The sequence below is a fragment of the Bicyclus anynana genome, chromosome 10 (assembly GCF_947172395.1).
Source record: "Bicyclus anynana chromosome 10, ilBicAnyn1.1, whole genome shotgun sequence".
Lineage (NCBI taxonomy): Eukaryota > Metazoa > Arthropoda > Insecta > Lepidoptera > Nymphalidae > Bicyclus > Bicyclus anynana.
In genome coordinates this window covers 10,178,043-10,250,131 of record NC_069092.1, presented here as the reverse complement: position 1 = coordinate 10,250,131, position 72,089 = coordinate 10,178,043, and the positions used below count along the sequence as shown (strand labels likewise).

At 36.5% G+C, this 72,089-nt stretch overlaps 1 protein-coding gene across 1 annotated transcript; it reads left to right on the top strand.

Annotated features, from left to right (window-relative positions):
- The first annotated feature begins 13,490 nt into the window (after positions 1-13,490).
- LOC112042956 (roundabout homolog 2) lies at positions 13,491-37,742 on the top strand. The gene is made up of 15 exons (XM_024078184.2): positions 13,491-13,851; positions 22,863-23,055; positions 24,333-24,436; positions 25,461-25,614; positions 26,058-26,262; positions 27,630-27,813; positions 28,525-28,979; positions 29,053-29,335; positions 29,914-30,029; positions 31,356-31,567; positions 34,240-34,394; positions 34,481-34,609; positions 34,945-35,099; positions 35,242-35,673; positions 35,868-37,742. The coding sequence occupies exons 1-15, from the start codon at positions 13,743-13,745 to the stop codon at positions 35,895-35,897; spliced, it is 2,916 nt and encodes a 971-aa protein (XP_023933952.2). The 5' UTR covers positions 13,491-13,742; the 3' UTR covers positions 35,898-37,742.
- Positions 37,743-72,089: the final 34,347 nt, after the last annotated feature.

The window sequence follows — 72,089 nt, the reverse complement described above, 5'->3', positions numbered from 1 at the left end:
CTTAAAATGCACATATCTAAGAAGTTAAATGCCCTGGAATGGATTCGAACCTACGCCCTCCGAATCAAAGGCAGAAGTCATATCCACTGGGCGATCCTTACCTTACCTTACCTTACCTTATCAGCCGGTAGACGTCCACTGCTGGATATGGCCCTCTTGCATGAACCTCCAAGCACAACGGTCTCGAGCCGCCAACATCCAGCGGCTGCGGCCTGCAACCCGCTTGATATCCTCGGTCCACCTAGTGGGGGTCGACCAACAATGCGCTTTCCGGTGCGGGGTCGCCATTCCAGCACCTTGGGACCACAAAGTCCATCGGCTCTTCGAACTATGTGGCCTGCCCATTGCCACTTTAGCTTCGCGACTCGCTGAGCTACGTCAGTGACTTTGGTTCATCTGCGGTTCTTCTCGTTCCTGATTCGATCACGCAGAGAAACTCCAAGCATAGCTCGCTCCATCGCCCGCTGAGTGATTTTGAGTCTTCTAATAAGGCCCATAGTCAGCTACCACGTCCCTTAAATTCAACATATAACTTATCCTATCTATAGCGTTTTAGGGTTAAGTTAGAAGTTATATCATAAATCTATCCATTGCTTTGGTACTAGATCTTGCACTTAATGTAGTTGGATGTACAGGCGCTCGGAACTACGCTATTAAACCGTGGGACAGCCCACGCCGTTTAAGTGCATGCTTGGATTTAGTCTAAAGAAAAGAAAAAAAAACAACACGAAATAAACCTGAATGAGAAGTGTTTAGTTTGTATTAGAATGTCACCAGCTTTTTTGCCACAATAACACAGATAGTTTAGGCTTATTCCAGAAGAAAAAAATAAGGAAAGTGTTTATATTCAAAACTAAACACATATTATAGTACAGAAAATATATCAGAGATTTAACAAATGGAGGCACTGGGGCCGTTGGGCCGTACGTTACGCCCCGGTCGACAAGCGTGGAGTGTGCTTATTGATATCCTGTAGTATAAACTGATCATAATATACTCAGAGGCGCAATTATCCGCCCACTATAGTATACGCGCGTCATATAAAAGAGGGCGGACAATTGTGCCTCTGAGTATATAAGTATCTACATATTACCCGAGCCAAGCCGGGACAGGTCGCCTGTATTTAATAAATCAGAAATTGTACCTACCCAGCAGTAGCGAAGACTGAAATTTTCTCGTAGGTTACCCGCTCATATGGTTTTTAGTCTGAATGTGTTTTTGCTGAATACGTAAAACTTTTTACGTCAGTCAAACTTGTCGATATTTAGAAGGAAACCCGACAGTAGCCTCACAGCCATTATCAGCCGTTGGTCGTCGCGTGTCGGAAATCGGAACCTTTGTCGGACCTTTCACAAAACCACCGCGAATAAAAGAGTGACTGAAAGAGCAAAAACAAACAGAGAACGCACGAGCGTCAGACGTGTTTCTGAAAGAGCAAATGACTGTAAGGTGGTTATGAACCATCGCTTCTGCTACCCAGGACTGTTAAACTTTAAAAAAAAAACGCTTGCACTTTTGCCTTGCAGCAGGCTTGCACGCTGTTTTCCGAGCTATTAGCAAGCTGCAAATTATCCGCGCCCGAAACATCACGTGGGCGAGAGCCTACGCGGCGCCTTTACCATCGCTCGGACATAAGTTATTGGAAAGCGATTGTTGTGACGTGTACTGAGGCCCTTTTTAGTATTTACATGTAAATACGGCACTGGCCTTTTGTCTGTGGAACATACCAACAACACAAAAACGTTCATGCTTATTTTTAGGTAGGTTGTTGTTTGTGGAATACATGAGAAAATAAATATCTTTCATTATTTTAAATATCGTTAAAATTTTCAAGGCTTTAGTACTCTATTTTTTTTATTCTTTACAAGTTAACCCTTGACTACAATCTCACCTGATGGTAAGTGATGATGCAATCTAAGATAAAAGCGGGCTAACTTGTTAGGAGGAGGGCGAAAATCCTAACCCATTTCGGTTTCTGCACGACATCGTACCGGAACGCTACATCGCTGGCCGGATCCTCCCACCAGCCAGACCTGGAGCAATCGGCGCAGCCTGGGATTGAACCCAGGACTTCCGTTATGTAAATCCACCGCGCATACCACTGCGCCACGGAGTCCTTTATCGTAGAGCTATTGAAACTTCATTAAAATAATAATGACGTGAAAAAATGTTATACGTAACTCAGATATCATTGCTAAAAAAGAGAGTATAAAAATTTGGGCCACGTTTCCTTGAATTCACAAGCTGACTCGACCCGGATTTGTATAGTGATACGCGCTCCAATTATTTCTCGCTTCGCAAAAAGCTTTTTTCATCTAAAAAATTCTCAACAAAGGACATCTTAGATGTTAATTCAAAAGTGGTCTTGTGAAAATAGGACAATAATCTTTTAATGGTTGACACTTATTTAATTAAATCACGCATTTACCTATATAACTATATTTTAACTGCCTCATTGGCCCCGTGGTTAGCTGGTTCAGCTACGGACAATGAGGTCCAGGGTTCGAATCCCGGGTCAGGCCAACAAAAACAAAATAGGTTATTGGGATTTTTCTTACAAGGAAAATCTTAATAGCAGCCTGGAGTTGGGAAGTTGGCGGTGTTGGTACACCCCCGTGCCTCGCAGAGCACGTAAAGCCGTCGGTTCTGCGCCTGATCTCTCACCGGTCGTGTCGGTCTGTCGTCCTATCGGATTTCGAGAGTGAGGGAAGAGAGAGTGCACCTGTGCTTGCGCATACACTTGTGCACTATAATATCTCCTGCGTACATGGTTAATCTCACCATGAGATTAGCCGCCGTGACCGAAAAGTCGGTCGGGAGCATATTATTATTATTATACATATAAGTAAATAATAATAAACTACTGCCCGCGTAATTTCAGTTCCTGTGGGAATACGGAGATAAAATATAGCATTACAGTACAGTACAGTATAGAATAGATAGAGATACTAGTGCCTTAGATCAAACTATTTGGGGGCCCAACAGACGAGCGGCAAAGCCCGTTTTTTTACCTTTGTAATTTCTGCAGTTTTTTATGTTTTTTTTTCCCGGGAAGCATCACCAGGTTAAGTAATATAGTAGATTACTTTTTACAAATTTTTGCTTTCACACGCAAGGGGCCCCTGTAGTCCGGGGGTCCCGTATTTATACTAATATTATAAGCTGAAGAGTTTGTTTGTTTGATTGATCGCACTAATTTCAGGAACTACTGGACCGATTTGAAAAATTCTTTCATAGCCCATTTATCGAGGAAGCCTATAGGCTATATATTATCCCCGCGTGGTTCCCGTTGCCGTAGGCATATCTACGGGAACGGGAACCACGCGAGTGGAACTGCGCGGGTGAAACCGCGCGGCGTCAGCTAGTCACTGATATAGCGTGCATTTTTCGTTTTATTACCCGACTGCGTCAAAAGAAGGGTAATGTTATTTATTTATTTATTATCGTACTTATACTAGTGGAAAAAAAAACGAACAGGAACTTAGAATAGTAATTTGACATGACTAATCCTCACTTCCTCCCATAACTATCGGAGCGTACATCCAGCTCCTAATAGGTGGCGCTGGTGGTCATTAATCATCCGCAGACGGGCTGAGCGGAGGAAATGCCCGTAAATAGCTGAATGCAAAACGCCGCAGTTGTCCGATCCATCAATCAATGATGTAGTAGACTTGTAGAACCACCTACGTCGAGCGTACACACACTGTCACATTGACACGAGCCTTAAAATACTCCGCCATTTTGAAAAAGGCAAAAGCAGCATCAATTAATCTTTTTTTTTGTGTTTTTCGCATACCTTCTAGGATATCCGAAGGTAATAATTACTTGACATTATCTTACGAGTATATCTTAACACTAGCTGATGCCGCGCGGTTTTACCTGCGTGGTTACCATTCCCGTAGGATCACGCGGATAAAATAGCCCATAGCCTTCCTCGACAAATTGGCTATCTAACACTGAAAGATTTTTTTAAATCGGACCAATAGTTCCTCAGAATAGCGCGTTTATTCAAACAAACAAACAATCAATCAAACAAACAAACAAATTCTTGAGCTTTATATATTTATCTTATCATTAATTTTATAAAGAGTTGTTTGTTACGATTTAACTCAAAAACTACTCGACAATCTTAAAAAATATTTCACCTTTATAAAGCTAAATCTACAACGAGTAATACCCGTATTCCTACTGGAACTGAAATTACGCGGGTGAATATATTTCATTATTGTTAATCAAGGCCACAGAAAACATATGTCATGGCACATAAAACATAATATGTACAAGATCAAGGTAAGATAATTCATGTGAAATTTCAGAAACTTTGCATTGGTTTTAAAGTTATAAAGGAGTAACTAATCAGATTGAAGTAAAAACAAAAATTATTATTGCATTATCAACCCATATTCGGCTCACTGCTGAGCTCGGGTCTCCTCTTAGAGTGAGAGGTTAGATCAATAGTCCACCACACTGGTCCAATTTGGATTGGCAGACTTCACACACGCAAAGAATTAAGAATAATCTCTGGTATGCAGGTTTCCTCACGATGTTATCCTTCACCATTTGAGACACAAACAATTATTATTAGTTTTATTGAATTAAACATTAAAATGATCACGAAAAAAATAAGAAGATTTTGTTTTGTGGCGGAAGTACATCAAGATTTGATTCTTAAAACGTATTAATACGAGAATAAGTTTATCTACGATCTTTGTGATAAATCCTTTATTTGAACCTTGCGCCTTCTAAATATTCTACGGTCAGTGCGTTTTATGTATTTTCTGGCAGACAATAAAACTGTGGTATGCCGACGTAACGAGATACTATTCCACTATTGCCGAAGTTTAGTCGTATAAAAGGACTTCGTTATGGGCATTGAGATGTTACTACATCTAACTTAATTTTTTGTTCAAAAATTAAGAATAAGAATAAGAATAAGAATCATTTATTTGCAAGAAACATTACATTTAGTTATACAAAGATGTTCTTATGTATTAGGTAACAATGTTTCACCATTAATAGGTATACAAATGTATATTGTTTAATTAATTAAATTTAAATTTAATGACATTGGGTTTAAAAGAAATATAATTAATATTATTTTTTTGAAGCATCAGCAAAGTACTCTTCTATGGAGTAGTAACATTTTTCTATTAGAAACTTTTTAAGATTCAAAATTCATTTATTTTAATTGGTTCAGTTTACAAGCACTTTTGATACGTCAGTTAACTATTTGTAAAGATTCTACCTACTACGGAAGGCAGGTTCTGCTGAGAAGAAACCGGCAAGATACTTAACAGTTGTTTTTTTTTTAAAAAATCATACAAGATTATAATTTACAATTGATGACAACATTAAAATTTCTTATAGTTTTACGTCCTGTGTGATGGTGGAAACTGATCCAATGGCCTCCAAGCATCTTTATCATTGAGGAACTCATCAATGGTGTAGTAACCTCGACTAAGTAAATGTTTTTTGTATAGTTCTACTTAATCAGGGGTTGACTATAACTTCATTACTATCAATTACTTTCATTTGTCCCATCACTCTGTTTATAGTGCTCTTATCAAAGAGTAGGTACATCAACTAAACCGAGATGTCATATTAATTAATTTTTGGATATGATTTAGACAAAAGTTTATCTTAGATAAAATTTTGAGCCCAAATACGGCGAGACTGTTTAATTTTCCTACTGTGACATCATATTATCTTTATTTGATCAGCTCTATTTACACTATCATGTTGTTGAGCTGGACTAGAGCACATTGTAGTCGGGAAATGCGTCACAAGTTAACGTAAATTATAAATCACAAACACACTTTTAAAAATTGCTATAATTTTTTCCGAATGAATAGAATGTTACTAGTCAAACAGCCATACATTTTTAACATAATTAATTGTTTTTAGAATGCTAGTGTATGGTACTAGAGAGCAGCAAAGGTAAAATATTGGCTCGTATTATTGACTGACAGTTCAAGAGTGTCGCTGAACACAGCCCGTCGGTCTCCATTATTCCCAATTGTTCCCAACGGCCCGATCGAAACATAATGGTGTCATCCGACTTTAAATTTACGGAAGGGAAACGTATGATTTTATTTCTTAACATTTAACGTTTAATATACCTACATAAAAATACATACATTGCATAATATATTTATGTGCCTTTTTGTACAAATTCTAATAAAGGTAGATTAGAAGTGCATTATAGTGGGGACACGAGTATTTTAATACCAAGTCATGTACCGTTTCATACTTATTTTTATCTTATCTCATTTGGTAGATCATAAAATAACAACAAACCTTTGCACCAAAATAAAACAATTACTAATTAGATACCTACTATGAATACCTAAAACTCGTAGTTCGTGAATCTCAGTGGTCAAAAAATCATATCTATGAAATGTTTTATGCACTCTAGAGGCAGTAACATTTCACTGGTTTTAGGCCAAACTTTGTACGACGCCAGTTCATTGAGATTGCGATCACGTAACAAGTAGCACATCCTAGTGACTTCTGGTTTCCACACTGATTACAAATACAGAAGTTATTTCCTGTGCTGTTTTAGAAATAAAAATAAATCAGCACGGGTGTTTATGGTGTGCTACTATTATTGGTTGGTTTACCTACTACTAGATTCTTTATCGGAGTAATTTTATTAAAAGCTGACTTTTAGGTTCATAAAAGATAAGTATATAACATACTTTACTATTAAAATTAACTAAAACATAATATTTAAGGTATATTTTTTACAAATCAACGATACGAGCATAACAACATAACCGTTTTTGATAATCTAAAAAATGTTTGTAAGCTCTGCCAAAAAGAATGGAAATATAAAAGGGAGTTTTAAGGTTCGATTTTTAGAGTGAACCTTTAGGAATTCGTTTTCTATCAATATGTTTGAAAAACTTTTAAGCAATCTGCATTTTTTTTAATATGCGAGTTCAATTAAGGATTTTCAAGTTTGAAAGCAATTTAATAACTGGTTTGCTTTTTATCAATAGTTACTGATAAATTAATATCTTCTAACTTATTATATCTAGACGCACATTTTAGAAACAGTCACAAATATTCACAAATTATCAATTATAAATTTAAATAAACAAACGTCATCATGGTTTCTCTAAAACATTATGTTGGTAGAAAAGAATAACCTTACTTACTTACCTGTGACCATTCAGTCACACTTACTGTCCTACAGCCTTTCCTGATGAGTACCTACTGTTTACCAACAAACAAATTAAAAATGATGGTATAAATCACTAGTCATTTCACACCTTATAATAGGTATTTTTGATCAACTTGTTCTTAAATTAATGAATATTGTTTAGATTAATAAGCTAAATACATAACTCAAAACACAGTCATACGTCGTATACAAAACGTTACATACATAACATTCATATTGTAAGCTATCACACACCAAACATTCGTTTAAAATGCATACACAACGCACACACGCACATCTATCATTAGTAAAACAGCCAATAAGTATTAAATCAGTCGCAATAAAACCTTGTCAAAGTGCATACGTATTTTCTTTAAAACATCTCCACTACCTGCAGGCGGAATTCAACCTTAACGAGTTCAACAAATATAAATTAGATTAATAAGCTCAGAACAATTAGATATGGTTAATATATATAAGCCTTTTATTCAAAAGTCGTCTTATAATTTCCTCACAGGGTATGTAATGAATACAAAGTGCTACTAATCTTATAAAGATACCATATACTCGTAAATAAATATATTCTGTTTCAATTAAGAGCTTTGCTTTTATAATTATTATATCTCCTGTTACATCATTTGCATATTATTACGAAACGACAAATATATTTCTTTTACTTACATACTGTGCTTACATTGTTATGTGTAGGTAGGTATTGTATAACCAGTCCTTCCCGTGGTTTTTGAAGAAGAATCCACTCTTAGCCTTTTTTACATTATATAGGCGAGGGCTTGGCTGCAATCATGCTTGACAATAAGCGATGATGCAGCCAATGGTGGAACGCGTTTGTCTATAGTAGCCTTTTCAATGTTAACTTGATATAGTCAAGTTAACATTAATTAAGCCTACATGTTCTAGGTGTTAGGAAAATCGGAAGCTGGATGGGCATTCCATAACTTCGCAGTGCAGGTCAGGAACGAGGAGCCGAACCGCTTCGAAAGCGTCTAATGGAAATTAACTACGTATGGATGCAGACTGAATTCTTTCAGTTTATGATATTTGTCTCTATTTTGTGAGACCAATGTTATTTTCGCCTGCAATAGAAATTTTTTATATAGTAGTAGAATTTTTTGTGATAGATCTCTTCCGGAGAAGATTATTACTATATTATTACTGCTTTGCATACTCCTGTTGACAGCTTGGCTATGTTCCAGGTTGTAAATAAAATATTCCAGATTACATAGACTTTATTGGACCATGTACTAGGTGTCATTGGTTAAGAAAGTAATATATAAGTAGTTTATTTCCCAGGCTTCATAAAGTTTATTTATTTTGCAATAAATAAAGTTTCATATAGTTTTTACTTAATGTCAAGTTTTTGATATTAAAAAAAAAAACAATTTCTATATTTTTTTGCAAAATTATCACTTTTATGGACTAAAATTCTGCAATAGCCAGACGTACCTCATTTTAGGAAGGCCGAAAGTACGTCAACCCATATTCGTACCATAGTAAGTATGGTAGCCAAATATGGTGTCTGGACCGTGATGGCTTTGGAAGGTATCAGGTTTAAAGGGTCCAGATCCTTTATTTAGAAATGCTGACTTACCAATAATACAGTACCTATACATTTTGACATACAACCGCTGAATGTCAGCGTGAGAAGCAAACCAGCTTATCCCCACAGTACTCGATAAACTCTGTTCATATTAAATATTCAGTACATTTAACTGATACATTTAATTGAGAAGTGAATAAAAACTGAGTAGCGTATTCCATTATGTCTTGTCGATGTTTTTTTATATTAATGCGGTTTGAGGCAATTATCATTTAATCTCTTCTGTCCTGCACCGGGACGCTTTTAAAATGTAAATTGAACGACCTCATGCGCCTCATACTACCTTCGCTTCCGTTGGCGTTTACCGTTTGATATTATTTTAGTCGGAGAGAGAAATAAAAATAATGAATATTTTTATCATTTGATATACTTTTTTGAGGCTGGAAATGAAGCGATTCACAGCGAAGAATTAACTCGAAATGATAAGTGAAGAAATTTTATATTTCGAGTGTATTTATTTTTTAAATACATTTTTTATTACCAAAATTACAAAAGCAAAGCTTCTTCAAAATGAAATCGGATTAATGATGAAACCAACTGTTTCGAAATATACATCTAGATTACAAGAAACTAAATATAAAGTGAAAGAAACCATGACATTGATGGCGTTTATGTAACTGTTTGCGGAATGAAGTAGGTATACGATCGTTTAAATCGATCGATTCGATTCATCCAGGTTTCCTCTACCTGGATGAATCGAATCGTAATCGTAACGTAATATAATTATATGAATATTTCTTCGTGTATTCCTAAACTGTACAATGGATTAACAACAATTCATTATTATCAACCCATATTCGGCTCACTACTGAGCTCGAATCTCCTCTCAGAATGAGAGGGGTTAGGCCAATAGTCCACCACGCTGGCCCAATGCGGATTGGCAGACTTCACACACGCAGAAAATAAAGAAAATTTTCTGGTATGCAGGTTTCCTCACGATGTTTTTCCTTCAACGTTTGAGACACGTGATATTTAATTTCTTAAAATGCACATAGCTGAAAAGTTGGAGGTGCATGCCCCGGACCGGATTCGAACCCACACCCTCCGGAATCGGCAGAGGTCATACAGCTATATCCACTGGGCTATCACGGCTTGTAAAAATTAATTAGTACTTATCCACTTTAGTAAGGATTCCATAATAAAAAGGTTTCATAGTGGATTAAAAAAAACAGTTAACTTTCTATCGGTGAAATATTTAATTTACTTTACTTAAAAAATTAACTTATCAGACTTGAGAGAAAAAACTTCGAGCCATATATTATTTTTAATTCGTTCCCATTCCCATATTAAGAGTTACAAAGGAATAGCCTGAGATACGAGGAGCGCGTTAATTCAAGGCTATCTTACTTTTTATTTACTGGAGTTGTTACAGGCCGATGTTAATGCATCTCTCACGTTTTTACCTCGGAGGGCATTAGGCCCGTGGTTTATTGCACCCTTCAAAACAGAATTTATGATTAAAAAAAAACAGGCAAGCAAGAGTTGGGCGTTACGCGTTCATTATTCAGTAACTTTGGAATTACCATCGATTGTTTTTTTTTTAAACACGACGCAAAATGAGGTTGTATAACACCCCCTTTTATAGTCGTTTGTTTGACTTTAACGTTTGTATTATTATGTTTGCGTTTATCTGGATGTCTCTGTATATCTGTGCTGTCTCTGGCTTCTCTGCTTCCAAACGGGTAGAGCGATTTGGACACGGCTTTTTAATATTTTCATGTAAATGTTAAAGGTAGGTAATATTTTTTTTATTAATGCAAGTAAGTAATTGTAAGTTTTATCTAAACCAATCTTAATATATAAATGCGAAAGGTCATTTATCACGAAATCTCAAAAACTGTTTGACGTATAATGATGAAATTTATCTAAGGTCTAAATGCAAGTTTGTATGAAAGTCCTTCATTTTTATGCTACAAACTTGAAATTTGGCAGAGAGGTGGTTTATAGTTGGTACACGTCCGTTATAAACCATTTTTGCGGCAGGGCCAGATTAAGAAGGTCTAAAGGCTCTCGCAAGTTTGAGATAAAGTCGTTAATTTTTTTATGCCACAAACTTGTAATTTGGCATATTTACTTTATCAACAAGTAACATAAGCAATATTTTGTATTTCCGCGGATATGAATTATTACTACGTGGATGAATTATTGTTTAAACTGGTTTAGTAACCGGACTTTTATTTACGGAACCCCAGAACGCCCAACAAGGGCTTGCAGCCTCACCTATTAGCAGTCCACGTTGTATGGGCGCTATTGTGCGAACTGTGAATGACCTCTTCAGCATAATAATGGGCGAAGGGATGCGCAGGAGCGCGTGCGGCGGAGGGGCGACCGGTTTGAAATTAGAACGTTTTATTTTTTTCGAACCGTTCCTTTGTCGGCTGCCGCCCGCCGCGCATGCGCTAACTCGACAAATACGTCGAACGAAATAAGCCGTATTTTGTTTCCCTTCCATTTTTGAATGGCCTTTTTTTGTGGGGGTTACCAATGATATTTTATACTAGAGATAGGGCACAAGCGCATCAAAACTGAGGCTGATAAATGTGTATAAATATCTTAATTTCATTTAGTCGCTTACTAAACAATTAACGTTATTAAAAAAATAATACCTAAATATCGACAACATTTAGTCCTTTATATATTATAAATATATAATGAACTAGCCGACGCCCGCGACTTCGTCCGTGAAACTCGATGTAAACTTTCAACTACCCCTATCCTACCCCTATCCTACCCCTATCCTACCCCTAGCCTACCCCTAGCCTACCCCTACTCCTACCCTACTCCTACCTACCCCTACCCTACTTTTCTGGTTTTACACCTTGTGTCCGAAAAACGCAAATATCTTATGGAACCTTATTTTTTCCAAAATAAAATTTAGCCTATGTTACTTGTGGATAATGTACCTTTCGAATGGTGAAAGAATTTTTAAAATCGGTCCAGTACTTTTTGAGCCTATTCATTACAATCAAACAAACATACAAACAAAGTTTTCCTCTTTATAATATTAGTATAGAAGTATAGATGGAATTAAAGACAGACATTGAGTGCGCTCAGTGTAGTTATTCGGATCACTTTTTGCGGTGATTTTGTAGGGACGTATCTATAGTAGAAAATTATCATTGGGGGTTACGAAATACGAAGTTTGGGGTTACATACCATGTCAATAGTTTTTGAAACTCGAAGTTTGATTGCGTGCAAGAATTGTTGTAAGATTTCCACAATGGCTAGGTTAGGGAGTGTTTTGAAGCTTTGAAATTGTTCACGTGTGTTGCGTTGAAAAGAAAGGGGTCAAATGAATGCTATTTCCTGTTAACATTATTTTCTAATGTGAGGCAATATAAAACATGTATGGTTCTTATAATTACATGTTCTTGTAGTGGATTTGAAAATAAAATTAATTTATTAACATTATTTTTTGCTTTGTTCGTCCCGTGTTTAGCGTATGGGCTTTAGATCATGAATTTCTGGGTTCGAATCCTGGGGTGGCATAAGTACTTACTCAATATGGAGTGTTTCTTGAAATTCTCAGTAGCATTCTGTAGTTGGAAAGTTGGCGAAAAGTCCTGCTCATTATCATTGATATCTGGTAATGATTACTTACAGAGTTTAACATTAACACTCTTTATGGGTATTGGGTAGTCCATTTTTATGCCCACCATCTCACACTGAAGCAGTATGGTAGGTCCAAACTCTATCGACTAAAGTGTCGATGAAGAATATAATTTCCTTCGTTGGGTCTGTATTCTGGTTAGGTACTTATTTGACTTAAGACTATGATAGAAGTCCCATATGTGAAAGGGAAATAACTTCTGAATTAAAAAGTACCTATCTATCTACGTACGTACGTATGTAAAGATTTTTTTTATTTCATTTTATTATTTATTTATTATCATCATAACTTAAAACTAGCCTTACAGGTATCACCTAATTCGCTAGCTTAGTACTATATTATAAATTTAAAACTTAATTCTATTTACCTATATACATTACAATTAATATTACCTACTTATTATAACAAATACACCACTCAGCAATCCTTGTGAGTTCACTCAGAGTACAAGAGAAGATACACGTATGCGTATGACACACGAGCGTACGTAAGTTACACGAATATGAGAAATAAATAAAATATACATAATTTTTATTTGGCAAAACACAAAAAAGTAAATCATGAAACATAAATACAATAGACAAATATTTATATTACTATCAAATTTTGTGAGTGCCCCAGCTATCCGAACTAGTTAGAAACTGTATCTCAGAAAGCTGGAACTAAAATTTTATTTTAAATTTAAAATTTTAATTATAATAAGTAGAACATATTTCGATTACTTACTTGTTAGATATAAATTCAACACCAAGGTACCTACTATCACAGAATACATATTAAGTACAATGTACTATTACCATTCAATTTAAATTACACGCGTGTTATACAACTAAATTAAACTAAACTATTGATTTGTTAATTAAACTCAAACATAAATAAACGTGACTCTAATTGATATCAAGTAGGAGTGATACTGATTTATAGATACGAACGCTGGAATTAAGCAATTGCTATGATCTATGGACGTTGCGTCACGAGTTCATGGCTCTCTCAGTTTATTTACAATGGGTCAAACAGTTGTAATATCCCATTAGATCAACGGCACGGCGCCTTTGAATCCCCCCATTTGAGAGAGAGTAAACACAGATGAGGGAGGGAGGCGATAGTACAACACACGGTTCGAAGCGAGTAGGTCGTGTCGCGACCATTCGAACGTTCGGCTTTCGCGCGCAAAGCGTATGTTGCCGCGTATTTGAATTGAACTTTTAACGTTCGATTTTTGAAATGAAAATGACATTTTAATTAAAACCATAGACAATAAAACATGGTAGTGATATATGGACTCTTTTGTTATTTTACAACCATGTAAAAATACCGAGGGTGTTTTATTGGTGTAATTCGGAGGCAGTATGGTGGATGTCGGTGGTAATGAGTGTCATAACACCATAAATGGGAGGAACCAATTTGTATTTCTTGTTTTTGTGCATTTGTTACTGATTGGACTGAATGGAACCAATGGTAAATATTTTAATTTTATGTAATTTTATTTTACTTTTAAAGCTTGCATGCATTTAATTATACTTAGTTAAACGCTCATTTATAATATCGTAGGTAGGATTTTTATTTTTATTTGTTTGTACACTGCTTTTGTGATAGTTAACGTATTTTTTAAATTAAAAAAAAACACTTTCACTATCACAAAAGCAGATTTTTTATTCAGTTATCTGTAGCTAAAAGTGACTTCTATGAAATTTTAATTCCAACGTTTAATTTAACCTTTAGTTTAGATAAGTAGGTACCTACCTACTGTATTTTTTTTAATAATTGGGACTTTTAGAAAATTATTGTCAATCGAGATTTCGACGATAGGCAGGAATGATTTAATATTTAAAATTAAATAAAAATCTACACTGATTATAAAACCTCTTTAACCTCTGCTTAAAATCACTCTTCACTCTATTAAAAAATATCAAGCAAGAAAAAGTTTCAAAATTCTTCAAACTATTGTCTAAGACTGAAGATAATATAATAGTTAATCAATATCTTCAATTAATTGTTTTTTCTTTATATATTTGTTTTTTAATTTGTCACCTAAGAACGTATCCCGTATAATCCCATATAAAATACCATTCCATATTCACGGTTTCTGTATTCGCGACAAATTTAGAGAACGTATCCCCCGCGAATAATGAGCTTTTACTGTTTTTTAAACTAGATAAGTATAGTCGAATCTTGAAAATTAAAGCTACGAGGGTTCAAAGCGAAACCTTATTTGAGAAGAAGCCCACGACTTAAGTCCTCAGCCAGATTTAGACATTTGCCCTCTGCGCCGCAGTCCTGAATTTTAAGTAGGTAGATACCTAGATAGGTACCAAATACAGAACAAGAAACAATTCTATTTCTATCGTACGAAAAATAGTTCGATGTGTTGTATGATTTTTTTAAGATGTCTAAAGTATACAATATAATTATTATAATAAACTGGACACCCGCGACTTCGTCCGCCCTTAGACCTCCTTAAGAGTGTGCAATATGTAATTTGGTGGTTACAAATGGTTCTGGTTCTCAGATTCTGGAAAAGTTAGGAGCCTGAAATTTGGGTAAATGATATTTCAAAGTGTTTTTTTTTTTTTTTTTATTCTTTACAAGTTAGCCCTTGACTACAATCTCACCTGATGGTAAGTGATGATGCAGTCTAAGATGGAAGCGGGCTAACTTGTTAGGAGGAGGATGAAAATCCACACCCCTTTCGGTTTCTACACGGCATCGTACCGGAACGCTAAATCGCTTGGCGGTACGTCTTTGCCGGTAGGGTGGTAACTAGCCACGGCCGAAGCCTTCCACCAGCCAGACCTGGACTAATTAAGAAAATCTCAATATGCCCAGCCGGAGATCGAACCCAGGACCTCCGTTTTGTAAATCCACCGCGCATACCACTGCGCCACGGAGGCCGTCAAAAAGTCAGTTAGCTTCGTTATGACTATACAAAACTTTTCTCGATAGTTTATTTTTTTGAAAAATACATGTTTTGCTCACATTTGGCTTTCAATCTCAGGAAAAGCAAACTTATTTTCTTAAATTTTTGTTTTGTATAGAAAATTAGGGAATCTTGAACATGGCCATTTTGTTTTTCGTTATGTTGTTTCATTTACTTGCAATTAGGTAAAAATGGTTTTGGCGCTCACGTCATAAAATTTGCGTCGCGCGTCAATCGCTCCGTGCGTTTTTACTCACGTGAAAGTCATAATTCGGCGTCTCGCTTGCGCTTCGAATTTTATCCATGTCGTACCGACACGCTGCGCGCTCTTAATCCGGCCCTCTCGGAATATCCATTCTTAGCGGAACTCTACTATCTATGAACTTCCTCCCTGCCAAATTTCGTCTTTGTCCGTCAAGCGGTTTTTGAGATTTCGTGATGAATGACCTTTTGCGATTAGTACGAACTTCATCTACAGTTCAAGTGAAAAATCGTTTATCTTATGGTAAACTAACGTTGAAATTTTCGTCAAATGTTCGCCAGTAATTATAAGTATCATCGCCAGGATTTTGTTCATAATAAAGTTACCTACTTAATTTATGTACTAACAAATTTTTATGCTAAAAAATTAACCAAAATTCTCAATTATTTATCGAGCAAACCTAGTCTAAGCTATCCAACATAGTCAAAACATAAATAGGCAGAACCTTCAACCTTTCAGTTGTGTGCATTTAAAAAAATTAAATATCACGTGTCTCAAACGGTGAAGGAAAACATCGTGAGGAAACCTGCATACCAGAGAATTTCTTAATTCTCTGCGTGTGTGAAGTCTGCCAATCTGCATTGGGCCAGCGTGGTGGACTATTGGCCTAACCCCTCTCATTCTGAGAGGAGACTCGAGCTCAGCAGTGAGCCGAATATTTGATAGTAATGATGAATGATGATCATCGCCACGATTTTGTTCCTTTAGTTACTATTTCTTCACTAATAAACTTTTATGCTAAAAAAATAACCGAGATTCTCAATTATTTTCCAAGAAAACCTAGTCTAAGCTATCCAACATGAGTCAAAACATAAATAGACAGTATTAATTTCATAAAATAAGCAAACAGTCCAATTAGTAGTTCCGAAATAGAACGTAATTCTGCAGCTTTTTTAGTAAATACGAGTAAATATTATAGTAAATCCTTATATGCAGTAAAAGTACGACAGTAGTGCTTTGTATAAAAGTTATATAGGTTTTATAATACGCTATTTATATCTGTTTGTTATTTACAATCTGTCAAACGTCAGCCCTTCGTCGTCTGGCGATAACGCAGCTGGTAATGGTGGCGTGCACTTTAATATGGTTATCGACACTTGTGTAACCGATCTGTCGTCGATGTACTATGACTATAGTACAGCCCTACTCAATATGTACTGTTTATAGTCTGGCAAGTTTATATCGCTACACTCCCCCCGGCCCGCGCGGAACATCGGGAGTGTTACGAACGAAGTTCGTTTTACGTGATGGTGCGGGTGACAGTTCGTTTCTAATTTGTTTGTTGGTAGACAGCATACATAAAGTAGGGCTGTATATCATTTAAGTGCGACATCAAAAAAAAAAAATTAACAAGAAAAGAAAAATTTAACAAGAAACTTTTGCTTACTTAACCTAATAGCTATACAAATTATTATTATACTCTCGTGGAATGGTGGCAAGATTATTCGCTGCATTTTCGCTTTGGATAATGGACAGCCTGGCTGATCCTTTGCGCAAAAAATGAACGAGCCCTTCGATCATCAGGCGAATTCAAAATTAGATTCCCTTCAGACTTTCATACAGAGTTTTGCCATCTATTTCCCCTATTTAAAGGAAACTTCAGTCTTCAAAGTAAAACTATATAGCTCCTCATGAGTCTCTCTAACATATAAAATTCAATCCGGTCAAGAGATGAGCGCGTTTTAATGAACATACAAAAAATCTCTTCCGCTTTATAATATGAGCATAGATTCATAGAATTCATGTACATACTTACTTACTAGTACACTAATGTACACGATGCTTAAAGCATGCAATAGCCTTGAAAGTATTAATAAGCAACTGGTATTTAAAATCCTCAGACTCCTAAGTTTCTGAAATCAAGAAAACGTCTAAACGCCTTAAGTATAAATAACACTCATATTGTCATTAGTCAAATGTAAAGCTAAATGCTAAATTAGTATAAACCTTCTAGGTATTTATCAGATGAGTGCTGTTAGTTTTGTCGACTGTCATCTTAGAGATAACACTGTGATGGGTTGGCATTTAGTTTGTTATGGTTATCAAGAACTCCTTACTAAAATAAGTTATTTTAATTAAAATATTTGTAATATAATTTTACCTATTTTTAGTGTCGTTTGCGGTTAATAGATAGATATTTTAGGGACTGAAAACATGCCAGTACTGTATTGTGTGATATTATCTAAATTATAGTTAGCATTTTCGTCCAACATTTATAATACAAAATCTCTTATTCTATTAATTACTTTCGTTAATGGTCATGGTTAGCTATGGCGTATTTTAACAATTTGACAAAACTAGGAGTAGGTATTAACTAGGAGTACCTATTTAAAAATAAGTTTACTTAAACAACACCAAATAAATCTCGATAACAAGTAGACCGGCAAAGTCGTCCCGCCAAGCGATTTAATGTTGTGTAGAAACCGAAAGGGGTCTGGATTTTCATCCTCCTCCTAACAAGTTAGCCCGTTTCCATCTTATCATTTTCAGTATCGTCATTACCATCAGGTGAGAATTGATAGGTAGAAGTCAAGGGCTAACTAGTAAAGAATAAAAAAAAAAGATTTAAGATTCTAACACATTGCCGAAGAACTTTAGTATTAGGCCATTTTATCTGAAGCTCCCCAACCTGATCCTGTCAATAACATTCATCTAAAGGTCCAAGCAATGACGTATCAGAGTTATCTTCGTGAATGTAAACGCGAATGAATGAAATATGTGTTTGTTTGATGATTCCTGCTTATTTTCTGCCATGCGTCATAAGTACTTGTCTGTTGTCGATAACATACTTGGGGATGCGACGTAATATTATTATGATATTATGTAGCGCCCAACAAGTATAGTAATGTAGATCATTGTATAGAAAAAAAAACATTAATTGGTTTAATAATTAATTATAATATTTTAGGTTAATTGTAATTTATGGTAATTGTCGATGGTTCCCTACATAAGATGGTGGGACATCAACTGTTAATGAAGTAAAAGGACTGTTAAAATATTTAATTGTGTTAATTATAAATTTTCTACTTTCCCATTACTATATAAGGCAAGTTTTATTAATATACACAATACAATTATCTTATTTAAAACAACGTTCGTAAATACTAAAATAGAATGCACCAATTTCAACTTAACCTTTGGACTTTTGCTCTACAGTTGAGTAATTAAAAGTAGTTGGGAGCCAATTAACAAAATGTAGTTCGGTAAAAGCGTCGGTTGCGTTTTCGAAACAATGGAGTCTTTTTTTCCAAGTCCGGGTTTAATTAGAGTTCGCGGGTAGTTACAGAAATATTTTTATTTCGTTTTTCGCTTGTACTTACCTGTTAGCGGGTTTTATTCCAATTCGCTTTGTATTGGTTTTAAAAACGGGGTAAAGTTAGAAGTAGACTTATTTAGTAATTCTGGTATTTATATTATTATAGGACCTAAAAGTGATTACAAATATAAGGAAACTAATGTAGAACAAAGATTATGATTCACAACACTTGTCAGGACAACTTAATTAACAAATCAAACTGTAAATAAAATAAGACCCTAGAATGGCAGAGAATGACCTTGAGTGGAGTCACGTACTTGTGAACGATGTGTGTAGGGTTAAAGGCGCCTTTTACTGATATCAAACACTCCCCTTTTCCACTCAAGTCACTCTCCCCGACTATCTCAAGTAACCCATAAAGAATTACACAACAAGAGATGTGGACGACTCGAATGCCACGAGCACACTGAAACCAACACGAGATCGAGCGACGTCATATTCGTCACAGACTACTATTTCCAACACTAAACGGCGATAACAATATACTGGACTGATGGAGTTAATTAAAACAATTCTAGTATTATTTAAGAGGAAGCGTTAACTTTAATTTAAAAATAAAGACTATACCTTCTAATATGATTAATCATCATCAGTCTATCATCATTATCAACCCATATTCGGCTCACTACCCCTCAGAATGAGAGGGTTAGGCCAATAGTCCACCACGCTGGCCCAATGCGGATAGGCAGACTTCACACACGCAAGGAATTAAGAAAATTCTCCGGTACGCAGGTTTCCTCACGATGCCTTTCCTTCACAGTTTGACGTGATATTTAATTTCTTAAAATGCACATAACTGAAAAGTTTGAGGTGCATGCCCCGGACCAGATTCGAATCCTTTCGGAATCGGAGGCAGAGATCTTATCCAATGGGCTATCACGGCTCTACCAGTCTTTACATTTTTTTAAAGATCTCCCTACAGGAAGGAATTTGGAGCTTAGATGTGTAACGATCACTAACATGTTAATGAAAGTAGTAGCCGAGGCTGATAACTAGACTATCCTCTAGGCACGCAAAACTAATAAACTTTCCAACTCCATGTTGCTACTGAGAATTTATTTGAAGTAAGAAGTTAGATTTATAGACAGACCCCGAACCTAACATCCACTATCCATAGCTAAACAAGTAAACCAAGTTATATAAGAAATGGTTGAAAAGAAATCATATTGTTCCCTTCAAAATTTCAAAAACGATTAGAAAATTTCAAGTGGGCGAACCCTAAGTTTAATAACAGTGGTCACTGATAAATCATTTTCGTAACAGAATACGTTATTTACATCGCCCACTTGTATACAAAAAGACAGACGTGTCAAGATAATGCGTACATTGTCCGGGTTATCGTGTCTGTGACAAGTATTAATAAAGGACAACCACCGCTTGACTGGCCCACGACACGGATATCACACAAAAAATAAGGGGTCCTACAAAAACTATCCCGACATTCTCAAAACAACACGTGTCATCGGCGTGTAACCTATAAACTAAATCAAATTTCGACAACCTCTCTGACGCAGTTGGTAATGTTGTGGTTCTTAACAGAAAGATCCTAGGTTCGGCATCGTCACTGGTGATGTGTTTTCACCAACATTAGCCCCCATAATCATATATTAAGATTTAAACCTCATTTTTTTTTTCAAAGTAAAGTGAACTTACAGACGTGATGAGGAAGTTTACTTTAGTTTGAAAAAAAAAAATAAGGAATTGAATGAAATTTGAGGTTTTAATGTTCTTGTTTATTAATATGGCTGTCTACTTGCTTTTTTCAATTGTTACTTTTAAAAAACCAGCTTGCTTTGATACGTGTTTTGATTATGAATGTTCTGCCAATTCCACAGTGTTCCATAATTAAATTAGTCAATAGGTTACAACAATAAAATTATCGACTATAATATTAGCAACCTAAAATTTATGGCCGAACTGATCTGTTTCTCTATCTAACACGATACTATAGATAAAGAGAGATAGAAACGTATCTATTTTTATTTGTTGTGATGTTTATCAGTTGTGATACCTTACTTAATAAAATATATTACAATAATTAAAGGTTTTCGTCTTAGTTTTACTAACACGACACTATAGATAGAGAAATATGGAGACAAATTAAAAGCTCACACTTGTAATTACAAAATAAAAGTAAATAAAAGTCAGAATTAATTTATTTCAATTAGGCACATTTTGAAACGTCAGGCACCTAATGTTATTAGATAATGGTTAGATAATGCTTAGGACCAAGAAAAGTCCGCAATATACTCAGCCAGCTTTTTTTTAGCGCTGAAGTTGTTACTTCAAATTTGGTTTTCAGTTGTGTAGAAAGCCTTTTTGAGAAATTAATACAATAAGTCTCCGTCTCAGTTTATCAGACTTCGATCTAAATGCAGCGATTAGACAATGCGGAAGCAAATGTCATTGAGACATAGATTTTTTGTTTGTATATTTAAACGTTTCTGAGAGATCTATAAAAAGAAGGCGGTATAATTAAAATGTATTGTTATTAGGATACTATAAAATATAAAGTGCACGTTCAGTTTGAATTGATACATGCCTTAAACATAATTTCGATGATTAGGTTTTAAGAAATAAATGTCACATGCCTAAAACGGTGAATAAAAAACATCGTGAAGAAGCCTTTCACAAATACTTTCTTACGGGCAAATAATGAAATACCAATGTTTGTCACCGCCTTCGGCAACATAAAGAGTTTAGTCAGAACTTTATACAGATATTGTCATACCTACTTGTTTTTCTCTTTTCAGTTCATTAAGCAGTCGGTTTTTTTTATTTTTATAATAATATTTTTTGTATAGAAAGTCATACAACTGTGTCCACTAATCTGCATCGTACGGATCATATTGAACGGATTTTATCTAGCGTAAAATCCGTTTAATACGATGCTTCCGATACATACGATGCGGATCAGTGGACGCCTTCCATTAATGGGTATTCAATATTGTTGCACAATATAAGTGTCGTGCACAGAACTTATTGCACTCAAGCTACGTTGTATTGCACAATATATGAATTTAAGCTGCGGATGGAATTATCGACGGAAATATGCGTCTTGCGGAAACCGCAACAGGACGGAAGAAGACCAGTTTGGCACCGTCAATATTTTAAACAAAGTTAAAAAAACTAAAATAACATCAATAGATATTAAACACAGGGAAATGCTTCGTTGTATATTTAGTAACTAGCGTAGCGGAATCTTGACCGCTTGGTATTTGGTTTTATATGAATTTTAACGTTTTCTCCTTTAAGTTCCTGATCGATTGTTACCCATAGTTTTTTTTTTATTAAAATGGTAAAGCAACGGACGAACAGATATTTTTTTCAAATAAGATTTTGTTTTATGCCTTTTTTAGTCTTTAATGAAGTATTTTACTCTGCCTCGTTGGTCTAGTGGTTAGCCTATGGTTTCGAATCACGGGGTCGTGGGTTTGAATCCTGGGTCGAGGTAACCTATATAAGATACTGAGATTTTCTTTCTTCTAAGAAATTTTCAGTTAAATTCGGAAATCTCATCCCGGATTTGTGAAATTAGAGAGTTTCACCCCCGTGCTTTTTAAGCCATCGGTCCCGGTTATTACTTATTACTATAAACTTCTGATGTGTGTGTGTGTGTGGCCTTTAATTTGACATTATCGCCTGATCCCGCCAACCCGAATTGGAAAAGCGTGATGGGTCTAAGCTCCTTGTCTCCTCTCCTATAAAGAGCCTGATTCAGTAGTGGGTCATTAAAATAGGTTGATAATAATATAGTGTTTACCAGTGATATATTGTAAATGTTATTCATTGTTCTAAGCGAAAATCGAGAATCCCGTATAAAAGGAACTCTTTGCCCTTAGCGCAAAATCGAGCATTCCGTATAAAAGTAACTCATTGCCCTTAGCGCAAAATCGAGCATCCCTTATAAAAGTAATTCATTGTCCTTAACGCTAAATCAAGCATACTGTATAAAAGTGATTCTTTGTCCCTAGCGCAAAATCGAGCACCCCGTATAAAAGAGCATCCATCAAGCACAGTATCCGGCCGCAGCGAGCCGGCGACCCTGAGGTGTGTGGTGGAAGGCCGGCCCAAGCCGTCCGTGCAGTGGTTCAAAGATGGCGCACCTTTGCCGCCTGCTGAAGATGGTCATAGAGTCCTATTGGAAGACGGCCTATTGTTCTTAAGGTAAGTATTTTTTTCTATAGAAAAAAAAAAGAAATTTTAGAAAAGTAAGTACGTGAGTGCTCAGTTTCTGAAGACAAAAGTCTTCGAACAGTGCGTGTTGCTAGTGATGAGCTGTGGTTCCGAGACTTGGTTGCAAACTATGGGCCTTATGAGAAAACTCAGAGTCACACAGCGGACGATGGAACGAGCTATGCTTGGAGTATCTCTGCGTGATCGAAGAAATGAGGAGATCCGCAGAAGAACTAAAGTCACCGACATAGCTCAACGTGTCAATTTTTATACGTAAGTCCCTACAAAAGGCCTATGTCCTGCAGTGGACGTCCATCGGCTGACATGATGATGATGATGATGAAGTACACGACAGAGTCACTTTCTTGATTTTTGATATGGTGTTATTTAATGTCAATGTTACGTGGTATGTGACCAGACCACGTCGCCATCCCGTCCGTACTTCCGTGAGTTTTGTATGTATTTTGTATGGATATATTCATCGATATAAATCGTTAGATGGGCCCCTCTATACTAAAGAACTCACAATTTTAAGTCATTACCCAAAGACGTGCATGCAGATCTTATCTTAGTACGTAACAAGCTCATGTTGTTCTGAGTGGACGTGGACTTAAAAAAAAAATTACTGTTTTTTTATTTTAATCTATTAACTATGCCTTCGTGATCATTTTGGAAGTGTAAAAACACAAGTTATGACGTACTCAATGTGCGAAACCAATGACAATTCTGCTACGCTTTGAGGCCCATTTAACATTTAACGATCTACGAGCGATGGATATATTACCAAAAATTCCATGTCCCGTAAAAGTAAAAGTAGGGTACATTCGAAATAATACACTTTACTTATGCAGAGAGCTTGCATGGGAATAAGGTAGTTAATTAGTTCTGCCAAAGACTGGATGAATGAGGTGCGAATGAATATAATATATAATATTATTTTACAACATTGTTACAAAAAAAAAACAACATTTACAATTTTTAGTATTCGACTTTATTATAATTATTATGTTGATTATCACTATGTATATTTTAGTACCTACTTTTCTATTTACTGTACCTACTTATTAAAACTTTAGCAAATTAGTGATTAACTTTATCAAAACCAAATCTCAATCAAAAAAAAATCTTAATGCGTTTTAATTATTTAGTGATGTACACAAACAGTTCTAACCAGAAATTCCAGGTAAAACTTTGTGAATAAAAACAAACTCGTAAAAAGAGTTTCTAATTTCCCCGAGTGTAGCTAATAATTTCCTCTGTCATCGCAGGGTGAACCGGGGAAAGAAGGAGAGTGATGAGGGGATTTATTGGTGTGCGGCTCGCAATATAGCCGGGGAGGCTGTAAGCCAGAACGCTTCATTAAATGTTGCCGGTAAGATTCATCTGTTAGTTTTATTGTAGCTCATACTACCGTGCGTTTGTCGTTACATTTCATTGCAACATTAAGTAAATGAACACGATAGTAGAAGAACGGAATTAAAAACGATCTTCACCTATCTGTTTAGTGATGCGAAGTTTTTGAAAAAAAAAGAGACCGGCACTTTTCATTAATTATTATTGTTGTTATGAATGAACTGTTACAATGTCCAAATTAGAATCATTCATTAATTTTTAATTTTGTTCTTAATTAATAATAGTTTACATTATTAAAAGGTCGTTGGTTTACATAGGATGTTGAACTGTGTACGTGGCGGCACCTGAACTGGGTCCTAACTGAAAATCAGTGCTGCATACTTTTTTTTGTATAGGAAGTATGTGGCAAAATGCTGAGTTAGGGCCTTTTTCTAGGTTATGCCACATATTGCAGGGCTTTCTTCTTTTTTTGCTCTAGCTATAAGCTATATATTTAAAATTTATTGTTTTAATGTGTGGCACTGCCTAAAAATAAAGATATTTCTTTCTTTTCTTTCTTTCTTTCTTTCATTAAATAATAATATCAGTTTTAGACTATAGACTGGCATTCGTTAATGACACTCCCATGATATGCGTGCGACGGAGGGAAAGACTGCGCGGGTGTGAAATCGTGGGTGAGGGCAATCAGTCGTGGGTTTTTCATTCATCGCTACACGACCCCCGGCCCGCGCGGAACATCGAGAGTATTACGAACGAAGTTGCCAAGCTATAGTTCATTTCAGTTTGATTGACAGTTGCATAATTATGGTATGGGCAAGTGTCTTTAGTTCATTAAAAATATATTGCGATGACGAAAGTGACATTAATAATAAAATAGTTGAAAGTAATTTGGCCAGGAGTTATTAGACAAACTTCTTGCAATATATTTTTTTAATTTTTACACAACTTTTCACCGAATAAACAGATGGGTGAAGCTCGTTTCTAATTCGGATCTTAGACAATACCCTATATGTTTGTAGAGTAATTGGTAACGTTTATTTTAGTACTTCGTGATGAATTTCGGGTTGAACCCAGGGATGTCCAGGTCGCCGCGGGAGAACCGGCTTTGTTAGAGTGTGTTCCACCTCGAGGCGTCCCAGATCCATCCATGCATTGGTTGAAAGATGGTCAATTGTATGATATTGAAGTTAATGGAAGGTGATTATAATACACTAACTATGTAGCTAGTTAAAGCAAGCAAAAAAATACAAAAACATCAATAGGATAATAACTCACAATCATAAGACTATATCATTAATGTTTTTTTTTATTTTTCGGCGAAGAATTTAAAAGTCACATAAAAATTAGTATTTTAGTTTCTAAAATTGGCGTTATTAGCTGATAGAAAGTATATACTAAGTGGTAAATAAATCTGTTTAGTTGATAAATCGTATTGGTAAGCAGAGTTCTTAATCGTGAGTTTGTTTATTTATCGTAGACTAAATTGATCTGATCTAACTACTTTTATGATTTGTTTAAGCTGCGTTGGCTCAGGACTAAAAATCTCAACGTTTATTATTAGGAAATCTATAAAGAAAGCTTTTCCTGCCTAATATTTTTGTACAAAGAAATATGTTGTGTGTAATAAGAAATTGTTTCAGGGTAACAATAACAGATACTGGTAGTTTAAAAATACTAGAAACATTGCCAAATGATAGTGGACTGTATAGATGTGTGGCGTCCAATATAGCGGGAGAGAGGCAGTCCAGAGCCGCTGCGCTAATTGTTCTAAGGCGGCCACACTTTGTTGTAAAACCTAGTAATGTAACTGCATTAGTAGGACAAAACGTTGAATTAAATTGCCAGGTAATTATTTAACTCTTATTTTTCTTAAAATATATGTCGGAGAAAGAGGGGTTTGACATTAGATGCGGCGGTCTGCAAAACACTGAATGAAAGTCTCTCAGGTCTAACAATTCCCACTAAGAATGTTACCAATAAGCCCTGAGTGGCAGAGAATGACCTTGAGTGGAGTCACGCACTTGTGAAGGATGTGTGTAGGGTTAAAGGCGTTTTGACTGTTAACAAACACTCCTCTTTTCCACTCAAGTCATTCTCCCCACCTATTCCATAACAACCCATAAAGGATAATTATCCAACAAAGGTGTACGGATCGAAAGCCACGACAAGAACGAGTTAGACGAATGAGCTAGACCGCCCGAGCGGTGGCTTATATCGCCAACACTCGGTCTCCCACTACTCCCCACCTAGCATCGTACTATCTCGACTCAGGATAACACGAGCTGACCGATCAAATAACTCACTCGCTCCGACATATAGTTAGTTTTCTCTGATTGAGATTTTATTATATTTTAAGAGATGCTAAACAACAAAGCTTATAATATAGGTGTACTATAATGTTATGATTGGAGTTTCTCTGCGTGACCGAATCAGAAATGAATAAATCCGCAGAGGAACCAAAGTCACTGACATAGCACAGCGAATCGCGAAGCTGAAGTGGCAGGTCACATAGAAGAGCCGACGGACGTTGTGGTCCCAAGGTGCTGGAATGGCGACCCCATGACGGAATGACGGCCGTTGTGCTTGGAGGTCTATGCAAGAAGCCTATGTCCAACAGTGGACGTCCATCGACTGATAATGATTACTACTACTTATAGTGCTAAGTTGAGCAGCATGCTAAAAGATTTTTAGCATCGTTTTATTCATTCGTTATCAACCCATATACGGCTCACTGCTGAGCTCGAATCGCCTCTCAGAATGCGAGGGGTTAGGCCAATACGCGGGCCCAATGCGGATTGGCAGACTTTACACACGCAGAGAATTAAGAAATTCTCTGGTTTGCAGGTTTCCTCACGATGTTTTCCTTCACCGTTTGAGACACGAGAACCCACACCCTCCGGAATCGGAGGCAGAAGTCATATGCACTGGGCTATCACGGCTCTCTTAGCTCAGTTCTTTTTTAGCATGCTGCTCAAAAATTTCATTGATACCCATTTTGGCGTAGCAACTATCCAAACATCTATCAGTAGAATATATAGTTTTAATTTAATAAAAATCACAGGAAATTCTCTTTAAAAATAAATTCCGAAATTGCTCTCACTTAGAATGTTCTGAAACAACATAAATGTTTACTCAAATAATACAATATTACATCAACCAACTGCTCCAAAAGATCAATGAAAACTACACTCATATGTATGATTTGTTTGTAGAGCTATGAGACGAGCGTAAAAATAACATGGGTCAAGGAAGACGGCGTGTTGCCGTCGCATGCTACAATAATCCGTGGACTATTACGGTTGGAACAGGTGTCCGCTTCCGACGCGGGCGTCTATTCCTGCCGCGCCGACAGCCATGCTGGGACTAGCATCGCCAGCGCATCGCTAACCGTTTACTGTGAGCCCTTTATAGATGGAGAGCAAGCGACAGCCAGACATTTGTCGTTTTACATTTACCTCGGCATAATATGAGAATTTAAGTCGCCACTATTTAGGATGAAACTTTAACCGTCTCTAACGATAGAGCCTAACGGTAACGCTGCCAGACTCATCACCGAGGAGTGGCGATTAGAACCCCGCCCGCTGGACAATTGTCGTACCCACTCGTAATACAGTCTTTCCCATGTTCCCCGATCCCTCCAACCTCTAACTAAGGGAATGAGAATATTGGTCATATTGAAAAAGATACGGCAAATATTAAAAAAAAAATAATAATATTATAAATTATATCCCCAGTCTCCAGTCATTTAAGATAAAAAATTTAAAGGTATCTAGCGAAGTTTGTTATGGGGATATAATTTCTCATATTATTATGTAGAGAAGAAACAAAAAAGTACACTTTATTACTAAGAATAATTATTAATATTTCAGACGTTTGAAGGTCTCGATCCTTGGCACCTGCAACCTTACAAAGAAACCGCGGTCAAAACTCTATAATTAGCTATCGTACTTATGAAAGGAGAATAAGCTGACAAACTTTTAGCTTTTATAAAAGGAGCGAATGTCTGGCTGTCGCTGACTCTTAGACTATTATGTTTCGGCTTGATTTTATTGCGTGTGTATTTTTGATATCTGTTCAGAGCTATTTTCATACGGCCATCTGTTCCAGCTTTACCGCACTTCACGCAGATACCGTCCAATTTGACCGCATGGGAGGGCGATGTGGTGTCCATTCCCTGTGAAGCTAAAGGCTTACCCACACCTACTACCTTTTGGATACTAGAAGGTGTTGAAGATTCATTGCTGTTCCCAGAGTGCACTAGGAGTAATTCTAGTTTGCTTTATCTGGACGGTGCGAAAGTAGAACACGGCGGAAGGGTTATCTGCGTAGCGGTGAATGCGGCCGGCAGTGTTATGCAAGAGGCTTATCTAAATGTGTTGAAGAAAACCAATAATCCATTGAAGGAGCGCACCTCTGACGAAAACTTTGGCAATAATTACGAACACGAGGTCCGTATGACGGAGTATGAGTTTGTTCAAGCGAGGAAGTATTTACAACAAAATGTTTTAGTCCTTAGGAGGGTGGAAACTTTGTCGTCGAGTTCGCTGAAAGTTGTTTGGGACGTGAGTATTCGTGTTACTAATACTTGTTATATTAATCGAATGTTTTGAAGTTAAGACATTCAAATAATTTCAGGTGTTAACTGATTACAATGAATATTTGGAAGGAGTTAAGATTTGGTACAATGGAACTTCGTTGAACTGGCGCAATAGTAGCGAAGAGATAACGATATTGAATTCATCCCAACTGGAGAGTTGTCCTAATGGATCTCTGACGAACGTTGATAACAGTGGGTCATCGAGCTACATTTTATCTGGGTTGGCGTCTTATACCCAATACGATATTTTTTTAATGCCGTTCTACAAAATGTTGCTTGGTAAACCTTCTAATTCGATGACCGGTTATACGGATGAGGAAGGTGAGTTATAACAAACGAACTTGCTAAAAATATATTATTTGGTGTAGGCCGTTTAGGAGTGTTATCATACTCCCAGGTCACAAGTTCCTGACTCCGCTTGGAGTTTTTCTCTATGTCACACGATGGACCCGACGGCGAATCACAATACATACAACAGAATATTTGTCATATCATTTGACCAATAATCCTGCTCCCCTCCAATTAGTCAGAAAGACTGTATTAGGAGTAGGTACAACTAGCTAGCTAGGTCTAGCTGATCCCCCGATATCTAACGTCACCCCGGACGTGGGTTTTCTAACTCACGATCTTGGGGGCATCCGGACTGGTTCACTCAGGTCACGGTTGGGGTAACTGTGACCTAAGTGAATCAGTCCTCCTGAATGGCCCTCTAAGCCGAGGTGCGAGTCTCATAGAAGACGCCCTTAGAAAGAAAAAATAGTCTAGCGGGAAGAGAGCGAACCAGTGTTGAGTCCAGCCCCTTTACAGTCAAGCTATTCAGGCTCACTGAGTTATATTTTGAGACTGTTTGTTTTGTAATTAAGCGTTTTGTGTAGTCCTAATGTGTGTTATATTTGTAGTGCCGTCTGCGCCGCCCCAGAGCGTGACAGCGGGGGTAATTAACGCTACGTCGGCCTGGATACGATGGGAACCGCCACCTGCAAACACTTGGAACGGGGAACTTACAGGCTATTTGGTGAGATCACTAGCAGTTACGCCCCTTAAATAGTCATTTTGTTGTTATGATATTAATGGTTCTAATCGCCAACAGTGCTGTACGTTTTTTATAAAGTGTATGCAGAATTACGCTGAGTTGAATTATATGAATAATATTATTGAACTGTGTGGAAGAGACGTCGAAGTAAGATTTGGCCATTCGCACACGACTGTATTTATTATCTGGTTTCTCCAAGTACTTGAGCATTTTGTAAAGCCGATGTCAGACGCCAAATCCTAGTTATTGGGATTGTGATAAAAGATGTAACTTTTTGTTAAGTATATAAGTTCGCTAAAATGTACTATATTTTGTTCTTATTAATATATCCTGAGTAGTGATTCAACATAATTATATTATTTCGAAAATATGAAAAATATTTCAATTATGTAGTTAGTGAAGGTTTTAGGAAGGCCATGCAGCCCAAACATTTCTCCGAATCATTTCACCGCGGCTTGCCTTGACTGATAACAGAAGGGCAGGTTCATTTTTTTGCGCAATGGATCAGCCTGGCTGTCCAGCGTGAAAATGCAGCCAGTATTCTTGCCACGTGGACATGATTTGTATATTAATTACGATAAGCTAGCTTAAGTTCCTTATTGTGTTATTTCTCAATAAAAAAAGTTAGAAAGAAAGCAACTAAGAAAATAAGTTTATTCATTTTTTAGTGTCACAAACAGTACATCCTATCTTAGATATATGACTGTCTGTGACACCAAACAGAAAGGGTTTACAGCTCAGCATTAGCTGTTCATAGCAAAAAAGCAATGCCCAGCGCTGATTTTCAGCCGAGACCCGGTAGACGTCACAGTCAGTTATAATTACAAAGTAATCAAAATACTTCTAATATATTCAAATTAGAAGATAATAAATTTTTAATAAAAAAAATTCAACCTACTTCCAACTCAAAAATTAACCTAAACTAAAAGCAAAAAATAACATCTTACCTATGTGCTACTTTCTGATCAGTTTGAAGGCGGTGCCAAGCCAGTGATGTTTTAATTCAAGCTGTTTAAATTACAAAATTTCTAGGGTTCTTTCAGAAACGGCTTTAATTAAAACATGACACTGGATTGGCACCGCCTTCCCATACCACAAACCCTTCAAAACAAAAAAATAATTGTCAAAATCGGTCCATAAATGACGGAATTATCGCTGGACATACATAAAAAAAAAACATACATACAGCCGAACGTAGAACCTGCTCCTTTTTGGAAGTCGGTTAATAAAACAGTTAGTGAAGCGATTTATATCGTTTTCTTTCATTGACACGTGAACTTTATATTATACGTATTGGCATTAATTTAGATCGAAATTCGCGTGGGAGGTGGCCCCAGTGGGCGGGTAGTGGGGCAAATGTCCCTGGGCGCGCGAACCCGGGCGGCGGCGGCTAGCTCGCTACGGGCGGGCGGCCGGTACAGCGCGCGCGCCGCGGCGGTGACACGCCGGGGACACGGGCCCTTCAGTATGCCGGCACCTATACATATGCTGCCTATGCATTCGCAGAGACATTTTGTGCAGTAAGTTTTTATTAATACATATTACATACTACATACATACATATTACATACATACATATTACATACTCGTGATAGCCCAGTGGATATGACCTCTGCCTCCGATTCCGGAGGGTGTGGGTTCGAATCCGGTCCGGGGCATGCACCTCCAACTTTTCAGTTATGTGCATTTTAAGCAATAAAATATCACGTGTCTCAAACGGTGAAGGAAAACATCGTGAGGAAACCTGTACACCAGAGAATTTCTTAATTCTCTGCGTGTGTGAAGTCTGCCAATCCGCATTGGGCCAGCGTGGTGGACTATTGGCCTAACCCCTCTCATTCTGAGAGGAGACTCAAGCTCAGCAGTGAGCCGTATAGGGGTTGATATGGATTGATATTACATACTAATAAAATTGAAGTGTCTGTCTGTGATTTTAAAATACTTTGTGATTTGTGATAATGCTGTGATTTCTCAACTGCTTATGATATGCTGACTGATCACGGCCTCCGTGGCGCAGTAGTATGCGCGGTGGACTTACGAAACGGAGGTCCTGGGTTCGATCCCCGGCTGGGCTGAATGAGATTTTCTAAATTGGTCCAGGTCTGGCTGGTGGCAGGCTTCGGCCGTTGCTAGTTGCCACTCTACCAGTAAAGACGTACCGCCAAGCGATTTAGCGTTCCGGTACGATGTCGTGTAGAAACTTAAAGGGGTGTTTCATCCTCCTCCAAACAAGTTAGCCCGCTTCCAACTTAGATTGCATCATCACTCACCATCAGGTGAGATTGTAGTCAAGGGCTAACTTGTAAAGAGTTAAAAAAAAATAAAAAATGTTTTTTTTTTATGAATACACTAGATGATGCCGCGCGGTTTTACCCGCGTGGTTCCCATGGGAATACGGGTATAATATATAGCTCATAGCCTTTCTCGTTAAATGGGCTATCTAACACTGAAATAATTTTTCAAATCAGACCAGTGGTTCCTGGGATTAGCGCGTTCAAACAAACAAACAAATTCTTCAGCTTTATAATATTTATTAATTAATACATATGAATATACTTACTAAGTCAGAAGTTAGTTAAGGGCCCCGTTCAAAACTAGTCGGGCATACTCCCACGTTTTAGCCGTGTTTCATAATAAATTAATATGAATAACATTCACGATAGCTTAAATTCTAAAATATTACATACCTACCAATAAAATTGTAGTCTCTGTCTCTGATTTTAAAATACATAATGTTAGTTACACGAACAAGCTTTTTGTTTTTTTTTATATTTGGCACGTGTTATTTTAGATTAGATAGTTGCGAGTACTTAGTAGTAGGTTACTTTATATTAGATATTCCCATGGGATTTCACTTGCATATGTACCGTATATATGCAAGTGAAATCATGGCTAGTGATATTTATACTCGTATTGAAATTAAATCACATTATGTATAACCTCTATTGAATATGGCATTATAGTAGGTGTCTATGTCGTGGTAAACCAAATTTTTTGTTGCTATAATTAAAGCGTTCAGACATCAGAATGATTTGGAGATTATAATGTCGGACTTGACAAGCTTTCCTCTTTTTTTAGGGTTCCGTATTCATAAATAAAAATATTAACCTTACGACTTCAACCGCCAAAAAAACTTACGAATTTAGATAAACAGACTTTAACACAAAGTACATAAACGTACTTATGTCACTTTTCATGAATCTGGTTATTATATACAATTTTTTTTTTACAATTATGACGAGATTATCATTATACCAACATACTCGTACATACTAACAAAAATAAATACATACAAAAAAAACAAACAATTTCGTCGAGGATAATTCTAAAGTTCCAAGTAGTTTGTAGTTTATGTTACAAAACCGCTCGGTCTCATCGTCCTTACACTCGTATGTATAATGGTATAGTAGGCCTAAGGACACATATCGTGACGGGTTACTACGGAACCCTACGTTGACTGGTCCGATATGTACTTGCTTTTTTTTCATGGTTAGATTTCAAAGCACGGATCGGTCGGACGAGCGTGACCAATATTATAAGTATCAAGTTACTCAAAAATAAAAGTATATTCAAAATGTGTTTTTAATTTAAATCGACTGTCAAACCACCGTGACTTTGATCATGGCACGAGCTTTATAAATAAAAGAGTACCTACATAAAACATCAGATGCAATGAAATATCAAATAACACTGACCTAAATTAAAAAAAAAACCAAGATCTAATTCTACATATAACCGCTTGTAGTTCTGTTTGTATTGACAAGAATTATTCCATCGTTTCAATAAAACAAAGCTAACTAACAAAAAAATATTATATATTTTAACATTAACTTTTTTTGAGGTTAGAATATGAGGTTTAAACTCCGTCATGATCTTTTGTCACCTCATTCATTAAAGTCGGTTCAGTAGTTTAGCTACGCTACGGTGGAACTTACATAGATACATACAATATACATACATACATAGACTGCCAAAATCCTTTCCTTCCTTTTGGCTTCACCGTAGTCGGGTAAAAAGTACCATCTCTAGGGACAGTTTGCCATAATTCTAAGTGTCTGGCGAAAAGGGACATGATTTATCTTGTTAAACAGAAGAGAATAAAAAAATACCTGCACCTTTTATAAAACTACTAAGGTTTTACCATCAAAAGCTCTAAGACGTTTATATGTTCTCACTTTAGAATATTTTCCAGGACTGAACCACCAAACGACGCAGCGATCCCGCATTTACTTCAAGAGACATGGTTACTCGCTTTAGCGCTAACCCTGTTCTCTATCATAGTAATTGGGATAGTTAGTATCTACTACATTAAGCGTCGTAACAGCATTCAAAGGAAGAAGTCGACCGGTAAGCGATATATCAATTACGTATCATTGATCAATTTGTTATCCCCTCTATGATAGCTGTGATTGATATAGTGTTCTCTATTGTAGGTCAATCTATTGTTACGGCTCAACAGTGTCTATTAAATAAAGATACGATTTGGTTGAGAGATCGACCAGTATTTGCGCCTCCGGATTCTACATTAGACGTTACAAGTTGCCATCATAGCTTGCTGCAAGGTACCCATAGAGCTTTTCCAATTGTTGTACAGTTAGTTAATGTTCAGAAGACTTGTTTATTGATTGTCTTTGATATTTATTTATAGTTCTAAGAGAAACGCGTTTGTGTGTAAAACTTACGGAGTGTCAGTAAAGCAGTAACATATTTATAAATCAACTATTTGTGAGTGGTTGGTTGGCAAAGGTTTTGTGATAATCTGGTTTCTTTGTCACATATCTTCCACTGTATTGTGTAAAAATATTAACTAGGCGTTCTTGTTGTACTGTCGTTACTTTTGTTTACACACACAAAGACGTTCATTTGCATAGAAATTTATTTCTTTTTCCACTTCTAGGAGGGCAAACTCCGAACATTATGAATGTCGAGCCAGAGTATTGCTTGCCACAAAACTCCATCCAAGGTCTAGACGCTTCAAGTGTAGACAGAATAAAAAGGGGCCCACCGGAACCTTACGCTTCCAGCGCTATTTACACTGAACTCAATTTCAAGGTACTATAAGATAAGCATTATGAGAATTCCGTTGTTGATTTATGATAAGAAAACCTACGTACCTATTTGATTTGCACATAACACTATCAAAGTTCAAACACATGTCCAAAATTACTTATGTGTATTATAAATTTTCTCATAGGACAATGCTGACATCGGAGATGCCCGAAGTTGTCCGGAACGACGTTCACACAACAATAGCATTGTTAGATCGTGCAATGGCAGCATTCAATATTCCAATGGTGAATGTTCGACATGTTGTCACAGCACTTCCAGTAGATCAACAAAGGATTATAGAGAATTGAGACACGAGAACGTACACAATGATGTAAATATAGTTGAAGATGATTGTGCTTCCTGTCACACTAATAGATCGGGATCGAGGAGTAGGCAGGACAAAAGCAAAGTGTGTCCTGCTAGTGATTTAGAATACGACTACCCCCAATGGCATTGGCTAGGGAGGGAGAATAGTTTTAAAATTCCCATTCAGTCTGGACGACATTCGAATATGGCGCGGTCCGAGCAAGGCTGTCAAATAAATCTAAATGATATATTACCACCACCGCCCTACGAAGTGAGTATTTTTTCCCTAATTAAATTCCTTATTAAGATATAAAAATACATTATTTACGTTCCAGAAGTGTTTATTTATTAAAGCAAACATACACTTAAACAAGTGTCTCTTAAAGAAAATTTGTAGTTACCATCAGTATAGAGTTTCAAAAACAAGATATAATATTGATCCTAAAAGACTCCTTTTTGTTTCAGAGTCCCGAGAATAAAGGTCAAATGAAATAGATCGTCTAGTTTTGGTAGTTAGTAGCGACGTAAAAAGAAACGTAAAGCAATATACAATATCATTTTTTCAATGTTAATAGGTCTTAGAACCAGTGAGTAAGTATAACAGTTTTAGATGAATATTTGTGTCTATTTATACTAGGAAGTTAGCTCAGAAATGTCCTATAAGCAACTATCTTATGAATGTTAAGTGTAATTTACAAAGAGACAATCCTAATTGACTTAATAGGTACATTGTTGCATCCGCCTATAAGCTGACTGCCTTTCGGAAATATGCTAATCTATCTCATAATTCAAATTAATACTCATTGTAAATGAAGTCGCTCCAATGGGTCTATCTTTGAAAAAGATGAGTTCAAAAATTACTGAACAGGTTCCATTGCGGTTTTCACTAAGAAATGCAGCAATTTACATAAATCACTACGTTTTTTAGGTTCACTGGAATTGTATACAATATTGTCCAAAATAGGACAATGATTTTTAGCGTAGCGTTCAAGATAAGACCATAGTTATTGACAGAAAAACATAAGCGCAATACGTAGACAGATAAATCTATAGACAACTGTTATCGGCCCGTTGTGAACTCTGTGGACTATCAGCACAATTGAAAAAACGGCACGGGTCATTTTGCCGAATATCGAATCGCCTTGTGTCGTTTTTTTACACTCATAACTACGAGTAGTTCTCTTTTTTGAGAGAATGCGAAGAATGCTTTTTGTCTGTCTATTTACTTCTCTATCTGCACATAAATAGAACGAAAATTAAACTGAGAGGATCTAATTTTTATACCGACATCAAAAAGGATGTGCCAATAAAAATCTTCAGAATAAATAGACATTGTAAAAGTCAGTAAAATTGTATTATTAAAACAAACATTATAGTTGTATATTTAGGATTTGTAGAGGCATAAATTAAAAGTTTAACATGTAGCTACCAAAATATTGATAGTTGTACTAGTTATCATAAATTATTCCTAATTCTAGTCACAGTATTTAGACTAGCTTCACATTGTAGCGTTTAAACTGTCATTAGTATAGTATTCATGATAATCAATTCATACATGATTATAAATGCGAAAGTAAACTTGATTCAAAATTCGTTTATTCACACTAAGGCTTAGTTTAGACAAGCACTTTTGAAATGTCAAGTTATTTCATTGTATTTAATGGTGGTAATAGAACATCTAGGCATCACAGTAATCTGCAACGTTGTTGATAGTTACTTGGTTTCCTCTTTCCTAAAATGCACTGCAAATATATGGAACGATCTTCCGGCTTCCGTTTTCTCTTCAATTCAGTAATGAATAAGTATCTTCTAGGCAAGCGCGTTCTACTAGAGGCTGCATTATAGCTTGCCACAAGCATTTGGTTTGCATTGCAGCTAGTTGTTAGTTCTAGACCCAGTGGTTTAGACGTGACTTAATAAACAGCCAAAGTTCTTTTCGCATTTACAATAGTATGGATATATCCACATTATAATATTCTAACGATTTATTTGTATCTGTATATTGATATTCTTCATACGATTATTGGATGACAAAATTTAATTTATCGAATGGGTTATTTTTAAGATCTCTATATGCACTGCCATTTACATTTAGAATTAGAGATTTAGTTATATAATATTTGACTGTGATATTTATATTAATTCGTGTATTAGAAATTATTGTGTAATTACTAAACCTACTGTATTTAAATGTAACGAACTCCACGGTTTCAATATTTTAAACTGTCCTTTACTCTCTCTTGTCCCTTTTAAAGATCGCATTTGTTTTTGCAATCCAAATATTTTCAGAGCCAGTTGTGTTATTTAAATTTTCTGAATATTATAGCAATTTTATAATTATGTGTTGTTTTATTTTACATCATACTAAAATGTCTTAAAAAAGTATAAATAAATAAAAACTAACTATTGAAAGCCTTACCTATAACTTTTACGCGAATTATGAACTAACATAATTTGTGTAAAAGTTATACGAGTATCTTCAGGGATATGACAAAACTTTATAATGAAAAATAAAACTACCATCAGAAAGGTCTAAGATTACTTAAACCTCGTAAAAGTGTAAGTAGCTTTTACAAAATTATCTCTTAGACTATAAAGTTTTGCTTTTGTGTATTCTTCGTTTATCCAACTGAAAAAAATAAACGCACATACTTACTTCTTAAGCTGATACACAGTAATTAGCAAAATATACTCAGAGACACAATTATCCGCCCAATTTAATATGACGCAAGTATATTAAAGTGGGTGGACAATTGTGCCTCTGAGTATAGATATCCATGGCAATAAATCTATAGACAACTGAACAGGACAACTGGACTGGAGTCTATGACAGGATTGTCATAAAATATGTCTACTATACTAAAAAGTGGCAAAAAGTGGAATGAGACCCAAGTTGTTGGAATGATGGCATTTAACATCAAGTGGCAGTGGATAGTTATGTCATTTTGTTGAAAACACAATGTTAGATTGTGATTGTGACTCATTGTTTAAATACACTGAGATACTTAATAAGGCCGTAGGACCGCGATGTTTGGAAGTCCCTGCGAAAGACCTATGTTCCGTAATGGACGTCTATTGGCTGATGTTAAATAAAAAAAAACCCATTATGGTTTGACGTTTACTCAAGTTTTTCAATGTATAATTATCCCCTTTAACTCTGGTAACAACTTGACGTTTCAAGTTCCGATAAATGTTAATTACTCGCATTAGTCCGAAAACTTTTGTGGTTGGCACATTTATTTGAATGTAATAGGGAAAGTGATTAAAGTAAACATTAGCTTTGACTGCTTTCATAATTGCCTCATTTTAACTTCTTAAGTGTAAGTTACTGATATAACATCCATTTGTAAAGTTAATGCATTAACAATTGCAGGCGATAAATCTGTATGTGCGTGACATCATGCCAATCGCGATCAACACACGATCAGTTTTATCGGTCGCCTTGCCGTTAGCGCTGCAGGCATGTGAGATTACTTGATCGTCAGTGGCTGACATAAGAAGTTTTATTTCGTCGTGTGGTTAAAGCACACAGTTAAAAGTACCTATACCTTTGCCATTTTTATTTTTTGAAATGAGACCATTCGAATCAGCCGGAAAGACTGCGTTAGTATAGTTTAGCAAGTTCGTTGATGATACTCTCATGATATGCGGGCGACGGGGGAAAGGACTGCGTGTGAAGTCGTGTGCGCGGGGCAGATGAAAGGACTGCGCGGGTATGAAGCCGAGCGCGCGGGGCATCGCTACCCTCCTCCCGGCCCGCGCGGTCCATCGGGAGTGTTACGAACGAATTCGCCAATCTATAGTAAGTACGACAATAATAGTCCAGCAGTTCGGGAATCGAATTATCTATTAACACAACATCAATGTTAAATCCCACCTCTTTTATAGTGGAGCTATTGAGGTTTAACTTCATTATTAAGAAACCATATTCGGCTCACTGTTCAGCACGAGTCTTCTCACAGATTGAGATTGGTTAGGCTGGTAGTCCACCACGCTGACTCAAATGTGGATTGGCAGACCTCACACACGTACTATATAAATAAGAAATTTCTTAGGTATGGTTTACTAACGATGTGTTTTCTTCACCGTATACTGTTTATATTATACCTACCTATTGTTAAATGGTGAAATACTAAAAAGGATAAACCTGGTTGAGTTTGTTGTGGGCTCTTCTCGGACCAAGGCGCGTTTGGAACCCTCGTAACTTTAATTTTAAGTTTCCGAATAATTATTATCACCATTATCTTAAGTTTAATATTATTACCTGACGTTTCGAAAGAGCTTGTAAACTAAGCCTATTTGAAATAAATGAATTTTGACTTTGACTTCACTGTTAAAATTCACGTAACAAGTTGGAAGTGCATGTCCAGGACCCTACCTAGGTCCAGAGGTCATATCCACTGTGTTATCACGCCTCTTTAAGGAGGAGGAGATTTAACTTTGTAGTAGACAAACACAGTTCACTACAGCATTCAACCTGAGCTGTATAAAGGGTGTTAAACAAGGGTTTTATTACACGTTAAACATTCTGGGGCGACATTAATAATACACTACTTAGTAATAAAGCACGTCGTTACCTGTGGCTTAGAACTCTTTGTGTAGCCGTAAAATGTAAAGCCTCTTTTGAATACAGTTTCGTGTTCATTTTCAGTAATAGCGCGGCATTTCAGTTATGAGTATGTTCAGGTTTTACGATCGGTTTTAATAAGTACGTATATGGTATATGAGTATTTTTGATGAGTTTTGAATTAATAATTTTAATAGCTTTGCAAGTGTCGTTGGTTCAGTGGTTAGTAGGTGCAGCTGCGCAATATTAGGTTTTGAGTTTGAGTCACGGAGGCCTATTCTGTAATGATGTTTTGTTATAATTCACCTCACCTCTATCTCTCTCTGTTTAACATGATACTATAGACAGAGAGCGATAGATGTGAGTTCGAAGCTGACTCAAAGTGATAAAAATATCGTTACAGAATAGCCTACCTGATTTGAGTTTTGAAATAGTGGGGTTTTCTTTGGTCCAAGAAATTTTCGAAAGCATCCGCAGTTAATTTTCAGCAGGAGCAGGGATGTTAGTGACGTAACTTGTAACTCACGATGCTTCAGAGTTTGCATATTTAAAGTCAAAGTTCATTTATTTCAATTAAGCTTAGTTTACAAGCACTTTCGAAACGTCAACTTATGTCATAATTTAATTTTATGGTGGTAATAATAGTCGAAAACTTAAAATTAAAGTTACGTTGCTTCCAAATCGCCTTGGTTAGAGAAGAGCCCACAACAAACTCAGCCAAGGTCTATTTTATTTTTTTAACCACCATTTCTATCTATAAACTTTTGTCTGTCTAACTGTTTGTCCCAGCTAATCCCTGAAACCGTTCCGATTGTGACAAGACTTTCATTAACATGGGATCAATATACTTTAACTCCGTATTCCCATGAATAGGGAAAATGCTACGCAGGTGAACTGTAATGTCCTTTATCCTTACTGTAATAACAGTAAGTCACTGCTTCATCACTACACTATTATGGCCAGCACCGGACGTCCGATCTCCACCAACGACAATGACAGACTGCCCACTTTCTTTTTTTTTTTTTTTTCTTGTTGAGTAAATGCCGTTTAGCTCCCTGTGGAACCACTACGACGTCACCGGTAGGGGGGTGGGCGAGCGTGGAAGCATCGCCTGTGCACGAAGGCTGAAATAAAAACAGAGGACGGAACGGCTCTCTAAGGGCGTCTCCTATGAGACTCGGGCCTCGGCTTAGAGGGCCATTCGGGAGGGTTTAACCGTGACCTGAGTGAATCAGTCCGGACGCCCCCGAGATCGTGAGTTAGAAAACCCACGTCCGGGTTACGTTAGATATCGGGGACCTCGTCTTCGGCGGCGAAGACGCTGTGTAGCTTGTGATTGTGTTGCCTGAGGAGCATTGTCAGTTGTCATGTCATCGTCAGGATCGTAAAGGACGTTTTTGGGACGTCTCTGCTTGGAGTTAGCGTTAAGGATGGGAGTATAGTTGCAAGCCCACTTTCTCCCACTACCGGTGTATTTATAGACAAACACTACAGTAATTTTTCGAAAAAAAAAAAAAAAAACGATTTTCCTTAAACCATAATACTGATAAACGATGAATTACTTCAAACCCAATAAATAGAACAGGGCAATCCTTTGATAACATTTCCAGGGTTTAATTAATGACAGTGCCGAATGCAATAAAGAAAATGAAAATCCCACGAAACCCGATGAAGACTCGGGTTGAGAGCGTCTCGCAATAAATCCTGAAACCTAATTCATTTCTGTCTTTCTTTAATACAGTTACTTATAGCTTATTTAAAAATATACCCTTTTTGCCGTTTTAGAAGACGATGAACGACTGACTTATTTAAAACGAGACACTCACTTCTCTTTTGTATTTTTAAAAGCAGACATTTTTCAATAAGACAGTTCTAGATTTAATCGCTTAATAACAATTTTAGGACAATTTCTGTTAAAGTTAAATTAAATAAACGAAATGCCGTGATAGCCCAGTGGATATAACCCCTGCCTCCGATTACGGAAGGCATGCACCTTCAACTTTTCAGTTTTGTGCATTTTAAGAAATTAAATATCACGTGTCTTAAACAGTGATGGAAAAACATCGTGAGGAGACCAGATACTAGAGAATTTTCTAAATTTTCTGCGTGTGTGAAATCAGCCAATCCGCATTGGACTATTGGCCAAACCCTCTAATTCTGAGAGGAGACTCGAGCTCAGCAGTGAGCCGAATGTGGGTTGATAATGATGAAATATACTCTATATAAGGTTTAACCAAAATTTTGAAACAAATTTACAATCTCTAATCAATTCATATAAGTTGTGTTCGTTGCTTAAAAAATACTAGCGGACGCCCGCGGTTTTACCCGCCTAGTACCCGTTTCTATGGAAATACGATATTGCTGGTAACGGACGTTTCCATTTCTGAAAAAAATATATAAATTGTTTTAGTGGTTTAGGTGTGAACAAACAAAAAACTCATATTAAAATTTTTAGTTACCTGACTTCCAACATAAAATTGAATTTTTTTAAAACTCATGAAGGTCATGAAATTATTAATTACACTCTCTACATTTACAGACATTTAGTTATTCTTCCCCACTTTAACAAACTTTAAACAGGTCAACCGATTTTCATCAAACATGTCTAAAAACACTCGCACATCATAAGTCACCTTTCATACAAAAAAAACTAAATTGTATTCGCTTCAACCGTCCAGGTGCTATGGTGCCACAGACAGATAGACAAACCGACGAGTCAAACTTATAATACCCCTCTTTTTGCGTCGATGGGTTAAAAAAAGTATCTGTGTTCGGCTGTAGGTATGTTTGAATTCTGAGAGATAATATTAATTTTCTTCTTAAGCAAGTTATTCGTTACCACCGTTACCCAAGTACTTACCTACTTAAATTATTATAATCCCTGCAGTCCAATATATCCGTAATCAGATACGGAAGGTTATTATGAATTCCAGAATATGTTTTCAGTATCAGATCGAACTACATGGGCTGCTAAGGTGTTTGTAATATAACTAAAGATATGTGAATTGATAAACATAAATAACACTGAACACAATATCCTTACGAGTTACAGAGATTCAAAGATAACCTTTATGTCTTGCTGATAAAATCATATATTTCCATACAACTTATTGCGTACTACCTCAGATGAGTTATTTAAGGAACTCCCTCGCTAGATGTTACCCTCTGTCAAAGTATAAGATCAACGATCTTACGCGTTTATAAAGACTGTTTTTTATAGAATCAATGTTCTATTATAATTGTTTTCGTCGTATATATATGCCGATTTGTGTACTTAAATGACAAATAAAAAACAGTACAACTTCTAATTTACTAAAAAATAAAGTAACATTGATTTGTAACTTTTTCTAACGTATATATTATCAAATTTCAATACAAACAACATCTAAAAAGAATCGTTTCTTCACTCGGAACAGCCAAATCAATCGATCGATCAAGTAATCGAATATTCTGTGTAACTAGTCCAAGCGATAGGTTTGTTTGGGTGTGTAAAAATCGCACGTGCGTGTATTGCGTATCAAATTTATAATTGTGTGTAGTGGCACAAAGTATATTTCTTGGTGTTAAATATTTGTATTTTTATAAATGTATGAGTTTACCTCGTCACCCTCAAAAAACGACAGATAATTTTGTCTGACAACGAACGAACTATAAATTTAGTGCGATACAAGTCCACGTGTATTTGGTCTGAGCGTACCACTTATGTAAATGTAGCAAAGATGGTAAGATGTGAACAATTTGTGAGTATAATTCATGCTAATGCTATCGGCTGGACTATTTCCACGGGGGCACTGTTTATGGTGGAAAGTAAGCCGATTTGCAAGTTAAAATCAAACACTATGTATCCTGATAAACTAGCAGTTTTGAATTTAAAATGGTTCACTTTTGTATATCACAAACGTGAGTTGATTTGGATCATTTCACAAAGGATGTGAATTTTAGACACTATAAAGTCGATGGTACTCAGAAACTATTCCAAATTAATTATTACTCTTTAAATATTATGATGGAAAACATAGGTGAGCCATGATAGCCCAGTGGATATGACCTCTGCCTCCGTATCCGGAGGGTGTGGGTTCGAATCCAGTCCGGCATGCACCTCCAACATTTCAGTTGTGTGCATTTTACGAAATTAAATATCACGTGTCTCAAACGGTGAAGGAAAAACATCGTGAGGAAACCTGCATACCATAGAATTGTCTTAATTCTCTGCGTGTGTGAAGTCTGCCAATCCGCATTGGGCCAGTGTGGTGGACTATTGGCCTAATCCCTCTCATTCTGAGAGGAGACTCGAGCTCAGCAGTGAGCCGAATATGGGTTGAAATGATGATGATGATGATGATGGAAAACAGATGTGCTAGGTTTATCGTTTTATATAGGTATAGGTACACATCGCAGTTTCGTAAGAAATGGATTAATTTGAACGCAGTTTCATTTATCTAAGAACCTGATTTTTGGGAGAAACTTTATATCTACTTACGATAAAGATCGTGTATTAGATTTGTAGATCAACATTTTTCTATTATGATAGTATATATGAAAGGAATTTATGATATTTAACCGGTTGGATTTTTATTATTATTTACAAGTTAACCCTTGACTGCAATCTCACCTGATGGTAAGTGAAGATGCAGTCTAAAATAAAAAGCGGGTTAACTTGTTATTAGGAGGATGAATATCCACACCCCTTTTCGGTTTATACACGACATCGTAACGCTAAATCGCTTGGCGGTACGTCTTAGTCGGTAGGGTGGTATCTAGCCACGGCCGAAGCCTCCCACAACCCAGGACCTCCGTTTTGTAAATCCACTGCGCATACCACTGCGCCATGGAGGCCGTCAATTTTCAAAATTGGTTTTCAAAATTGTTAATTTTAAGTTATAAAGAAACATTTAGCCGCAAAACGTATCAAAGAGAGTTTTGATACGGCCCCCTTAATTTATGAACGTAACAACTCGTACGTATTCCCTTACGGCCTAGACTGCACTAATCCATTAGCGGAACATGAAAAGTTAATATAAATGCCAATAAAATAGCCGGACAGGTACATTCCAACCTATCTTAGGGTGCAGCTTGCACTTTAACTTTATACCTAACGAATAAAATATTTATTATTTCAGTCAAATATATGGAATATCATTTTACTAGCGGACGCCCGCAACTTCGTCCGGGTGGAATTTAGTTTTTCACAAATCCCTCAGAAACCATGTATTTTTTCGGGATAAAAATAGTAGCCTATGTTATCCATGCTATAATATATCTCAATACCAAATTTTAGCTAATTCGGTTTAGTAGTCGAGGCGTGAAAGAGTAACAAACATTCATATCATTAAAATTTTTTGGGATAAAAAGTGAAATCTATTTCTATTTAAAATTTCAGCCAAATCGCTTCAGTAGTAGCGGCGTTAAAGAGTAACAAACATCCAAACATACATCCAAACATCCGTACAAACTTTCGTGTTTATAATATTAGTAGGATGAGTCGATAACATTTAAATGCCATAGCGTGCAGATAGGTAGTAAATATAGACTTTTTAAGAGACCATAGTCTTTTACAGCTGGTATAATGTTTAATTTAACATAATTCGTTATAACTTTGGCAGCACGAAGAAATGTATAGTTAAAGTTAGTTAAGTTAAAAGTAAAAATACAAAAAATATATGTCTAGTTTAAATGAAGTGAAGGTTTGAAATAAAGTTACGATATGACGTAATTTGCCATCCATATTTTTCATCCATAATATTCTTTTCATATATTTCCCAACCAAAATCAAAAGTAATAGTTTTAGAAAAAATTTATTAGGTACAGCTTTAATTCTCCTTTTGAATGAAAACTATACTCCATACTAAAGTTTAGTATGGAGAATAGTAGTTAGTATGGAGAGTTTTCGTAAAAAATATATTTAAGTTAACTTAATATCTATCTCGTCTTACGTCTATGTGGCTTCGAGTTATGAGTCAAGATCTTGGGTTCCATTCCTGATTCCTAGGTCAGGTTATCAAATTGTATGATAAGCCAGATTAGTTCCCGTCATTACATTAACAATTTTATAATGGTAAACTCGTTAACTACCATTATCAATCTATATGCTATCACCCCATATAAGAGCAGCTTGCTGGTTTTAAGCTCTATGTGTCATAAAAGGAGGTAAGCCTGGCCACGTAGTGTCAAAATAATGTAATAATTATTACACAGAAGTTCTAACTGTATTCACAAAGCATGCGATAGTTTCTGATACAAAAGTGATCCAATATCACTTCACTGACTAGTTAGTGCCGTAAAATTTTCACTTCGGAATATAGTTCAGCTAGTTAGAGAGGAAAGTTGCAGGCTTATTACCATATAGAAAATTGAATGGGTGCAATATCTATAGAGCGGTTATTTTAATATGTACTTTGTAAACTTTTCAATTTGCGCTTTATGATTAGGTATAACAGACAATAAGTGTTTATTAGAAAGCGGTAAAAACAATCGTTATTAAGAAGCATACCCATATTAATAACTAATAAGTCATCATCATCATCATATCAGCTGATGGACGTTCATTACCACTGCAGTCTTCACCACGATCCTCGATCCTCGATGCCTGCATCCAGTGACTCCCTGCGACTCGCTTGACGTCGTCAGTTGACATGGTAAGGAGTCGACCAACACTGCGCTTTCTAATAAGTAAGTAATCTATACTAATATTATAAAGCTGAAGAGTTTGTTTGTTTTTTTATTTGATTGGACGCGCTAATCTCAGAAATTACTGGTCCGATTTGAAAAATTCTTTCAGTGTTCTTTGTTCAGTTTGTTTCTACGTGAACGGGAATCACGCGGGCGAAACCGCGTGGCGTCAGCTAGTATGTAATAACCATGTAAAATTCATAAGAAATCTTACTTATAGTTAGTTTCAGACTAGAATATCATCGAAGGTTTATAGTTGAAACTCTAAGGGTTTAAGTAAAAAGCTGCAGACCGCGGCTTTTTGTGAGTCTGTAAAGTTGGTTTAACTAATACAATTATTTACATTTAATTACAAAGGGTTAAACCTTAAACTTTGATATACTACCTACTTATATAGTTTAATGAAACTTAAAGCGATTTACGTGTTAATTACAAAAAGCACTCTTATATAAATATTACTGTGTTAACATCAACATACGCCAAAAAAGTGCTGTTGATATCTATAATCATCGAGTCATAAAATAGAATTTTCCGTGCTGTAGTCAAGTATTGTTTCAGTTTCATATTGTACGACAGTTGCATAACTATATTGCAATGCAGATGTCTTTATTAAAAGTTAAAACTGGGTTGAAATCACCATAAAGCGTTCACAATTAATATTTCGGAAGGAAAGCTTTAATTGGACTTATCAGATCCATGGAAAATTGCTTGACGATGAATAATTTATTCCGAGCGTGAAGCCGTGGTCCAAATTTAATTGTTGTTGACGTTAATACATAAATCTTAGCGAATCTGAACGGAAACAATTTACATAAATGCTGCCATCGCCGGCTTTACGTCTTCCTGTATCACTAGAGATTTATAGTGTGGCTCTGTTCGATCTTGCCATTACCATGCAGGTAGTTTGAGAAAAACCACATCAGAATTGTGTCAATCGTCAATCAATGTCAGATGTCGGTTTGACAACTGATGCAAGCGTCATCTCTGGAAGACGCCATCTTGGACTACTTTGCCACTTATATTGCATCATCCAGCCGTGCTGTGTGCATGTCGTACCTGTACGCGTGTTTCTTTCATTCGGCCGTGCCTAGAAAACAAATTCGCACCGTGTGCGCGCGTTAACTATAAGAAAACGTTTTTCTTGCAAGAACAATTTGTGTGTTTGTGGGTGCCTACCTCCTCAAGAAAGAACTACTCCAAATCGCGGGCTCTCCTTGGTCTTGCCGTGCTGCCATTGGGGGCGAGTGATGCAAGGTTGGTGTGGATCACAAATTACTTGTTTGGTTTTGGCAGAAATCAGCAAACATACATACATACATACAAAATACAAATAAATACAGTCCACTCATCACACATATAACCAGCGTAACATTAAATTAGTGCATAAAACCGCACAATTTTTTGGCCTTCGACCCGGATGTAGGTACTTTATATCTTACTTCATAATTTTTATTAATCATTCATCATGCCACCTAAAAAAGATCTGGAACAGGTTGATACACCGATTGCATTATCCGTCCTAATAAAACGGAAAGAACGGTGCTTTGAACAAATGCAATCTGTGTACGATCTATCAAAAACAATCAGTGACAATGAAATGAAAGATTTATTCTTATTACGAGTAAAAGAAATTGACCACTTAAGGTCAAACTTTGAACATATTGTATTTGAAATTTACGAACAAGAACTGAAAAATGATCAATCGTCGCGTTTAAGTAATTCAGATTTAAAAAACTTCGACGAATTATACTATAAATCAAAATTAGTTGCTGCATCATGTGAACCTTATGTCAATAAAAATAAGGTCGAGAATTCTTTATCAGAGTCTCGAACGAAACTTCCAGAAATAAAACTATTTTGCTTTGACGGTGATATAGAAAATTTTGCTACCTTTTACGAAACATTCTGTTCAATGGTTCATAATAAGGCGAATATACCTAATATAGATAAATTTCATTATTTATTATCGTGTACGACGGGTCCTGCGTTAAATATCGTTAAAAGTGTTCCGATTACCGGTCAGAATTATGACGTCGTTTGGAATAGTTTACTTTGCAAGTACCAAAATCCTCGGTTGATAGTAAGTAGGTATCTGGACAAAATGCTTAGTTTTTCGCAGTTAACTAAAGAATCCTCCGTACATTTAAATACATTTATAGAACATTTTGATCATTCGTATAAGGCTATTCAAGCATTAAATATTGATAATTTAGGTAGTTTCATTTTGTTTCACATCGCATTAAAGGCTCTTGATCCACATACACGAAAATCGTTTGAAGAACATACGGATCAAGGTTCGATTCCTAGTTTTGAAAATTTGATGTCGTTTATCCATAATCACATTAAAGTGTTGGATAATTGTGAATCAGTTTCAAGGTCAAGTACAACACCTGTTCAAAATAAACCTCAACCGAAAAATGTCAAACAGGTAAAATCTGATAAAAGTTCTTTTAAAAATTTCTCTCATGTGTCTTCGTCGAAACAAATTAATTGTTTACACTGCGGGGAAAACCACATGATATACAGATGCAGTCAGTTTCGTAAACTGACCAGTGCTGAGCGTATCAAGCGTGCCATAGCATTAAAATTGTGTAAAAATTGTTTAAAAAATACGCATTCAAATGAAAATGAATGTACAAGTTCATTCCGGTGTATAGTTTGCTCTGAGCTTCATCATTTTTTATTGCACCCGTCGGGACTCGAACCCACTACTACGCTAGCGTCTAGCACCGCGTCGACCGTGCAGCCGTGCTGCCACGCAAGCGCGACTGAACATCGTAGTGTCGTGTTAGGAACAGCGGTTGTCCGTATACAAGACCGATTTGGTGAGTTTCAGCCGTGCCGCGTTCTGATTGACTCGGGCGCTCAAACGAACTTTATAACTACACGTTGCGTTCAGCGCTTAGGGTTGTCACAACGTAAATGTCCTTTTAATATTTTCGGTCTCTCTGGTGAGCATGTAAAAAATCAAGGAATGACGTCATTTATTATAAAGCCGCGTCATATTGATACACCCAGTTTTAATATCGATGCCGTAGTGTTAACAAAAATTACTTCTGATTTACCTACGTTTGAAATCCCGCAAGATATAGTTAAAAATTATAATAACTTAATTTTAGCTGATCCTCAGTTTTATAAAAAGTCACAAATAGACTTAATTATAGCAGGTGATATTTTTCCTTACATTTATGACGGAAATAAAATTATTATTAATAATGATTTACCCGCCGCATTGAGCAGCGTGTTTGGATACGTTATCTCCGGAAAGTTAACGATTCCATCTTCGGATAATGTTAAATCTACAACGTCACTCGTGTCGTACACGAGTCAGGATGATCTCCTCAATGACACTCTCAAGACGTTCTGGGAAGTGGAGTCAGCGCCGTGCGTGACACCCATGAGTCCGCTTGAGGAAATTGCCGAAAAACTATATGTAGAAAAACATTATCGCGATGAAACGGGCCGCTATATTTCACCTCTTTTGATCAACCCTATACATGAACCTTTAGGTGATTCATATGATTTAGCATTTAACCGACTTAAACAAATGGAGCGTCGATTCGTGCGTTCGCCTGATTTAAGAAGTGCGTACGTTGATTTTATGCGTGAATACGAATCATTAGGACATATGGAACTGTACACGGGTACGGAACCCTCCAAATATATTATATCTCATCATAGCGTATTGCGTCCTTCAAGCAGCACAACCCCTCTTAGGGTTGTCTTCAATGGCTCAGCTCCGACTACTAGTCGAGTTAGCTTAAATGATATCCTTTTAACGGGTCGTAAATTACTTGCAGATATTTTGAAAATAATTATGAATTTTAGACTTTATGACGTATGCTTCACTGCAGACGTATCTAAAATGTATCGAGCAATTCTTATTGACCCAAAAGAGCGTAAATATCAGCATATTCTTTGGCGCGAAAACCCGTCGAATCCGGTGCGTACGTACGAATTGAAAACAAATACCTACGGACTCCGTAGCGCACCGTACATCGCGGTCCGCACCTTGAATCAACTCGCGTCAGACAACCCGCAATCTCGCGCATCTGCTGTGCTTAAGCAAGGATTTTACGTTGATGATTTGTTATGGTCGTGCCAAACAATCACCGAAGCCTGTACGTTACAGGATGAGCTCATGTCTCTTCTTAAGAGTGGAGGTTTTGATCTCAGAAAGTGGGCTAGTAATAGACCAGATTTTCTATCGAAACTAGATTTAGAAATAGTTTCAAAAATTAATTTTGAAGAGGATTCACTATCCAATTCATTAAAAGTTTTAGGATTGACTTGGTTGCCTTCTGCTGACTGTTTTTCGTTCAATTACAACTTAACGGATATTAAGTCTACTAAACGTTCAGTATTGACATTACTCGCGAGCGTATATGACCCAGTCGGATTTATATCACCCTGTACATTTCTTGCAAAATGTATAATGCAAGATTTGTGGAAATTAGGGCTCGGTTGGGACGATACAATTCCACAAGAAACTTACGATAAATGGAATCGATTTATTAACGAGTTGTCAACCCTAGCGGACTTAAGGATCGAGCGTCATTTGTTAATATCTAACTTTTCTAACGTTCAACTGATCGGTTTTTGTGATGCATCATTACAAGGGTATGCCGCCTGTGTTTACTTGCGCAGTACAACAGCGGACGGAGAAGTTAAAGTTCGATTACTGACCAGCAAATCAAAGGTTGCTCCTCTAAAACCTGTACTGTCAATTCCAAGACTTGAATTAATGGCAGCCGTGCTGCTAGCCAAGGTTTTGAAATTTATAATAAAAAACCTAACTGATTTTAAATATACAATCGTCGCTCTCAGCGACTCAAGTGTCGTTTTGTCATGGCTACAAACGCCACCTTATCAATTAAAGACTTTTGTCTCTAATAGGGTCAGTGAGATTATTGATGTAATTCCACCGAACCGCTGGTATCACATAAGCAGTGAAAATAATGCCGCAGACCTGTGCTCACGTGGCGCGCTGCCTAGCCAACTTCTCATTGTACAGAATACGTGGTTTCATGGACAGGAGTGGTTGTATAACGATCCCAATGACTGGCCCACCAGTACATTTTTTGTAAAAAATGTAAAATCTATTCCTGAGTTAAAGTCCAACGTAGATACATTCACATTAGTATCAAGTGAAAATAAAGTTTTACTTAACGATCTTGAGGAAACCTTCGATAAATTTTCTTCATTTAACAAACTGCAACGCGTTCTAGCTTGGTGCCACCGGTTCATACATAACCTAAAGTCTAGTTCAAATCGAATTTCCGGTAATTTAAATTCTAATGAACTACAACAAAGCCGTGACACGATCGTGCGTGTTATTCAAAGTAATCATTTTAGTACCGAAATTGATACGTTGAATAAAAAGGGATACGTAGCTTCACTACGTAAACTTTCACCCTTCGTTGATCCTAATGGTTTTCTCAGGGTGGGGGGTAGGATTTCGCAAGCCGACCTTCCATACAGTACGAAACATCCATTGCTGCTTCCTAAAAAATGTAAAACTACAACTTCACTGATTGAATATTTTCACAAAGTGTATTTACACTCAGGTCCTCGCACGTTGCAAGGAATTTTATGTAAAACCTATTGGATAATAAATGCTCGTAGCATTATTCGCTCAGTGTTATCAAAATGCGCTCAGTGTTTTAAATTTAATCCAAATATAATTCAGCCCTCAATGGCTACGTTACCCGCTTCTCGGTTAAAACCTGGCAAAGTATTTGACCATATCGGTTGCGATATAGGAGGTCCCTTTTTGGTAAAAGAAAGCCCGCGCCGTAATGCTAAAGGTTATAAGGCTTACCTTTGTCTTTTTGTGTGTTTTACTACCAAAGCCGTGCATCTGGAAGTAATAACAGACCTGTCATGTGATACCTTTTTGGCAGCCTTAGATCGCCTAACGGCACGCAAAGGTCTTTGCCGGACTTTGCAAACTGATTGCGGAAGTAACTTTTTAGCAGCTGGTAAGCATTTAAAGGAAATCGGTAATTTCTTTCGAGATAAAAATAACCATAGTAAAATCTTTGACGGACTAGCGTCGCGCAGTATTGAATGGCGTCTAAATCCGCCAAACGCAGCTTCTATGGGAGGTCTCTGGGAAGCTGGCATTAAATCAGCCAAACATCATTTGTATCGAACAATTGGCAACCGAATCCTTACATTTGAAGAACTTACCACAATATTTTGTAAAATCGAAGCGATAATGAATTCTAGACCATTGTGTTCGTTGTCCAACAATCCGAATGAGTTTGACGTACTTACCGCAGGACATTTCCTAATAGGTCAAAGTCTTCTTGCTGTCCCTGAATATGATGTTGAGGACGTTCCTTTGAACAGACTGTCTCGGTGGCAAGCAATTCAAAAAATTACGCAATATTTCTGGAAGCGTTGGTCGGATGACTACCTCCACACTCTTCAACAGAGAGAGAAATGGTTCACTTCAAAACCTAACGTTAACGTAGGTGATCTAGTTCTTCTTAAATCGAATCTTTGTAAACCATTGCAATGGCCTTTAGGTAGAATAGAAGAAGTGCATCCAGGTATTGATAAAATAGTTCGCGTAGTTACCGTTCGAACACAAAACGGGGTCTATAAAAGACCTGTAAATAAAATTTGTCCTTTGCCCTATGCAAATTAATATTAAATTTAATTTTTAACAGTAACTCGTAGTTATTAAGATTAATTTTACACTATACAATTACACTAACAATATAGTTTCGTAAACTATTACTCATTTATAATTTTCATTTTATTTATTTTTCTCATACAACATACTTACCTACATTTATTTATGGGAAATCATCATGCTGATTTCGGTGGGGGGTATGTTCGATCTTGCCATTACCATGCAGGTAGTTTGAGAAAAACCACATCAGAATTGTGTCAATCGTCAATCAATGTCAGATGTCGGTTTGACAACTGATGCAAGCGTCATCTCTGGAAGACGCCATCTTGGACTACTTTGCCACTTATATTGCATCATCCAGCCGTGCTGTGTGCATGTCGTACCTGTACGCGTGTTTCTTTCATTCGGCCGTGCCTAGAAAACAAATTCGCACCGTGTGCGCGCGTTAACTATAAGAAAACGTTTTTCTTGCAAGAACAATTTGTGTGTTTGTGGGTGCCTACCTCCTCAAGAAAGAACTACTCCAAATCGCGGGCTCTCCTTGGTCTTGCCGTGCTGCCATTGGGGGCGAGTGATGCAAGGTTGGTGTGGATCACAAATTACTTGTTTGGTTTTGGCAGAAATCAGCAAACATACATACATACATACAAAATACAAATAAATACAGTCCACTCATCACACATATAACCAGCGTAACATTAAATTAGTGCATAAAACCGCACAGGCTCTATGATATATTTTCTTTATGCACCTCGACATTATGCAATCGGAAGTTCTAGTATAACTGATTCTGCGTTTTTTGTATTGTTGTAGAGAGAAAATCATTATAATTTTCTTTTTAAGTATCATCATTATCAACGTATTTTATAACCCACTACAGGGTCTGGTCTCCCTCAGAATAGAAGAGGGGTTATGGAGCTTATACCCACCACGCTGCTTTAATGCGGGATTTAATGTATATTCATTCATAATAATAATTGATTGCCTCGTTGGTTTAGTGGTTGGCCTACGTAATTTCGGATCTAGAGGGTTCGAGTTATGAGTTATCATGATAAATTGTTGGACTTTTATTTCTTCAAAGTGATTTTCTGCAAGTCCGAAGTAAGTTGGTAGTGTAGTTTCCCTAGTTATGCATAGTGCTTCGGAGAGCACGTTAAGCCGTCTGCGTCGGTTCTGAATCGGAATAGGAATGACAGATCTCGTTCACGTGGCCTGTCGATAGCAAATGTCATTCCCATAATTTTTTCTAGTTTTCGAAGCGTTTGCGATCGTAGAAAGAGAATCGACGTGCCACTTGGCTACAGGGGCTGGTCATTATTCTGACCATTACTATCTGATGGTGATTGGTACATCTCTAACTTCGCCAATCCGCATTGAAGCAGCGTGGTATACTTAATCCCCAAAGTCCATCTCCTATTCGGCCTGGACCTGCGGACCGTTTAAAGGTCGTTTATTAATGATAATGAATAGTAGATCGACTAATTTTTGTACTGTTTTGTCGACTGTAATATGTTATATGCCAAAATACTCTAAAGCCCGCAAAGCCGCACTCCTAAATATAATCTAAATTGCAAAGTATATTATAGCGTTCTATGTAGAATGTATGGTTCTGAGAAATTATATCCAATTTGCATACAGTTTATTTTAATAAAAGAACTCAAAGTGCAGCATTCCCTATGGTCATGTCTAAAACTGTATTTGCAGCGACCTAATTAATATAAAAAGCAATCTTGTGTGTTATACAATAAAATAAATAAACAGTTAAATATATATCCACTAAATTTGTATGATTGTAGAAATAGGGTGAGTGAATTTTTGAAAGGGCTTGACTATGATCAAAGCGAAGATCTCCTAAAGATTGTCAAATAAATTAAAATAAAACAAGGGAAAGGAATGCCACACTTTCACACACAATCACACACACTCACACACACAGACACACAAACACACGCACGCACGCACTCACACACACTCATATACCCCATTTTCACTGCATGTTTTTTGTTTGCTTGTTTTTTCCTTATAACATATAATAATATATTATTTATTACTAGCGAGAGCGAGACCTTCTGACACAGGTTTTTACTTAAAAGAAGGTCTCAGCCCTATTATGTAATGTAATGTTTATATATGTTTATAAACGAATAAAATTCATTTTTTTTTATTTACCAATAAAATGCGATTTTTCTAAGAAAATTTGCGTCACACGAAGAAGGCTACTACATACTTACATAGCCTCCAACTTAAATATCAGCAACGTACGAAACGTGTAATGCAATGACGCGAAAATAAACAGATTAGTTATGGCTATCAAAATAATTCATGCGTAAAAAACAGTATTAACAAGTCCCACTGGACATTCGTTCTTTCATATTATGCATTTTGGTTTACGTCAGTTCCTATTAGAACATTACTTGTTTGTCTACAATTCTCAACAACAGTTCCACTTACTGGAGGTACCAATGTCGCACTTAGAGATTAAAGTGTAACAGAGTGTGAATAAAGGCCCTGGCAAGGGAAAGGTCGTAATTACACGAAGCGTTTAATTACGAAATTCGAGGTAACGCTGAGGCTTCACGCCCCCTAGTCTTTCATGGGATTCTTATTTAGGTGCGGATACGGTATTAAGCGAAGCGAATTATAAAGTCAGGCCTCGGGCACGATGATGCGTTGCTGCTGCACGCAAGCTTACCTCCTGCAATTTACCAAATACTGGACTGGTTTATAAAATCAAAATATAAATTCCTTATAAAATACTTGAAGTAAGTGATTTGCATACTCTCTTTTTTAACGACAAGCGAGGGGCAATTAAAAAAAATCCAAAATTTAAGGTAAATTCAATCTCAGGGTCCATTTTCATTACATACGAGTAGAAGTATTTTATTGAAACGCCATACAATATCTTTGTTAAAGACATTTAACATAAGTGTCAATTTATAAAATCTCAAACTTTACTACGAGTATTTCTGTTCCTACCAATAGGGAACCATGTTGAGCAAATATACAGTTTGGACAATGGTGGTTAAGGGAGGACATTTGACATGGACATTTGAAACCAAAGTTCAAAAGTCCGAACCATCAATCGTCCAATTATAAAGCGCATTTAAGAAATCATATTCTCAGTCGCTAAATAGCTTTGTGGCCTTTGCAAGATTCCAAATACGTTTAATCATTGAGAGCATTTTTGAAGATGCCTCGAAGCCAGCTACCTCCCGAAGCAATCATTTTCCTATGTATTTATTTTTTCTATGTATTTACTCTGAAAGTTGTTTTAATCCATGCTCCTACGCATGGATTAATACAACTTTCAGAGTTTGTAAAAAGCGAAATATCTAAAGAACCTTTAGACCATAATAGCCAGTACACATTAAAACCAACTGTGGTTTGTGTTAAATTGTTAGGCTTATTTTCAATTCGTATTTGGTAGAATCTATACTAATATTATAAAGCTGAAGAGTTGGTTTGTTTGCTTGAACGCGTTATCTCAGAAACTGGTCTGATTAGAAAAATTATTTCTGTGTTAGATAGCCCATTTATCGAGGCAGGCTATATAATATCCCTGTATTCCTACGGAAACGGGAACTACGAGGGTAAAACCGCGCGGCGTCAACTAATAAAAAATAAAATAAATAAACATGGTTTAGTTTAGTTGTATTTAAAACGCTTCATCTTACTCTAATGTAGTCTCTACCTCATCCATCTAACCTACGAGGCTACTCGTATCTTAGGGTTGCTTGTAACTCTATACTGGTATTATCATCGAACTTAATTGTTAGGGCACCGCGTACCGTTACTGTAGAGGATTTAGTTTTGTAGGGCTGTAGTGTTGGTTACTTCGTAACGTAACACTGTCCACGTAATCCGTGTCATATTTTGGCAGTTGACGTACCGGTATACTATACTAGTTGGCGCCCTGCGGTTTCGCCTGCGCGGTTCCTTTCCAGTAGGACTACGGTGATAATACATAGCCTAAGCCTTCTTCGATAAATGGGCTGTATAACACTGAACGATTTTTTTTAATCGGACCAGTAGTTCCTGAGATTAGCGCGTTTAAGCAAACAAACAAACAAACAGCTTTATAATATTAGTAGAGATTTTTAAAACTAGCCTTTATGTAGGACCTCGTCTATCTGAAATTGTCACTATTATTATTTAAAGTAATCATAATTTTCAGGTCATTTTAACAGCGCACGCCTTCCTCTTTACAAAAGAGGGGGTATGAAACTTTCACCCAACACGCTAGATTTATCGTGCTCTATGGGTCATGGGAGATGTAACACCACCAACTTTCCGACCTCAGACTGAGAATAATAACTGAAAATTTCTTAGGAGATACAAAAACTCAGTATCTCAAATAGCCCAACCCAAGATTCGAATATAGCACCTCGTGACATGAAACCACATAGGTTACTGGACCAACGAGGCACTCAAGTTTTATAGAAAAATATGTGGGAAATCAAGATGACCCACATCATGATTATGATGATGATATTAGCAGACAACCTATACAAGAGCAACACTTTATGAGGTAAAGTTTGTGGGGGTAAGATCTAGAACTACTAAACTAATTGTGAAAATTCTTTTATCATTAGAAAGCTACGTTATTTATAAGTGTCATATTATAATATATTTTATCCCTGAAATCGTACGAGAACGGGAGTTACGTGGGTGAAACCGCGGGGCGTCTGCTATTAGTTTAAATATATAGAGTGCATATTTAAACGGGAAAGGAAAAACATCATGAGGTGTCTACATAACTGAGAGTTTTCTCAATTGTCTTCGTATGTGAAGTCTGCCAAACCGCATTGGACCAGCGTGGTGGACTATTACCAGCCAGGCTGCCACAAGACGGCCAGCCTAACCCTTTTTATCCTCAGAGAAGACTCGTGCTCAATGGTGAGCCATATATGATTGTCAATGATGTTGATATTAAAACAATTAAACTAAAGGCAGGAACTTAAAAAAATGAAATATCTACTTTGATTACTTGAAAGTACTTTATCCATTTCCCAAACACCAAACAATCAATAAAAACAGCGTAATCTCAATACATACAATACATCAACCAGATATGGAGTCTATTAAATACGCCTCTACAGGCAATCAAACCCATAACATCCGCATAAACTTTTAATACCGACCCAACAATATTTTAATACCCGCCCGAACATTTCTAGGTCGCGTATGAAATATGGGCATAATACAAGTTATTACTTTTAAACGTTCCGATAGAGCAATATCAAAAACGCTTCTCTTACATCGAAAAAGCTGTTATATTAATAACGTTAAATTGCTAAACTGATAGAATAAACACAAAATTGCTTTTTAATAAACGCCCTCATGGCGTTTGGTCCCGTAACCTGTTATTACGTATCTTCGGTTTTATTTTTTGTTATGGTCATTTAATTATGACAACGGTCATGTAAAAGATTGACCATAAAGTGTAGACGATGTTCTTATAATGTAAGATAACGTCACTGAAATTATACTACTAATTTAAACAAAAATCGAAAAATCGAAGTAAAATGAGGAGATCCGCAGAAGAACTAAAGTCACTGATTAAGCCCAGCGAGTCGCGAAGCTGAAATGGCAATGGGCAGGCCACATAGTTCGAAGAGCCGATGGACGTTGGGGTCCCAAGGTGCTGGAATGGCGACACCGCATTGGAAAGCGCAGTGTTGGTCGACCCCCTACTAGGTGGAACGAGGACATCAAGCGGGTTGCACGGAGCCGCTGGATGCTGGGGGCTTGAGACCATTTTGTTTGGAAGTCCATGTAAGAGGCCTATGTCCAGCAATGAACGTCTATCGGCTGTTAATGATGATGTTACAAAACAAAACTGTCTCGAGCCGCCAGCATCCAGCTCCCTGCAACCCGCTCGAAGTCCTCAGTCCATCTAGTGGGGGGTCCACTTACACTGCGCTTTGCGGGGTCGCCATTCCAGCACCTGTCGTCCATAATAGTATACATTATATGCATGTGGGTAAGTAGGTACATATAGTTAATGTACCCGTATTTTAAACATTCGAACAAGGTTTTTTAGAACCGGAGTAAATTTATGACGCCATTAATGTTTTTCGATTGCCATCGCACACCTAGAAAAAGGGTTTTATAATCCTTAAATTACAACCAATAAAAAGGATATTCAATTAATAAATGTCGCGATCGTTTAACTCGTTTTACTGTCCCATTTTACCGCAGATATATGTTTTTTATACATATAATTGTGACAGTGATATGCGCGGTGGATTTAAAAGACGAAGGTAGGTACTGGGTTCGATTCCCGGTTGAGTTTATTGAGGTTTTCTTAATTGGTAAGAGAGGCTTTGGCCATGGTTAATTACCACCCTATCGACAAACACGTACCGTCAAGCGATTTAGCGTTCCGGTACGATGTCGTGTAGAAATCGTAAGGGGTGTAAATTCCATCCAACTTCTAACAAGTTACCCCGCTTCCATTTTAAATTGCATTATCACTTACCATCATGTCAAGAGCTAACTTGTAAAGAACAAAAAAATCCGGAAAAGTTTTTTTAAGTAATCTTGATCTAGAATACAGAATAGAATACTTCCCACTTGAAATTGTAGTTGAAATACTGTTTTTATCAGTATTTCTTAGTTTCAAATAAAATTAAATACGAGTAATTCTACCCACTGGTTAACATAAGTCAAATTAAATACATAGTTGATTGAACTTTAAAAAAACTTTTTTGGAACATGATTTGAAAAAGTACTCTTTGCGCATAGTCGTGAAACACGCGGATTTACGACTATGTACATTGTACACACACACACACACACACATAAACACATACACATATAGACACAGTTTATGTGACTTTAAACGCTGCCTTGAACTTTTCGAGAGCAAGAGTCGTATTTCTCTTTTTATCAGAAGTAAAGACGAGTACTAACAAATTATCGCTTTAAGAGATATCTCTGAGGCCGCTCTTATCTATCTCTCGCCCACACGACCAAGTTTTACTGCGTGCTTTTATCTCTTACCACATTCGTGCTGAAAATAAAGCGCTCCGCACTGCTCTACTATCGGCTGTTTGATTTATCTCTAGATCAAGTTTGTTTAAATCGTTTACTCAATACGTCTGACTTCAGAAACTGTCTATGTTTTGCACGATACGTAACTTTAGTAAAAATGAATGGTTTATTTTTGTACTTCATTTGTTTATTTATAACAATCGCCTAGAATAGAATATAGTAAGAGATTAAATTTCAATTTTATCCGATACTAGCCTAACGCGGCGGGGATCGAAAGCAAAACCCCTACTTGTCTTGCCTGTTTACAGATTAGCCATAGAGGCCTGAAAAAGACAAAGATGACAAAGACGTACCGCCAAGCGATTTAGCATTCCGGTACGATGTCGTGTAGAAACCAAAAAGGGGTGTGGATTTTCATCCTCCTCCTAACAAGTTAGCCCGCTTCCATCTTAGACTGCATCATCACTTACCATCAGGTGAGATTGTAGTCAAGGGCTAACTTGTAAAGAAAAAAAAAACATTCTGTAAACATGTAAAATACCTCATTGGTCTAGTATAGGACTACGGACAATGAGATCCAGGGTTCGAACCCCGGGTCAGACCAACAAAAAATACATTATTGGTATTTTTCTGACAAGAAAAATCATAATAGCAGCCCGGAGTCGGGAAGTTGGCGATGTTATTACACCCCCGCCCGAGAGCACGTAAGACTATTAGAGTGAGGGAATAGACAGTGCACTTGTGTTTACGCACTCACTTGTGCACTACTCATATAATAGCTCATGCGTATACGTTTAATCTCAACATGAGATTGGCCGCCGTGGTTGGGAGATTGTTATTACAATAAAAACATGTAACACTTATTTTCCTATTTATTAATTTTCCACATTCATCTTTTGGTAATCAGTTTGGTTTTATTTTCTAAGTTATTAATAAAAAAAAGTAATACTAGTACTTACAAATTAGAAAACATCAAATCTTTCGCCACTAAAAGAAACAAGAACACTGCAATTTAGGCGAGAACTCAACTGTCCCATCGTCGACAGTTGCAGTGACTATCGAGGTTATTTCTAAGCCGCATTCATTTTTTCAAAGGTAATAAAAAAAATTTAATAGACATGAGTAACATCTTATTAAACAAAATGGGAAAACCCAAATCTTTCGCCACTAAAAGGAACAAGAACACTGCAATTTAGGCGAGAACTCAACTGTCCCATCGTCGACAGTTGCTGTCACTATCGAGGTTATTTCTAAGCCGCCTTCATTTTTTCAAAGGTAATAAAAAAAAAAGTTAATATGCATGAGTAACATCTTATTAAACAAAATAAAAAAACTCAAATCTTTCGCCACTAAAAGAACCAAGAACACTGCAATTTAGGCGAGAAATCAACTGTTCCAGCGTCGACAATTGCAGTGACTATCGAAGTTATATCTAAGATACATTCTGTTTTAAAAGTTATTAATAAAAAAAAGTTAATAGGCATAAGTAACATCATGATTATATAATGATTTATTTATTTTGCTATCATCCGCGAAAAGTCGACGAACCCATGCGACAACGTCACCCAGGTCCGGCAAAATACTCTCTACGTACGTTTCACCCCGAAACCGGAGCATCCTCAGGAGATGTTGACTCTACAACGTGCAATTGCAAAGTGTCGTTTTCGACCTTTGCTTCGTCTTTTATAGACCAAATGGTAGGTGGTGTATAATAGACATCACTTTGGGATTTATCGTAAGCCAACTTATACAGATATAACCATACCAGCTTCATCTTGTCATCCATGGCAACATAAATTAGCAGCTTTCCATAGTTATGTTCATAGACTGATGTCAATTCCTCTTCGTCGTTCGTCGACTTTTCGCGGATGATAGCAAAATAAATAAATCATTATATAATCATGATGAACTTCCGCAAAGTAACGCCTGCTTCTATCCAATAAGTAACATCATTTTAAACAAAATGAGAAAACCTAAATCTAACGCCACAAAAAGAAACAAGAACACTGTAATTTAGGTGAGAACTCAACTGTCCCATCGTCGAGTTGCTGTGACTATTGAGGTTATTTCTATGCTACATTCTTTTTTTAAAGTTATTAATTAAAAAAAGTTAATAGGTACGAGTAACATCTTATTAAAAAAAACGGGAAAACTCAAATCTTTCGCCACTAAAAGAAACAAGAACACTGCAATTTAGGCGATAACTCAACTGTCCCATCGTCGACAGTTGCAGTGACTATCAAGGTTATTTCTAAGCTACATTCTTTTCTTAAAGTTATGAATAAAAAAAATTAAAAGGTACGAGTAACATTGGGAAAACTCAAATCTTTCACCACAAAAAGAAACAAGAACACTGCAATTTAGGCGAGAACTCAACTGTCCTATCGTCGACAGTTGCAGTGACTATCGAGGTTATTTCTAAACCGCATCACGTCGCACTCACCGCGCCTCAATGCTTTGATGTTTCTCTTTTTGCGAACGATATTTCAGTCTCGACAACTAACTGGATACTTTCGGGAACGATCTCCAACGCGCGGGTCCTTATTCGGCGAGTGATGTTGTCATTGGTTTTTGAGCCAAGATTATTAAGCTCGGTGTTCACTGTGGACCATTCCTGTTTTGAAGTTGTTGTTGTTGTCACCTGTGTTCAACGATATTTTATACCAGAGACAGGCAACTAGTGCAAGAAAACTAAGGCAAAATGTGCATAATTGTCTTCATTTCATTTTCTAAACAACGAAAATTATTTAAACAAATATTATCTAAATATTGTCTACAATGTCGAGTAGTGTGTACAGGAAATGTAAAAACTATATATACTTAAATATATAATATAAGTAAACACAAAATTGTGCATGTGTAGAGTAACTAAATTCGGATCACTTTTTGCGATGTTTTTGTAGGAACTTAACATATCTATAGTATAAAATATCGTTGTCTGTGCTAATATATTAGTCTCAGAAAGATCACAATTAGAATTGTAATGACAATGTCGTATTTTATATAATCAACGAAAAGTTAGTGTTAGTTTGTAATCTCTTTTGATGTTAAATAATGACCTAGTACAAGTATATAAGCTATCTATTGGCATTATATTAGAACCCTAAGTCACTTTAGGCTTAGCTGGTAGAGCACCTAAGGCATAACATCTACCATAAGTATTGGATAGAAGCAGGCGTTACTTTGCGGAAGTTCATCATGATTATATAATGATTTATTTATTTTGCTATCATCCGCGAAAAATCGACGCGACAACGTCACCCAGGTCCGACAAAATACTCTCTACGTACGTTTCACCCCGAAACCGGAGCATCCTCAGGAGATGTTGACTCTACAACGTAAGACTTTGCAATTGCACGTTGTAGAGTCAACATCTCCTGAGGATGCTCCGGTTTCTGGGTGAAACGTACGTAGAGAGTATTTTGTCGGACCTGGGTGACGTTGTCGCATGGGTTCGTCGACTTTTCGCGGATGATAGCAAAATAAATAAATCATTATATAATCTACCATAAGATCAGAGCAAGTCTATATATAAAATACTCATAAATATTTCGAGCTGAAATTATAGACTTTCCAGTTAATAATTTAGATAACTAGTCTAAAGTATTATTACGTTAGACTAATTATCTAAATTGGTAACATTCAAACTATTAAACTCTTATTTGACTATGTTAGCCAAGTAATGATCAACATAATATAGGTATTGCTTGACTTAACAGTTAATATGTTGTAAGGGGAAAGACAAAATTAAAAGTTACAAAATGTCACGTAGATACGAAGGTATCACAATATATTGCATCAGATCTATCAAGTCCCGAGTCCTTGTTTAATCATTGCAGGTTGTGCGACGCATACAAATGTATTGCGGTTGAGATATTGACGCCCTTTTCGAAATAATTACATGTTAGCAGTTCCGAAAATTACGAGTTTCCCCCCCTAGGTGCGCGTAGCGAGTGCGAATGGCTCGTTAAACTTGATGAGAGTCGCTTCGGCGCCTTGTAGTGCTAAGCTCAGGACAGACTTGTGTATCTGAAAAAAAAAACAAATTTAGTGCGACTCATGACTCGGCGTTTCAACTACTCGTAATAAATTAAATAGTTAATTAGCAGGACTAATATGTACGCTACGACATTTTATTATCTTGTGAAAATAAACGCTTAAATATTATTTTTCGTCTCAATGCAACTGGTACAATTTTTGACTTCGGCAGTGGCTAGTTTTTACCCTAATGGCAAAGAAAGGGGCGAGGATTTTCAACCTCCTACTAACAAGTTAGCCTGCTTCCATCTCAGACTACATCATCACTTACAGATGAGATTGTAGTCAAGGGCTAATTCGTAAAGAATAAAAAAAAATTATATAATAATATTTCCAGTCCGGCACTACTGGTGGATTTGTCTTCACGAGATAATGTCGTTTCTAGCATGTTAGGCCTACTGGTAAAGTTTGTACCACCTATGTAAGTAGTAGTTGTAGTAGAACTTTTTGTACAGTAGTCCAGCGTTCAGCTTCTGACGTCATGCGGCGTTGTTGTATTCAGATCTGAACTCTGAAGGGCGTGCTGCCGATATAATTATACCTACATGAGGCTTTACACCTATGTCTTGGTCACTGGGCAGGACTTGTATGAAATGTTTTGTGTAGATCAACATTTAGCTGGACATGCATCCAGTAAAATCTCTTTTCTTAAAACAAACACATTTGTCATGAGCACTGAAAGAAAATGATTTAAGATGTAAAGGAGATTCACTAAAACTGATATTTTGTATTTTCATCTATGTATAGAACTTTTCTTGTATTAACTACTTGTTCTGTTTTTTGTACTACAAGCCATCATCATCATCACATCTTCCGGTGAACTTCTACTGTTGCACTAAAAAAACTTTCGACTGCACTTTTTCCGCTTGTGAGTACCAAGCGTTATACTAACAGGTAAATATTTTCAGCGAATTATGACACTTATTCCAACGAAATAGGGCAGTCAGGATCGCCAGTTTAGATTACATACGACGCTATATTCTTCCTGCGCCGTAAAACAAGTTTGATCCTTGCAAAACGCCGCTGTCAGGACGTTACCTTACCAAATTGCCGTGAAGTCGAAACACCTTATTCAACAGACTAGTACCTACTTCGGGTATGACATTGAGTATCCTGATATATGGAACGGCTTTGCGTTTAATAAGGTTTGCTAACATTGTTGTGACTTTTTAGTACGGTAGTATAATTTGAGACTATCATTTACAAGGTTGAATCAGCCTCATAGTGTAAGAGCTTGCGTTGGTTAGATCTTTGTGATTTTATAAAAGCTGAAAATTCATCAGGCTCCTACTAAAGGTTGGCAACTATGGAGTTTGGAACGGTGCTGTTTCTATGGTCTGGTAAAAAGAGCATTTTTTATATTATCGTCTTGGTATAAGAAATTATGTCCTCAGTTTCTGAATCTTGAGCGTGGTCGATGAGTTTAAATTCTAAGTTCCACCTTTGATACCTGCTACCTGTATAACCCACTTGGAGCTTAGCGAGTATAAATATCCATTCCTTTCTATGTTTATGTTATACTACCGATCCTAAATGTTTCATCTTTGCTAAAATCACGTAAGTCTGGCGCGACTGAGACCTTGGGCTAGTGGGTACGCAAAAAATTAAGAAAATTCTCTGATATGCAGGTATCCTCACGATGTTTACCTTCACCGTTTGAGACACGTGATATTTAATTTCTTAAAAAAGAAAGATTTGTTATACAGAATCTCAATTTCGTATATGTCCACTAACATACGTCAAACTTAGTGAATTAGCCTGCGGATGTGAGTTACTTTATAAAATCACATTTGCTATATTCACCGGAGTTAGTAATTGAATCCCAGGAACTTTTATTTAATAAACCATCCAAAAACAATTCCAAGTACTTTATTTTAATTTAGTAAATATTTTAAAAATTGAGCTTCCAAATAAAAAAAAATCGAACCTACTAAATGTATAATTACACATTACATTGAATGAATATGATTACACATTACATTGAATGAATAACACAGATAAACTATGTAAATGGTTTCTACAAGAGAGTAATTCAGGTGCCTATCTAGTCAGAGCGTGAGTTAAGCGATCGAGAAAGGCCGCTTCGTCGAAGTCGGTGACATAATAAATGTCAGCGAGATCAAAATATCGCAGGCGGCGAGCGCTATGCAAAGCGCCAAGTCGGGCCTAACCGATGACGCTAATTATATCTAACGGGCACATTGCCGTTTACACTGAGACATTAAAACTAACCGTACAATCCGTTTGATCTTTCCATTAGAGCACCACTATAAATATAAAGTAAAAAGTACAAGGGAACAAGATGGGAAGAGACTGGAAAGCCTGACATACCACATTTTACGATGGCTGGAACATTCATTGGCTATGATCCTAACCTAATATCATATTATAGTAGCCACAAGGGAACAAGATGGGAAGAGACTGGAAAGCCAGACATACCACATTTTACGATGGCTTAAACATTCATTGCCTATGGTCCTATCCTAATATCATATACCTACTAGTCAATTATGGAGTTTGTAAGAGTGTGTGTGTAAATAGAGTACTTTTTAAATATTTTCTTAAGCATAATATGACAAGTCATATAATCAGTCGCCAGTGACTTAGTTTCGCAGCAACCCTTCAAAAAATCAAACTTTTAAGAGTATCCAGCGAAGGGTTCCCACAAACCTGGCAATTGGAGGCTTGATTATTCATGATATTTACGAAATTCATGGCGCAGTGGTATGCGCGGAGGTCCTGGGTTCGATGCCCAGCTGGGCCAATCGAGATTTTTTTTAAAGGTCCAGATCTGGCTGGTGGGGGGCTTCAGCCCTGGTTAGTTCACCCTACCGGCAAAGACGTACCGCCTAGTTATAGGTACGATGTTGTGTAGAAACCCAAAAGGATGTGGATTTTCATCCTCCTAACAAGTTTTCCTGCTTCCATCTTAGATTGCATCGTCACTTACCAGGTGAGATTGTAGTCAAGGGCTAACTTGTAAAGAATAAAAAAAAATATACTTGGATAATTAAAGATCTTGACCCTTAGTCAAAGCTACCACACTCCTAACTCCATAACTAACACCTAGGGTTGATTTTAAATGAAGTAAGTAAAATGTAAAATGAAGTAAGTCTGGTTATCGCAGGTTCAGACTATGCCGAAACGAGATAATCTAATGCTTTTAAGTTTATAAGCTTTTGAAGACAATAGTTCGACACGCGATGGTTTGATTCCATTGGCATTTTACCGCTTAGGCACTCTAGTGTGAAATCTCCATCTATCACATTGATCGATGATGTTGTATGTAATGGTAATGGGTTTCAAAGGGTAGGTTGTGTAACTTTGCGGCAAGAAGCAAGTGATAGAATTTAATGTTACCGTAAGATTAAACTTCAGCCATGGCTATTTATATCTGCCGACGTAACATGTGACCAAATGACGTATCTATGTCGTGAAGAGAAGTAGACAAAATTTCAACTAATTGCAGCGCAACCGGAAGTATTGCTATCCCTTTTCTTGCATTGGGACGAATGAGATGGGACTGGGTCTACTCCGTTGCCATTGGTTGATGTTTTGTCTTTACGAAAAATGTCGTTGGTAGCATGCTAGGCATACTGGTAGACATGCTACAGAACGAGACTGATTAACACAAGTGCACTCTTTAACACCATACACTATTCCGACAGAATAGTAAAACTGGACTGGAAAAAGCATTATAATGACAACTTGCTCTCCAAGGTACGTAAAATATACAACCAATGCTACTGTACTAAAATACATTACTGTGTAATATTCTACTCCAGGCTGCTGGGTGTGTTTTTTATGTGACGTCAAACTTTATTCTTATAAACCACCATCGTTGAATGTGTTCAGAATAGTCAGGAAAGAGAAGAATTAATAATTAGTGGTATTAAGTTAAATAGAAGAGATAAGGGTTCATTTAATACCATCTTAGCTTTTCCAATGCCTGGGGAAGCCAGGATGGTATATATGATCTTTGATTAAAAAAGTAGATAACAATGTTTAAAATTAAGTAGGTTAATATAGAACTGTTTTAAGTTAAATTGATTAGGGTACGACAGGGCTGACGTATTTTTTGTAAAATAAAAGCCCCTATGAAAGAAACTATAATCGTATATAGTTATCTTTATTATTGCAAACTGCTCATGACACAATCTATAAACAACATATCTATCACTAAGTCAGGTCAATGACATTATCAGCAAGCGTCAAACAAAATAAAAACAACAGTTTAAAACAAGTTAATCTAACTGGTCGGGGCATTCAACATTTTCGATTGGTGTGACATTTTAAATATTGCCACTTTCGAAATCGAATCAGCGGGCAGGGTATACACATAACATTTTGGAATACTTTCATGCTTACATAAACAAACATAATTTTTAAGCCATAAAATATTAAATTAATGAGGGAAATTAAAAAGGTGTAAAAACAATCTTGAATTCTGCCAAATTGCTAAGCTTAAAATAATGTGGTATTTCACATTTATTATCAGGTTCCTATAACATCAATTGTTAAATTTATTAATGACAGTGGTACTTTAGGATAATCGAAATCCTTTTATGTAGGTAATCCATTGACCTCTTATAATGAAAAGACGCACAATAATGTAGATGTCACATAAAAACTGGCCAATTTTGCTTTGGCAGTTTTAGAATTATTGGTAAAGAAAATTATACCTAAAGGCCTTTAAATATGGTCCAATATTTAATAAAATCCCAAATTCAGAGCAAATTAAACCTTAAGGATAGAGATCAAGGTTGAATTTGCAAATTCGGCTACTTGAATTGAGTGCCAAGAAGTTGCGTTTGGCACTCATTGAGTGGGGACGTTTTTTGGTCGCTGATTGTGCATCCACTTTAATCGGAGATCGATAAGGTAAACGAAAATTATTGTAAAATGTGACAATTATTATTTTTTTTTTTGACAGTCATAAATTTAGTAATAGAAATTGTCCTTTTTTTCATAAAAAAGTAGAATAAACAGCTGATAGTAACGAATTTAATGTCTTATAGCTTATGAAATTATTTTTATGGCTTATCGGATCTTCATCTTGAGTTAAGAATCATCACAATCAAGATTTAAACAAACAATTGCATCATAATCGGTCCATTAATTTAAAAATTTTGACGCTACAAATAGAAACACAAACACATAGCTACATAGATACGTCAAACTTACAACACCTCTTTACGTCGGAGCTTAAATTTATAAACGAAAAACTTTAAGACATAAAGGACTTAATCTAAAAGTTCTTAGTCTTTAAATTCCAATCGGAATAAAATGCGACTTTGTCCGATCCCATTGGCGTTCCACGAACGACTTAAATACGTTTACTTTCGAATCTTGAAGAGTCGAGGAACAATCGGAATAGTCTTTTAGAGGTAAAATTGCGGGTGAAACGGGTACTGCCGCGAGAGAATACAAAAAGTCGATGAGATGTTTGTTACGAGATAAAAGTCGCGCCGTATTGTTCTACAAATGGTGAGGAAAAACAAAGGATTGGTTGCACACAGCCACGTCGCCAGATTTAATTGCACAGCCCCATAAACAAATGCTTCGTACTGATGTAAAGTTAAAGAGACAATGGGAGTGTCTATAGAAAATATATACTACTACCTACTACTACAATTCTTACCAGAACATAATCTGTTATTAAAGCTTACGGCGTATTATTTATTATCTATTCCTTTTATTATATGTATTCAATATTTATATATTTTACTTTCAATAATATGGTTTTTTCAAAAAGTATATTTGGAACGTGTCTTTTTGTTTTATTAAGCAAACGGATATAAGTAACTTTCTGGATACAAGTCCCAGTATCGCACAATTGTAAAGTTTTACATAAAATATTTTCTTGGATGCCACCACAAACGATAAAACAAACGATTAAAAAATATATGAAATTCGGTATAGGAAGCCAACGTATATTACATTAGGTATTTCATTCAGATTTTTACATTTTTCAACAGTAAATAATAATAAAGTCAATTAGAAGACAGTAAAGAATAATATAAATAAGTGAAACTATTATTGTGCTCAATTCTTAACAGGTTATTGAAAACACCATAGGATATGAAATTATGATACCAACACTTATAATAAAGATTTAAGCTAGAACTTCACTAAATCGCTTTCATAATATGCTCTTAAAACAGATACAATTGAAAATGAAGCGGAGCGAGAAAAGGCAAATAAAACAAAAAGCCAACGTGACGATTGCTAAGAGATAAAAGTCGCGTCGCATTGTGCTACAAATGGTGGAGAAAAACAAAGGATTGCCCGCAAAGAGTAACATCGGCATAATTAATTACAATGATTCTCGGAATCAGTCCGCAAACGCAGCGGGCGCTGAGATGTCGTTTTATCACCCGCTGTCGTATTCATAAATAAATTTTAATATCAATAATGTTGTTTCGCAGTCATATGACGGAAATGTCTTTATTACGCACTAAAACGTTGGACACTCAACTAATGTAGGTATAACAGTAAATTAACATTTGAAAGAGATACCAATTTCGCTCGAAAGTGCTAATTTAATTTACTTTCGCCGATGAGGAAGTCTATAAACAGGTTAACACTAATTTATCTTTTGTTAGGGTTGTAGTTTGCCCTTGCGTTTATCATTATTATCAATTATGAATAAATCACACAAATGACATCAAAGCTACGCCGTCAAATAGTGTATAACCAGATATTGTTATACTCAGTGAGCGGTTTGGTATTGCATTTGTAATATGCACTGACTCTATTACACTCGCTCCTAAATATTCATTCAGCTAACCTGCATCTACAAATTAATTGTTTTCATATTAAAGTACAAGATTATACTTTTTAGTACTTTCTAGGGAAGACAAGTTGTTTTCGTTTATGTTCTTACCTAGGCAGCAATAATCCAAGCGTAATTGCAGTTAAAAATTAGTTGACATTTGTAAAAGCTAGTTTTCGCAGTCAATGCCGTTCTTGTGCTAAGGCCATTTTATTTCACTACCCACTGTACGCATCGACGTTAGTGGTCACTAAAAGTCGAGCGTTATGTTTTTGCCAATACAACTTACTTAACTACGCCATTAAGAAGCCTGTTGATTTTCATTGGCGTTGCACACAGTATAGAGGTGTATTGGCGTACGCTACAAAAATTCATTTTAAGATATTGGATCGAAGAAAGCACGAAGAACGAAATCAAAACCTAATCCTGTTCTGAGTTTTGAAGCATAAAATGTGGTAAAGCATTGCTCTATTTCAGTTCATTTCATACCAGTCTTTTCCAAAAGAATACTAGACTAATGTAATATTAGAAGACCCTTCCACTAGACTGATGTAGATTCAATTCCAAAATTTGAAATATTAAATAAATTCGAAATGCAAACTCGACTCTACCCAAAACCTAAAGCACCAATGAGATTGTTAAAAAAATCAATACGGATGAAAGAGTTAAGTATGCAACGGGATACTCAAACTTTCTAATGTACCTATTTTTGTTAATCTTTTATGTTTGATCCTTTTACTCTTATCAAAACAACAAACTGAACTTTAACACTATTGCACTCGATGCACAGTTTGTAGAAATCGCGTATGCATCGGGCGCAAAATACCTATAACAATTCCTATGTCGGTCGTTATGTCCTCACTGCCATCGGCTCAATTACTATGGCGTGGTAACCTAAATGGCGATGGCTAAAACCGAACACTGGGAAACGATACCAAAGGAAGGCGAATTAGAATTTTATGGTGCAAGAGAATGGCAGTTAACTTTTATGAAAGCAAT

Coding starts and splice junctions, on each gene's coding strand:
- LOC112042956 (XM_024078184.2), top strand. CDS start 13,743: ATGGTGGATGTCGGTGGTAATGAGTGTCATAACACCATAAATGGGAGG. Junction 27,814..28,524: donor CGCATCGCTAACCGTTTACT/GTGAGCCCTTTA, acceptor CATCTGTTCCAG/CTTTACCGCACTTCACGCAG. Junction 31,568..34,239: donor TCGCAGAGACATTTTGTGCA/GTAAGTTTTTAT, acceptor AATATTTTCCAG/GACTGAACCACCAAACGACG.